Source organism: Lolium rigidum, chromosome 6, assembly GCF_022539505.1.
Source record: "Lolium rigidum isolate FL_2022 chromosome 6, APGP_CSIRO_Lrig_0.1, whole genome shotgun sequence".
In the NCBI taxonomy this organism is placed as follows: domain Eukaryota; kingdom Viridiplantae; phylum Streptophyta; class Magnoliopsida; order Poales; family Poaceae; genus Lolium; species Lolium rigidum.
Window position 1 is genome coordinate 68481155 of NC_061513.1, and position 72089 is coordinate 68553243.

Genomic DNA, 72089 nt, shown 5'->3' on the forward strand with positions numbered 1-72089 from the left:
AAACCTCAAGAACTTTTGCATCCGGACTCCGATTTCGATGATCTTGGGCTCGTTGGAATCACAACAACGAGCTCTACAACAATATGCATAGAAACATCATAGTCCAGCAAAGGAGGATAGAAACAAATGAATAAAGGTTTTACCTATCTAAAAAAGTCAAACCGGTAAAACCTCCAATATGGAAAATGCAACAACTTGTGTTAGGAAACTCGGATTTAGGTGAAACCAATTTTGTTGTAAAGAAGATGACAAGAGCTACCCCACAAAGAGTGAAAAGCTTAAGAACAAGTGGGGTAGGTTTTTCTATGTATTTTAGAGTGAAACCTTTCAATACGAGAAACCGAGAAAGACTCCAATATCGAAAACGCAACAAGAGATTCATGCGGAATCCGTTTTCGATGAACTATAGCTTGTCATGAGAATAAGCACAAGTTCTAAAACATCACATGGATAAGATCCAAATAACAACCAAGAAAGATGATGCAAGGATGCAAAGGTTTGAGCTCTCTCCGAATGATACGATCGAGTTACTCACTCGAGAGCCCTCTTGATAGTACGGCAACTAAACTATAAGCCGGTCTCCAACTACACTATGAGACCGGTGAGAATGAAACCCTATCAAGATCAAACCTTATACTTGCGCATTCCACTTGAGCTCGATGATGATGATCTTGACCTCAACAAGATGGAACGCCTTTCTTGATTGTGCTTGCTTGACGAAGTCTTGTGGGTTGCTCCCCCATAATCCACCATGGGAGAGCTTCTTCTTCGGCGCAACTTCACATATCCATGATAACCATATGGATGGCAAGAGTCAATCAAAGGATCTCTTCTAGATGGCTCATCTTGAACTTGCACTTCATTTCTCCATGCTTCATCATATTGATGTCTTGAAGTAACTTGAGGGCTCACTTCATCTTCCATCTTCAAGACATACTTGACACTTGATATCCTTCATCAATTTCTTCTTATTGCAACCTTGAAGCCAACAAATGGTTCAAGAATTGCCTATGGACAACTCCTACAAATATAACTCAATGCAAACATTAGTCCATAGGGATTGTCATCAATTACCAAAACCACACATGGGGGCTCCATGCACTTTCACCCATGTTGTGACATGCCCATCAAAGGTGGTTGTGCTTGGAGTTTCCTGATCTTTCGTGGTGGTCCAGTTTTCGATTGCCATTTGTGCTCAGTGGAGCTATTTGTCATCTGGCGGTGTTGCGCCCTTTGAGCCAGGGCGAGGGGGTACGTCGAGTGATGTCTTCAGCGATGTACAAATGGTAGTGTGATGTCGGGTGTCCTTTTGAGGTTGATGAAGGCGTCTTCTTTCGTTGGTGCCATTTCGACTGGTTGGCTCAACATCTCTCCTCCTAGGTCATCGACTTCGGTAGATGATGACTTAGATATCTATCTTTTGATGTATCTATTTCTCCGTTAGACTTTCTTCCTCGCGCCTTGGTGTGTGCTTTATGCGTAAAATAGTTCCCCAACATCTTATATCACTTACACATATTGGCCATGGATGGTATTATTAATGTAATATCGAGCGAAAGCTTTTTATCCAAAATAAATCAAGGATCTACTAAAAGCTTTGATGGCATAAATCGTGCCTGGTCCGTCGAAAATTACTAGTCAGTGAGTCCTAAATTATCGTGAATCTTTTTTTGGATTTGCAACCCAAAAGCTACCCAAATATGGGGCAAAGTACTTACTAGACACATCCGTTCTCTATGTATACCACTACTCGCTAGCTATGTCATTCACAAAGTATAGTGGTTTCCTGGCCATTAGAACCGCCTTCCCGGGCTACCATTGTCGGCGAGGCGGCTAAAGAGAACCCACTTCCAACCTTTGGAAGATAAAGTGGCCAACAAGCTCATCCCCTTGGCTTGGAAAACATGTCACTATGGACCAACATCACCGTGCTTGACGTTGCAATGGAGGTGTTATGAAGATTGATAGCATTAGAAGAGCATTCCTTTGGCCGGCTTGCGATAAGGTCACCGATAGAAAATGCAAGGTTAATCGGGATTTAGTTTGTAAAGCAAAAAAGTTTGGAGGGCTTGGAATCCTAAACCTCACAAATTTTTCTTCGGCTCATCGTATACGATGGCTTTGGAGTGAGTGGAACGAGGAGCCAAAACCGTGGGCTGGCCTTGGAAACCCTTGTCAACCTCAAGATTACGACCTCTTTGCGGCGGCCACAAAGGTCACTATTAGGAAGGGAAAGAAAACACTTTTTTGGGGAGCATAATTTTGGGTCACTCAAATTAACACTCAAGATGGCCTCTCTTTGGTACACATTGTCCAATTTACCAAGCTTTGGGAAGCACTTGACAGTTTACAGTGTGCACCTTGACAATGATGTTGTGGATTCGATCTCTTGGAAGCTTACAAATGAGGGGTGCTATATGGCTAAGTCGGCATAGAAGATGCAATTTCGTGGCCTCATATCCTCTCCGATGTCTACCTTGGTTCAGAAGCCATGGGCGCTTCCAAAGTGCAAAGTTTTCTCTTGGTTGATTCTTCAAAACCAGGTTTAGATGGCGGATAGACTTGAGCGAAGAGGATGGAAACATTATGGGATGTGCAAGCTTTGTAACCAAGTACAAGAGTTGGCGGCTCACATCCTTTTCCAATGTTGTTTCTCTATTAGGCTATGGTACTCCTTGAAGAATTGGCTTGGTCTTTATGATGTGGATCCAAGATATTGGCATGCCATGCATAGTGTGAAAGAGTGGTGGATAGATGGAATCCACAAGAGGGGCCATTCAAAAAAGGCCATGGCTTCTCTCGCCATGTTGGTTTCATGGGAAATTTGGAAAGAAAGGAATGCTCGTATATCCGAAACCACCTCAACAATGCTTGTTGAAAAAATCAAAGAGGAGGCAATGGTGTGGTGCCTTGTCGGGGCTAACGGATTGGGTAATGTAATGCTGCGAGAGTAGGCGCATTTTTCCTTTGATCTTGGCATTTTCTGTTTGGTTTGTAATCCCTCTAAAAACTTCTCATTAATCAATGAACATGACATATATTTGGTCACGTTTCAAAAAGTAGAAGTATAGTGGTTCCCTTATTCTTTCGATACCGTGTGCCCTGTAGATCGAATAAGCTTACGGTAGGTCAAAAAATACGTGTGCTATTTGTTATGATAGTTGAGGTTACGTGTTTGGTCAGCCAAAAAGAATCAAGGTGGTATTTGTACCTTACCAAATCATGTGCTACCTTTGTCCTGGTTTATAGATCATGCACCTATCTCTATATCTCTAGGTCATAAATTGGACCATCGCAATACAAGCTATATATTTCAAAACATATATCATTAGAAAGTTCATATATTTTCTACTTTCTAATGACATAAGTTTTATGTTGATTAAATTGACAATCTAGAAATGCGTGCACGTCCTATAAACCAGGACAAAGGAAGTACATTGCAAAATTGCAGCCTACTCGATTTTTGTCCTGATAAAATAAAAGTTACTATTTGAATTGAATGGTGGCAAAAAAAATTGAGATTTGGTGGCAAATTATTTTTATGCTGCCACGTCCCACGTGGCACGTCTTATCCCATGTTTGTGTCTCACGGGTAGGATGACCCACCTATCAACTCTCTTCCCTCCTATCTCTATCTCTCTTCATGCTTTAAATGGGTACAAACATTTTCCTTCTTAAGCCTACAAAAATTATATTCATTAAATACATTTTCACTTACATCTCATTATCTCCCAATGACTTGATTCATTTTCGTAAAATCATAAAATGGATTTTTTCTTGTCAGTGTTGGCGAACTTAATGAAAAAGCAAAAGGTCCTTCACAAAAAAAATACTTTTTTAAAAACGAAATTATTCATGTATTTTTGTTATATAAATCTCAGTCTCTCTTCTACTGTTACGTTTTCATGTTAACTCCAACTAGTTGAATGCCCGTGCGTTGCTACGGTTCCATATATTTGTTTTCATCACCACATATGTCACACATGTAAAATGCACATACAAACTATAGCATAACTGAGGTAGTTGTACATGATCTAAGGGCTGAAGCAAGACTTGTCGTAACACCCTGGAGCCTCCTCGCCTTTACCAGTGGGAGTGCATGGAGTAGTATGCGAGGACAAGGATCTTGCTGCCTTCATTGCCGACGTTTCATTTGGAGGGGAGAACTTGAAGATTGTCAAAGCATTGATACGTCCCAAACGTATCTATAATTTCTTATGTTCTATGCTACTTTTATGATGATACTCACATGTTTTATACACATTATATGTCATTATTATGCATTTTCCGGCACTAACCTATTGACGAGATGCCGAAGAGCCGCTTGTCTGTTTTCCGATGTTTTTGGTTTCAGAAATCCTAGTAAGGAAATATTCTCGGAATTGGACGAAATCAACGCCCAGGGGCCTATTTTTCCACGAAGCTTCCAGAAGACCGGAGGACTTACGAAGTGGGGCCACGAGGTGGCCAGACACTAGGGCGGCGCGGCCCAGGTGCTGGCCGCGCGGCCCAGGTGCTGGCAGCGCGGCCCTGGAGTGTGGGCCCCCCGTGGCGCCTCCTGACCTGCCCTTCCGCCTACATATAGTCTCCGTCGCGAAACCCCCTGTACCGAGAGCCACGATACGGAAAACCTTCCAGAGACGCCGCCGCCGCCAATCCCATCTCGGGGGATTCAGGAGATCGCCTCCGGCACCCTGCCGGAGAGGGGAATCATCTCCCGGAGGTCTCTTCATCGCCATGATCGCCTCCGGATCGATGTGTGAGTAGTTCACCCTTGGACTATGGGTCCATAGCAGTAGCTAGATGGTCGTCTTCTCCCCATTGTGCTATCATGTTAGATCTTGTGAGCTGCCTATCATGATCAAGATCATCTATTTGTAATCCTTCATGTTGTGTTTGTTGGGATCCCATGAATATTGAATACTATGTCAAGTTGATTATCAATCTATCATATATGTTATTTATGTTCTTGCATGCTCTCCGTTGCTAGTAGAGGCTCGGCCAAGTTGATACTTGTGACTCCAAGAGGGAGTATTTATGCTCGATAGTGGGTTCATGCCTCCATTAAATCTGAGCGAGTGACGAAAGTTCTAAGGTTGTGGATGTGCTTGTTGCCACTAGGGATAAAACATCGATGCTTTGTCTAAGGATATTTGTGTTGATTACATTACACACCATACTTAATGCAATTGTCTCGTTGTTTACAACTTAATACCGGAAGGGGTTCGGATGATAACCCGAAAGTGGACTTTTTAGGCATAGATGCATGCTCGGATAGCGGTCTATGTACTTTGTCGTAATGCCCCGATTAAATCTCACAGTACTCATCATGATATATGTATGTGCATTGTTATGCCTTCTTTATTTGTCAATTGCCCAACTCGTAATTTGTTCACCCAACATCTGCTATCTTATGGGAGAGACACCACTAGTGATCTCGTGGACCCCGGTCCTATTCTTTACATCCGAAATACAAACCGTTGCAATTGTTCTTTACCTGTTCTTCGCAAACAACCATCATCATCCACACTATACATCTAATCCTTTGTTTACAGACAAGCCGGTGAGATTGACAACCTCGCCGTTACGTTGGGGCAAAGTTCTGTGATTGTGTTGTGCAGGTTCCACGTTGGCGCCGGAATCCCCGGTGTTGCGCCGCACTACACTCCTCCGCCATCAACCTTCAACGTGCTTCTTGGCTCCTCCTGGTTCGATAAACCTTGGTTTCTTTCGAGGGAAAACTTGCTACCGTGCGCATCACACCTTCCTCTTGGGGTTCCCAACGGACGTGTCAACTACACGCATCAAGCATTTTTTCCGGCGCCGTTGTCGGGAGATCAAGACACGCTGCAAGGGGAGTCTCCACTTCCAATCTCTTTACTTTGTTTTTGTCTTGTTTTATTTTATTTACTACTTTGTTTGCTGCACTTAAACAAAACACAAAAAATTAGTTGCTAGTTTTACTTTATTTACTGTCTTGTTCTCCATATTAAAAACACACAAAAAATTAGTTACTTGCATTTACTTTATTTACCTTTAGTATATTTCATCATGTTTCCTCCTAAGTTCACTCTGAAAGACATACCGGTAGGACGCGGGTCTATCATTGGGAGAGATAATATAGAAGAATTTTTCATTCATGTTAGTACCGCTGAATATTTTGAAGATAGACACTTGGTAGAACTTGCTCCTACTTATGAAATTGCTGCTGCTTCTTTAGTTCGCATGTTGGAAACTAAATTTGTTAATCTCAATCCTATAATCCAACACATGTTTCTTACACTCGGTGATATGAAAGAAGGGGAAAAGAAAGATTCTGTTTTAGAAACGCTTCTTAAACAATTTGGTGGTGTAGCAAGAGAGGCTAGAAAGGTCTTTATTAAATATAAGATGCTTGGCTCTTATACCAATTTCGTTAGTATCCTTGAAAATATGGATATGGAGAGAGTAAGGTACACTAATAATATTAATGATGGTGGGGAGATTAAGACAACAATACCTTGTAAGCTCCTAGGAATGAATGACGCTCTAGAAAATAACTATGGTTGGCTTGTACCTGAAAATTTGTTTGACGAGGATAGCAAACCTAAGAATAATGAAAAGGGAGCCTCTTAAACTCACATAGATAAGATAAAATGCATAGTTGAGAAAACTCCCAACACCTATGTCAATGCTTCATCTCTCGACAATACTTGATGCACACTTTCTGCGCCTAGCTGAAAGGCGTTAAAGAAAAGTGCTTATGGGAGACAACCCATTATTTTACTTCTGCGCTTTATTTTATATTTGAGTCTTGGAAGTTGTTTACTAATGTAGCAACCTCTCCTTATCTTTATTTTATTGCATAGTTGTGCCAAGTAAAGTCTTTGATAGTAAAGCCAATACTAGATTTGGATTACTGCGCAGGAACAGATTTCTTGCTGTCACGAATTTGAGCATTAGTCTCTGTAGAAAAATCAAAAAAATCTGCCAATTTACGTTCGTGATCCTCAGATATGTACGCAACTTTCATTCAATTTGGTCATTTTCATCTGAGCAAGTCTGGTGCCACTTTAAAATTCGTCTTTACGAACTGTTCTGTTTTGACAGATTCTGCCTTTTATTTCGCATTGCCTGTTTTGCTATGTTTGATGGATTTCTTTGTTCCATTAACTTTCAGTAGCTTTGAGCAATGTCCGAAGTGTTAAGAATGATTATGTCACCTCTGAATATATGAATTATGCACTGACCCTCTAATGAGTTTGTTTCGAGTTTGGTGTGGAGGAAGTTTTCAAGGGTCAAGAGAGGAGGATGATACAATATGATCAAGAAGAGTGAAAAGTCTAAGCTTGGGGATGCCCCGTGGTTCATCCCTGCATATTTTAAGAAGACTCAAGCGTCTAAGCTTGGGGATGCCCAAGGCATCCATTCTTCATTGACAACTTATCAGGTTCCTCTAGTGAAACTATATTTTTATTCCGTCACATCTTATGTGCTTTACTTGGAGCGTCTGTTTGTTTTTATTTTTGTTTTTGTTTGAATAAATCGGACCCTAGCATTCTTTGTTTGGGAGAGAGACACGCTCCGCTGTTTCGTATGAACACATGTGTTCTTAGCTTCATCTTTAATGTTCATTGCGAAATTTAAACTATTTCATTCATTGTTATATGGTTGGAAACGGAAAATGCCGCATGTGGTAAATGGTAAAATGTCTTGAATAATGTGATACTTGGCAATTGTTGTGGTCATATAGATCATGTTTAAGCTCTTGCATCATGTACCTTGTACTCATTAATGAATAACTACATAGAGCTTGTTAAAATTTGGTTTGCATGATTGATCTCTAGAGTCTAGATATTTTCTGGTTGAGGTGTTTGAACAACAAGGAGACAATATAAAGTCTTATAATAGTTACAATATGTTCATATGTGAGTTTTGCTGCACCTTTTATACTTGAGTTTGCTTCAAACAACCTTGCTAGCCTAGCCTTGTAATGAGAGGAATTCTTCTCGTGCATCCAAATCCTTGAGCCAATAACTATGCCATTTGTGTCCACCATACCTACCTACCACATGGTATTTCTCCGCCATTCCAAAGTAAATTACTTGAGTGCTACCTTTAAAATTTCTATTCTTTGCCTTTGCAATATATAGCTCATGGGACAAAATAGCCTTAAAAACTATCGTGGTGAAGAATATGTACTCATGTGTCTTATTTCTTAATAAGTTGCTTGTTGAGCGGTAACCATGTGTTGGCACGCAAAACTGCCGCGCAACACCGTGATAGTTGTCGTGCTTTCGTGACGACGACCGATTGCTTTCCGAGCAAAGCAACAAAGGTTCCTCGCTTTCGTGGAGGAGATCGACCGTTTTTCAGCGCAAAACGGCAAAGATGAAACAAACCCTAAAGCTGCTAGGGCATGGTGGAGAAAAAGGATAAAGAGCAACAGTACGTAAAAAAGATAAATTGTATTTGATAGATCGATTGGTTGGGTCTCTTCAATCGGCCACGACCTCTATATATAGGCGCTGGTCTTCGCGTACAGGATCTGAATTGACGTACAGAAACAAAAGTCTAAACCTGAACCGAATAGAACTCTATCCTTTTATCAATTCGGTTGCATATAATACCTACCAAATCTAATTCCTAGTACGTAGCAGTTCCAAACACGAAACCATATGTCACGTACAAATATTCTCAAGCCTCGAAATAAACAATATAATATTACGGCTGATGCAAATCACACGAGCTGGTACAAACCATGCATGCGTCGCTTCTAAGGTAGATGATATTTTCAGGATGCATTCTTCCCTCCGCTGACTTGATAATCCTTGCAATAATCCACACATCGCAGCTTTGCTTGAAAGGACTTGTCCCAGGCAACTGTGTTTTAGCTCAACATATCACAGAATCTTCCAGAACTCGTATTATCTTGCTGATAATTCATGCAAAACTTTACGTATTTGTCCTGAGTTGATAACTCTATCAGTACACCTGATGCCTTGTTCTACGAGGCACTTGCACTGAACTTTCACCGGGCCTGCATTTGAACTAAACAACAAGTCTAATTGTGTATGCATGTCAGACAATAATCTAATCATGGCCATTTAAGCTAATTTGGCCCATAAATACATACTAGCCAAATTATGTAATCAACACATGCCCCCCTGTTTTTGGTACGATTGAATTGACCAAAAACACATATGAAATACCTTACGACGATTTCAATAACTTCACCATCCATAAAATTTCTTAGGGCGATGTTCAAAGAACACATCGGCCATTTTTTTTTTTACAACAATGTGTAAATACTCACCAGCCTTATTTTCTTAGGGCAATATGTCAGATATTATACTGGCCATGGTAAAGATTACACAAAATAGGAATTTCTACAACCAGCCGCAATTTCCTAAAATGTCGGCTAACACAACCTGCTATTTTTGTTAACCATTGCATCTCACGATCTGACTGATGTGTCCTACATATTGGTTCATGCACTTCACCCTTAGCTAATATATATTGATCAGATTCCAGAAACTTCAAATGGAAACCATCTATAGTACTTAGATATAATTCGGCAGTCGATAAGCTACATGTCAAAGATTGTGGCCGAATTATTTCATCTCTTTTTTAACTTGGATCCTCTAAATAATAAACTAGTGAAACTCTCCAATCCTCAGGTTCCAATCTATTCTCTTACTCGGCTTTTTGTAACCCATTTACCGATTTAGCTCCCTATACTACTAGTTTCTGGACCGAATTAGAATCAACAGTATTATGCTCTAAATCATCTTTGCATTGTACGACTAGTTGCTAAACGAAACAGGCTGCACCCTGTACCAAGCTAGCATCTAGCAAAGCCAATTTATTTTCTAATTCGGCTGTCTGTAGCTTATGTACCGAATTAACATTACCATGCAATACTTGCTGCTGGACCAAACCTGGACATGCAGACCCATGAACAGAAACACCAGAGGTCTCACTTTTGGCAGCCACAAGCATCGGTCTTTCCAATATAAAATTACCTGTGCTAATAAGATAACCTGATGTCTGTTGGGCTAAAACATTTAGCTCTAGAATTTTCTCCTATATAGGTATATAATTGATAGAAAACATATCTAGAGTCTTGACAATCTAAACATCGGTCTAGATAGATATTTAGTAATCCATCAAAACATTGAAATTCGCTTTTATTTGTCTTACTACCATAAGCGAATCTACACAAACCGACGTTTCATAAACTATATTGTTAGATTAATCAAAACATTGCCGATGCCATATCCATCTCTACAAACCGATTAGTAATGTCTCCATTTGCAGAAATTGACATAATCAATATGTTCATCATCTAGTGCATAAGCCCATTTTCCAATCCTACCACTAAGAACCGGTCACAAGAACATATATTTGATCGCATCGGCTTGGCAAACTATCCCACATGTATTGGAAAGTAGATAAGACTGAAACTTGGTACATGCATAGTACATAATTTGAAGGCAAACATAACATTTTAATAAACACGTACCGAGTTTTAGTGTCGACGAATTAAGCGTCTTATTTCATGCATATCGCTCTTCCGGAATGACAATCCCCGGTACGTCATTGCGGCCACTTAACACGAGCATCGGTCAAACATAGTATCTAACCGTGTTAAGTCAATGCCATGCATGCCGGATTACTCGCCTTGTTGAGCATCCATATTAGTAGCTGCATCTCTAAATTTTTCTGAAATTTCATCAGCAACCATGTCATCCACATTTCTACTTTTATCCACCACGATGCACTTCTTCTTCCAAATCATTTACTGGAGGAACCATCTGCTTGTCTCTATTGAACCGCTCATCGCGTTTCTTTTCAGCTATTTCTTCTCTTATTTTCAATGCTTGCAGCCGTTGCACCCGTCGTTTCTGAGTATATGTGAGCCCCGATGGGCACCACTGAGGTTCCAATTTAGTTCCCGGTGCGACTGACATAATTATGTTGCCCCCCGAGTTTCCTGGCCTACACTGACGTAGTGCAGTTTTTGGAACAAATAATCTATCCTTGGCCGAAAGAACCATCTGCTCATTAGCTCTAACCCTCTTGCTGCGTCTACTGGTTGAATCCCCTCGTTGTGTAGACGTACTAGTAGACTTGAAACCCACAGGAGACAAACTTGTGGATGGCCTTAAGCTGCTGCTTCTCATGATGGAATCGGCATGTGAACTAGCTGATTTGAACTTCTGACAATTACATGAAGATACACCCAATGGCTTATCAGACCGTGCTTGCATATTAGGTCTAATCACTTTCACATATTGGTTAGATATAGTTTGTTGCGGCTGCACATCATCAACGTCCTCTTTTTCCTGTACCGATCCTATTCCATCATTGCTGCTTGTTTCTTTAGCATTCACAGCACCTTCAGCTGTCTGACCTTGCCCAGCTACTGAAATTTGTAAAGCCTTAAGCTCAGCTCGCTTCACCGGCATCCACATGAGTTTCTGACCGCCTATAATATTTTTTTTATGAGTGCTCTGTCTCCTGCGCGGATTAGATGTTTTTGAGATCGGCTTCTCATTATTGCCACGAAATTCACTGACATCACGTGGTCTAACTTTCTTATTAAACCGAGCTCCTTTTTCATGCAATAGTCCTCTGTGCACATGCTCTGATGGAATCCATTCCTGTTGGAAATAACATGCTCGCCTTGTAGGATATGGAGCTGATGAACTGAAACAATGTGGAGAAAACTGAGAAAACATACGAGGACCCCAATATGTCGGCTCCATTGAAAAATACGGCTGCTGGTCATATAAGTTTCCTTGCCAATGCACATGACCTCCATGTTGAGAAGCGGACCTAGGACGCTTACTACCTCCAAGCCGACTAAACACATTGTTGGCCTTGTGTGCACTATACTTGTCCAACAATTGTTTAACCACCGGTTTTGGTTTTGGAGCTGGTTTCCTCTTTCTTTCATCAACTCTTTGCACTCCCGCTTTTGGATTCTTTGCTTTGATCATCCTCGGTGCCGCATTATCATCAATGATAACATTTTTCCCTTTGGTAGATTCGGCCTGAATTCGACCGAATGAGAATTTTCTTGTTCTCGAAGTCAATCGCATTGATAGGAAAAAGATTAATACCGAGTTTCATCTTAGAACATTCCGTAAATACCAATCGACCGTCATCAATGGCCGATTGCACATGTCGACGAAACACGTTACAATCATTAGTAGCATGTGAAAAAGAACTGTGCCACTTACAATAAGCTCTTCCAGCCAATTCTTCTGGAGGTGGAATTACATGACCATCTCTGACTCTAATTATTTTTCCTTGCACCAATGTATCAAAAACTCTATCACACTTGCTAACATCAAAATTATACTTAATATCCTCTCTCTTAGTAGGTGTAGGATACAAAGCACAACATGCAAAAGGTTTTGATGTAGGTGCTTGCACCCATTCGGCTATACATATATCAATATCATCACCACTAGCCGAATCACCATCATATTTTAAATCCTTGACCATGTGGTTATCATTGTGCTTATTTCTATTTTCATTAAACCGACTATATTCTTTAATTTCTTTAGCTCGGTTTTCCCATGTCAAAGCTTTTTGCAAAACTTGATTAATATCTAAAAGATTTTTCCCATCTAATTTATCCTTAATATGAGCGAGCAAACCCGAAAATGCAAGATCTGCTAAACCTTTTTCGGCTATGGTCAAGTTGAAACATCGATTTTTGACATCCCTAAACCGTCTGATATAGTCATGAACATGTTCATTATCTTTCTGTCTAACCATAGTTAAGTCTGAAAGTTGAAGTTCACTTTCACCGCTATAAAAATAATCATGAAATTTTTTCTCCAATTGTGCCCATGTTGAAATAGAATTAGGAACAAGCGATGTAAACCAAGTAAATGCAGCACCAGACAAAGATAGAGAGAATAATTTCAATCTATAAACATCTGATGTCCGTACTTCACCACATTGTGCTAGAAAACTTCCTACATGCTTAAAAGTGGATCTACCATTTTCCCCCGTAAACATAATAAAATCTGGAATTCTAAAACCACGTGGATATGGTGTCAAGTCAAAATAATCAGGGTATGGTTTTTTATAAGCATGTGATTTACCATTAGTTTCTATACCAAATTCTCTAAGTATACCAGCAATTTGATCCTTAAAATTATTAGTGGGCTGTAGAGAACTAACTTGCGGAACGAGATGGAACACAAGTATTTGGTGACATCTCCGGCAAAGTAATTTGAGCATGTGTCGCTTGCTGCGGAGATCCATTAAAACATAAATTCGGTACCGGCTCATATGGAACCCCGGTACCAAGAGATTGCAACGGTGATGTATTATGTGCTCCCAACTGATAACTAGTTTTTTGTAAATTAGCATTGAAGTCGACACTTCGGTTATTACTGCTGAAATTTTGTGAAACCGAAGTTGAAACAATAGGATTAGCAACAGTGCATACTAAATTATTAGCCGAACTACCTGTATAATATCGGCCACCTAGATTTTTATTTAAATTAATGTGAGACTGCGCTCCATTAGACGATGAACCGGTTGTATGAGTATAACTAACTGAATTAATGAATCCGCTATTGTCCGGAGGCATCTGCTGTGTTTCACGATGTTCATCGTTCATTTGCAGTACTAACGGATGAACTTGACATGATAAACTACTTTCAATATTCTTGCTAAAGCTGTCCTTAATTCCGTCAACTGTACCCGCTACACTCGCTACTGCTGGACAAATTGTATGCATATTTTTCATGTAGGAACTGTAGTTACTACCTACGGACACATCTATCAGATGACCAACTTCTTGTTTTGACTTAGTTACCTGAGCGTTAAACATGGGATAAGGACTTGCCGTTGTTACCTTCTTCACGACGCCATCCTTTGTCTTGAAGAATCGCTTCAATTTTTCAGCCTTTGCTTTTTCGAGCTCCTGCTCAAGTTCTCGCCGCTCAACTTCGGATAGATCATCGAGCGTAATAGCGATGGCGCTTTCCGGATCAACGTCTCTTGCGTCCATGGGGCAGTTGTTCATCGTTGCCCTTTTTCTTCTTCCCCAGCGGAGTCGCCAATTGTGTTGGCACGCAAAACTGCCGCGCAACACCGTGATAGTTGTCGTGCTTTCGTGACGACGACCGATTGCTTTCCGAGCAAAGCAACAAAGGTTCCTCGCTTTCGTGGAGGAGATCGACCGTTTTTCAGCGCAAAACGGCAAAGATGAAACAAACCCTAAAGCTGCTAGGGCATGGTGGAGAAAAAGGATAAAGAGCAACAGTACGTAAAAAAGATAAATTGTATTTGATAGATCGATTGGTTGGGTCTCTTCAATCGGCCACGACCTCTATATATAGGCGCTGGTCTTCGCGTACAGGATCTGAATTGACGTACAGAAACAAAAGTCTAAACCTGAACCGAATAGAACTCTATCCTTTTATCAATTCGGTTGCATATAATACCTACCAAATCTAATTCCTAGTACGTAGCAGTTCCAAACACGAAACCATATGTCACGTACAAATATTCTCAAGCCTCGAAATAAACAATATAATATTACGGCTGATGCAAATCACACGAGCTGGTACAAACCATGCATGCGTCGCTTCTAAGGTAGATGATATTTTCAGGATGCATTCTTCCCTCCGCTGACTTGATAATCCTTGCAATAATCCACACATCGCAGCTTTGCTTGAAAGGACTTGTCCCAGGCAACTGTGTTTTAGCTCAACATATCACAGAATCTTCCAGAACTCGTATTATCTTGCTGATAATTCATGCAAAACTTTACGTATTTGTCCTGAGTTGATAACTGTATCAAGTACACTCGATGCCTTGTTCTACGAGGCACTTGCACTCGAACTTTCACCGGGCCTGCATTTGAACTAAACAACAAGTCTAATTGTGTATGCATGTCAGACAATAATCTAATCATGGCCATTTAAGCTAATTTGGCCCATAAATACATACTAGCCAAATTATGTAATCAACACCATGTTTTCTGGGGACGCCATCAACTCTTTTACCTTTGTTGAATATCATGTGAGTTGCTATGCATGTTCGTCTTGTCTGAAGTAAGGGCGGTTCTCACAATCAAATGGTTTGAGTATGCATACTGTTAGAGAAGAACATTGGGCCACTAACTAAAGCCATGATTCATGGTGGAAGTTTCAGTGTGGACAGCTAATCCTCAATCTCTTATGAGAATATTAATCGTTGTTGAATGCTTATGCATTAAAGAGGAGTCCATTATCTCGTTGTCTATGTTGTCCCGGTATGGATGTCTAAGTTGAGAATAATCAAAAGCGAGAAATCCAATGCGAGCTTTCTCCTTAGACCTTTGTACAGTGCGGCATAGAGGTACCCTCTGTGACACTTGGTTGAAACATATGCTATGCAATGATAATCCGTGTTAATCCAAGCTAATTAGGACAAGGTGCGAGCACTATTAGTATACTATGCATGAGGCTTGCAACTTATAGGATGTCTTATACATAACACATATGCTTTATTACTACCATTGACAAAATTGTTTCTTGTTTTCAAAATGAAAAGCTCTAGCACAAATATAGTAATCAATGCTTCCCTCTGCGAAGGGCCTATCTTCTACTTTATTGTTGAGTCAGTTTGCCTATTCTTTCTATCTTAGAAGCAAACACTTGTATCAACTCGTGTGCATTGACTCTTACATGTTTACTTATTGCACTTGTTATATTGCTTTGTGTTGACAATTATCCATGAGATATATATGTTGAAGTTGAAAGCAACCGCTGAAACTTTATCTTCCTTTGTGTTGCTTCAATGCATTTACTTCGAATTTATTGCTTTATGAGTAACTCTTATGCAAGTCTTATTGATGCTTGTCTTGAAAGTATTATTCATGAAAATTCTGTGCTATATGATTCACTAGTTTACTCATTATCTTCATCATTGCTTCGAATCGCTGCATTCATCTCATATGCTTTACAATAGTATGATCAAGATTATGATAGCATGTCACTTCAGAAATTATCTTTGTTATCGTTTACCTACTCGAGGGCGAGTAGGAACTAAGCTTGGGGATGCTTGATACGTCCCAAACGTATCTATAATTTCTTATGTTCCATGCTACTTTTATGATGATACTCACATGTTTTATACACATTATATGTCATTATTATGCATTTTCCAAGCACTAACCTATTGACGAGATGCCGAAGAGCCGACTGTCGTTTTCTCGCTGTTTTTGGTTTCGTAAATCCTAGTAAGGAAATATTCTCGGAATTGGACGAAATCAACGCCTGTGGGCCTATTTTTCCACGAAGCTTCCGTAAGACCGGAGGACTTAGGAAGTGGGGCCACGAGGTGGCCGGACACTAGGGCGGCGCGGCCCAGTGCCGGCCGCGCGGCCCTAGCGTGTGGGCCCCCGTGGCGCCTCCCCGACCTGCCCTTCCGCCTACATATAGTCTCCGTCGCGAAACCCCCGTACCGAGAGCCACGATACGGAAAACCTTCCGCAGACGCCGCCGCCGCCAATCCCATCTCGGGGATTCAGGAGATCGCCTCCCGCACCCTCGCCGGAGAGGGGAATCATCTCCCGGAGGTCTCTTCATCGCCATGATCGCCTCCGGATCGATGTGTGAGTAGTTCACCCTCGGACTATGGGTCCATAGCGTAGCTAGATGGTCGTCTTCTCCCCATTGTGCTATCATGTTAGATCTTGTGAGCTGCCTATCATGATCAAGATCATCTATTTGTAATCCTTCATGTTGTGTTTATTGGGATCCGATGAATATTGAATACTATGTCAAGTTGATTATCAATCTATCATATATGTTATTTATGTTCTTGCATGCTCTCCGTTGCTAGTAGAGGCTCTGGCCAAGTTGATACTTGTGACTCCAAGAGGGAGTATTTATGCTCGATAGTGGGTTCATGCCTCCACTAAATCTGGGACAGTGTGATGAAAGTTCTAAGGTTGTGGATGTGCTGTTGCCACTAGGGATAAAACATCGATGCTTTGTCTAAGGATATTTGTGTTGATTACATTACGCACCATACTTAATGCAATTGTCCGTTGTTTACAACTTAATACCGGAAGGGGTTCGGATGATAACCCGAAAGTGGACTTTTTAGGCATAGATGCATGTCGGATAGCGGTCTATGTACTTTGTCGTAATGCCCCGATTAAATCTCATAGTACTCATCATGATATATGTATGTGCATTGTTATGCCTTCTTTATTTGTCAATTGCCCAACTCGTAATTTGTTCACCCAACATCTCGCTATCTTATGGGAGAGACACCACTCGTGATCTCGTGGACCCCGGTCCTATTCTTTACATCTCGAAATACAAACCGTTGCAATTGTACTTTACTCGTTCTTCGCAAACAACCATCATCATCCACACTATACATCTAATCCTTTGTTTACAAGCAAGTCGGTGAGATTGACAACCTCGCCGTTACGTTGGGACAAAGTTCCGTGATTGTGTTGTGCAGGTTCCACGTTGGCGCCGAATCCCCGGTGTTGCGCCGCACTACACTCCTCCGCCATCAACCTTCAACGTGCTTCTTGGCTCCTCCTGGTTCGATAAACCTTGGTTTCTTTCTGAGGGAAAACATGCTACTGTGCGCATCACACCTTCCGCTTGGGGTTCCCAACGGACGTGTCAACTACACGCATCAAGCATCAAAGTGATGAAAAAGGAGGACAAGGATCTTGCTGTCTTCATTGCTGACGTTTCATTTGAGGGGAGCACTTGAAGATTGTAAAAGCATCAAGACATAGAAAATTGTATGTCACATGAATCCCACTACTATTGCAGACTCCGGATGTCATGCCATCATTCTAACTTTTGGACTACAATCTCACCTGGAAATATATCAAAAAGTTTAGTTGCAAGCCCAAAGCTTGTAGCACCAAAAGTTTGATAAATCAACACCTTTAGGCTCATTTAATTTGTAGAACTAATAAATAGGGCCTCATGGCCAAAGTTCTAGCGGAATATAAATAAATCGCAAAGTCAAATGAAGCAAAAAAAAGGTAACATTAGTATCATACTTGAGATAGGGCACTGATTATGCTTGAAAATTGTCACAATCTTGGTTCGTGAATCTCAAATTTGCCTCATTATTTGACTTACTTGCAATTAGAAAAATCAAATTTAATGCACATTGGCATTATGCTATTTGTACAACGAATGCATCACCAAACATTTAACATGATTGTCACCAAACATTTCTCATGGTGAGAAATTGATGGAACAGTAGCTATGCTACAACTTAAAAAATTAAAACACATGGTAAAATAACCTACACAATTGCTTATGATTATTTTATAATTTTGTGAACAATACTTATTTCAGCTCTGCTCTTGCGGACTTTGCATCCCTGGATTTGGATGACAGATGTTAATGTTGTATTCCCATTCTCGACGTGTCTGAGTTGTTAGAAACTTATTAGCGTAATAAAAGAGGTAATGATGTTAGAGTTAGAAAATATAAAAAAGATTATGATGTTATTAATGTTGATGAACCAAAAGAAAATATTAAAATTTCAGAAATGCAACATATTAACGTCTCATAGTAGTTATAAACTTATCACCTGAAAAGTTACCAATGAATTTTTGGAGCAGAAAATAAATGGCCAAAAAGTAGCACCTAATCTGAAGTCTGAAAAAAACATACTACATCAATAAATTGAACCATCTGCACATCTAAATCCTGGACAAATATGTGTACATCAATAACTTGATCTAGGCATGCACACGAGCATAAAAGCCATATGTAAATAAACTTGTGACCCCATAGGAATTTACATACTTGAACACAGCTTCATATCTTATACCATTGTATGAATAGATTGTAAACACTCGTCGATAAACATGAATAGTCGCTAGAACTCGAAGTAGATCATTATTTCACCTTCTGAGCAAATCAAAGCTAGTTCAAGATTGAGAATAAGAACCAAACGATGAACATAATTTTACCATAGTATGATAGCATAGAACTTCATGTCAGCAGGCATAGTCCGAAAGGTAATGCCAAATTATAATCGTCAACACAAAAGGGTGCACATATAACCTCATTAAGAAAAAGTACAACGACAACCATGCATAGGAAATAGCCAAATTCAATAATAGACCAATTAAATATTAGTGTTAAGCTTACAGTAATGTGATGAGTGATCTATTTGATGAGTAAGAAAATAAATGCAGAGTTTTAAGTATGCGTGGCAGAGAAGTTTTGCATCTCCAAGTTAACCTTGTTCTTGACAGTTCTCCATCATCTCAGGCCCCATACATCATGGACCACGGTACCTTGGAGTCCCTCCATTGTGAATCCTGAAAAAGAAAATAATAATGCAACTGGTGATCAAAGTTTGTAGAATGCTGAGAAGTCTCGGATGTCAATTTTTTTCCAACGTCGTGGTGCATAAACTGTCCAACATGCTTCCTATTTAAATAACACAAAAACAAGCAGATAAATTCTGGCAGGTGGACATGGAGCTTCGCGGGGAAATACTTCATTGCCTGAAACATTGTGTATTCTATATTAGAGTATACTTGTTTTGCAATGACTTAATTTTTGTAAGGTCGAGAATTGATTAGACCATTTGATAGACTGTGTTATCTATACTATATGCTCCTTGGCATAGATATTTCAGTGACATTACAGGTCAATCCAGCTCCTTAATCGCTTTAAAAATTCATTGAATATGAACATGTTACCTTTACAGTCCAACACGTGATCGTACGATTCCAGCGTCTTGATGATGGGAGGTCCTTCCTCTCTTTCGTTGTGAAGTTGTTCATTCTCTAGTAGACAAGCTTCCTACGTGTATCTGTTCATGCATAATACACATTCATCAGACATACATCTGAAAGATGCTTTCTGCTGACGGAAGAATCCCTGTTATACGAGGGGATAGGAGGACGACACTCTAGCGGCAACAGCCTGATCTCGAGGCGGCGAATTTTTGGAAGCGGTAATCAAAGCTGAGGGAGGTGACCTTGGGGCAGCAGCCGTCGGATCTCAGGGCGGAGAGCGACGTATGAGCGGTGGCGGGCGACGTATGAGTGGCGGCAGGCGACATGGGGACATAGGGAGACCTCAGGCCGGTGATCGAGGATGGCGCATGGCGGCCGCTAGCAAGCACATATACTCCCCTCCCGCACGTCTGTAGTGCTGAGAGATTGTTTCGTGGACATGTAGGAGTAGAAGTGTAGAACCAGACTCAGAGATTTCTTTTTCTGGCAAGGAACGGTATCTTTCCAATGTGATTGATTTGTTTCCTAAAACGCTTGAGATTTGTTTCCTTCATAATTAATTTTCTAATTGATTCATACCGTGATGACAAAGAAAATGAGATTGTTTCCTAGTTAATTTCTATCGTGATTGATATTCTGTTAGCGTTGACAAAGGGAAGGAGGCAACTTGCAATGAAATTAGATCAGACGAAGCAGAGACCGTAAGATTAGATTGGATGGATAGGATGCTTCCAATGACGACCACCAAAGTGCGTTGAGTGTCAAACGACCAACTCCCATTTAATAGTAAAGATAGTAAAGACTAGTAAAGGTGCACGCGCAATAAGCGTTTTCGCAAATAGATTCATCATAAATACCCCCATCCCTAAATTACGTCTAGATAGAGTCAAATTTAGAAAGCTGCGACATCCTTTGTGAGACAGTTATCTTAGTTATAGTTATTCTCGTGCATTGATTCATTTTACAATAAACATAAAAATAGTTTAACCGTGAGTATGTTACATCCATTCTCATAATTCCAGATTTTACAAGCAACAAACCACTTACATTAACCCTTTTTTTTTGCATACATAACTTAGTAAATCAGAATCGACAGTGTGCACCCTTGCAAAGTTCTCATTTATTAGTGATCGCAACTCCCAAGTAAGTCAAATAACCAGTAGGCATATATATCTATATATGCAAGTAAAAATGCGCTATGGCATCAACAAGTAAATGCTAATTTTGGAAATTGGTACACCAGAGTCCAGACACCTTCTAATGTGTCTTAAAAAAATATTTCAGATACTACGAAACCACTGAATGTTGCAAATACCCATATATTAACATGCCTCGGAGCATTTATACACATACTACCTCAACCTAGGCAACGGTCAAAGCAATGTGCTGAATAGTAAATACCCTCATGATATTTCCATCCACCAATATTCACATAGTCGGAACTTCTCACAACAGCTAGGATATCAGTTTGACTTGCCAAATTTGAAGCACATTTTCAAAAAGCATCGTAAATTGAAGTGTGGTACTGAAATACAATGGAAAAAGTCACTACAGTAAGGAAGATTCAGGTAATTCACCAGAAGAAAGTTATCAACACATGCATCCATCTAGAACAAAAGTGAGGAGAGAAAATAAAATGGGAAGTCACATCTCGAGGGCTTTTTTTTTTTTTGAGGGGAATCGTGAGCTTTATTGATTATAAAATAAAGGGTTTACAATCATTTGCGATTAGCGCCGACACGCAGTCCGGTGCTGAATCGTTTAACACTCCACTCAACTCACGTTTCCCTAGCTGCGCTAATTCATGGGCTACCTTGTTGCTACTCCTGTCAATCTTCCGAACTTCCAATAGGGGGTGGGAACGAAGCAAGTCTTTGATCTCCATATATATGCTCCAGGATGGTGATCGGTCTAGCACACCAGAGGTTGCTCCATGTATAACACGCTGGCAGTCAGTCTGTACGATGCCGGGCAGCCGTTGAATGTCGATGAGCTGCCGTAGTCCAGCCAGACATGCTCTAGCTTCTGCTTCCTCTGCACTAGTGCTGTAAGGTAAGAAGTTCCAAACTGTGCGTATCACTACACCTTTTTCATCACGCACTACAACACCAATCCCTGCTCGCTTACTCAAGGCGTCCCAGCCCGCATCGACGCTGGCCATGAGGTAGCCTGCCGGTGGTGGCTGCCATTTGGACACCTCATCCGACAGCCTCCCATGTGTCTGGCTTGGAAACATCAGGGTCTTGCCTTTAGTATCTTGTGATTTTGCATTTGTTACAGAATAGGAAGTAAGGTAGTTCTGTAGGAATGACACTGAAGCGGTGATCGATGCTTTGCCGTCCCCATGGACTATGTTATTGCGGTGGTGCCACACTCGCCAAAACAAGTAAAGGAGCTTCACTCTAGTTTCTTTAGAAGCATTGCTGATCATGTTCAGGAACCATTCCTTCCCAGAATTTCGGAATTCAGCTTCAGGGGGCAGGAACCAGATCGCCCGCAAGCTATCACGGAGCGCTCTTGCCGGCGTACACATAACCAGGGCATGGTGCTCGTCCTCAACATCCATTCCACACACTGAGCACACTGGATCAATCTTTTCAACCCGCCGGTGCAAGCTTTGTTGTACAGCCAAGGTGTTTGTCGCCGCTTTCCATCCGAACACTCGGATCTTTTGAGGAACTGGGATTTTCCAAATGGTGTCCCAGACCGGTCTATCTCCTAGAGGAGCAGAACTTGACTGTCCAGAAGCTAGACGATCCAGACATGGTTGGAGACCAAGCCTGTACGCGGACCTCACGGTAAAAATTCCATTGTCTTCCATACTCCAAGCAACAAAATCATCAGAAGGCCTTTGCGTGAGCTTGATTGCTAATATGGCCTCAGCATCATGCGGGTAAAAATATTTGCGTACTGTATCTTCATCCCATGAACGAGTATCAGGCTTAATTAATTCAGAAACCCAGCGCAAACGTGTCTCTTTCTTTTTACCTGAAACTTTGAGCGAGTCACTTCTCTGTAGCCAGTTGTCTCGCCAAATACGAACCTGAGACCCCGTACCAATTCTCCAGATGGCACCACGTTTAAGCAGTTCCAGACCATGCATAACTCCCTGCCAGGAAGGCGACGGGTTACGAATAAACGCTGTGTCCAGCAAATTACCATTCGGATAATATCTGGCTTTTAGTAGCCGGGCACATAAGCTGTCCGTTATTTCTATTAGCCTCCAAGCTTGACGAGCGAGAAGTGCTTGATTGAACACACCAAAATCCCGGAAACCCATCCCTCCATGTGACTTTGGTCTAGTGACTTTGTCCCAGGACATCCAATGCATACGTCTTCTATTATGTTCATCCCCCCACCAAAAATTACGAACAATTTGGTTAAGATCCTCCACGAGCCCATTTGGAAATCTGAAGACTCCCATAGCATACGTTGGTAAGGACTGCAAAACTGACTTTATTAAAACTTCCTTAGCCCCACTGGACGCATACTTCTCGACCCAATCATTTGCACGCTTAACAAACTTCTCTTTTACTGGCTGGAACTTCCCATTCTTCATCCTGCCTTCTGGTACAGGTAAGCCTAGATATTTTTCCTCAAAACAAAGTGTCTCATACTTCAACATGCCTTGGATTTCCTGCTGCGTTTCAGCTGAACACTTATCACCAAACAATATAGAACATTTTCCAAGGCTCACGAGTTGTCCCGTTCCTTTCTCATATCTATCCAAAATAGATTTCACCACCTCAGTTTGCTGCACGTTACCTTCAAAGAACATTAGGCAATCATCCGCGAATAGCAAGTGTGAAATACCAGGCCCACGTCGACAAATATACAATTCCCTTAGAGAAGAATTCTCAGTTTCCTTCCTTATCAATGATGATAAACCATCAGCGACAAAAAGGAACAAGTAAGGCGATAATGGATCACCTTGGCGTAGCCCACGCGTTGGAGAAAAGGAGTCCAACAAATGACCATTGAAGCGAACTGAATAGCGCACAGTGGTAACACATGTCATCACCCACTGTATCCATTTGCTATGAAAGCCCAGTTTCGCCAACACTCCTTCCAAAAATCTCCAATCCACACGGTCATAGGCCTTGGCCATATCCAGCTTGTATGCGCAAAAGTCTGCTCTCGAGCCTGTTTGAATGGCATGGATGCACTCAAAAGCGATTAGAGCATTATCCGTGATGAGTCGCCCCGGGATGAAGGCGCTCTGAAAGGGAGCGATTACATCTCGAGGGCTTCATTGCCAGAGACAAAATGCTTCAGAACACAAGTGATTTAAAACGAAACAAATGTTACGTGTAACTTTAAATACTTGCTGCTCCTCCATTTTGCAGAAGTGAACATATATTTATTTATCAAGGAACCTTTATACAAAAATGCTGGTTTGTAAGTTTACATACCAGCTTTTGTTTGGTATAACAGAAATCAGCACGATTATGTAAAATCACCTTTTCCCACTCCACACTTGAACAGAAGATCTATGAAATAATGGACTAACCAGTCATGATTTCCATTATACTGATTACTGAAGTTAAGTTACATTGAAACTTAGGCAATCGTGCATGAGTAGCAGTTCTCCAGTTGTGCTGACTTAGCAAACTAATATTTATCTACAACATCAAAACTTTCATATAAAAATATTGGCAGTAGCTCGACACCACGTAATGCACCAAAAATGACTTACACACATTTTATACGGTTTATTCTGTGAACATATTCACCGACAACGTGAAAAAATAACCTACGCACATTAAAGAGTCAAACCATTGATGTAGGTGTTCATGCATCATTAAGAATAATCAAATAAGAACCCGTCAGACAGATAAGGTAGAAGTTGGAATACATCAGAAATCCCAGTAATCAAATTATAAGAATAAATTAAATAAGACTTATTATGCATCCCTGCCATTTTTGTTCAAGAAATGTATTGCCTTCAGTAAACTTTCAAAATTCCTGGCAACATCCACTCGAGCATCCGCATCACGTCATCGTGGACGGTGCTTATTCCTTAATTGCATCACAATGGCAACCCATTCATCCAACCCTGAAATCATTCATCAATGTAAAATGATCTGATAAATGCTGCATTTTCCAAAGTAAAACGATTCAAGCATAAGCTACTCTAACATGCCGCATCTTGGTCCGCATGCTCTTTACCTATTCCCCTGAAATGCAGCATAAATAGTGAATGAATGTTATTGGTGCTTGCATAGCAGTACCCACATACTCTTTTTCATATCTCATACATGATGATCATACCTTGTTACATCCAAATGCACTTCGTTATCTCCCATGAACAAAAATTCCCCACTTTTTCTCTCGCAGTTTGAGATGTAAATGAGAAACACAATAGCCGAAAACTGCAGGTGATAATACAATATAGAAAATTATAGAGCATTTACCTTGCCAGTTAGACAATTGGGAAGCATTTCGTCACTAAGAATATGAAACTACTTAGTCTCATCATATATAACATCCCTTGTCCTCATAAGATTTCACAACTTTGATGTCACATATATGGCACTAACAAACAGTTGTTACATATGAAAGATGGATCAATGAAAATCTTAACGAAGCAAAAAGGAAAACAGTAAAAACTCACCAGAGATGAAAGAGGATTGTAGATGCACCAGAACATTAAAACCAATGCATATGAGTTTTATATAAGGAAAAATATCATTTATTAATCCCTTTTGATATTGGAGTAGTAATGCTTGGCCGCTATCAAAATAATTTCCTCGGCTCCCAATTTGCATCACTCCTTAATTACATCAAGACAAATAGTGGTGCAGTTTCAGAAATTAACCAAATTCTAGCCTTCAATCCATGGAGCAATTCCCCAAATAGTGTTCAAACAAAATACTTGTTTACTTTGTGCACTCCATGTCTCCAAAAACCGTTAAAATAAAATCTGCCAAGAAGAAACATCAAATCCAGTCCACTAAGATCAAATTAGTCAGCCATGAATCCCTTGGCTTTACATGCAGGAAACACGTAGACAAAATTTTGGGAGATCTCCTTTGAGACAACAAGCAGCGATATATCTGAAAGAAATAACCGATTAGCAAAAATTTGAAAGAATACGGTTTGGAGGGCAATGTGAGGCTACTGGCAGGAGGGCGCGAAGTCGAGGTGGAAGATGACGTTGTCCGGCTTGCAAGCCGAGAGTGGGCGGAGCAGCAGGAATCGACGGAGAAGCACCTCTGGGCTGGCAGCGCAGCGAGGGCGGATTTTGGACAGCGGCACAGAGGAGGATGCGGTAGAGGTCGTTTCCAAGGGACGGCAGGTGCAGAGGAGGCACCGGCGTCGCAGATGGTGCGTGGTTGGACAGGGCGAGGGGGCAGGGCAGTGCAAGGCCAGACAGGGCATGGCGCCGCCGGCCTGCAGTCGGTGACCTCGGATGCGGTCGGCGGTCGGCGGCCTGCAGCGTGCGGCGGTGTGCGTGGGGCTGCTTTGGCGTTTGGGGAAAAAACGTGCGTACAGGTTTCTATTTCAGTCTGGCAGTTTGGGGACGTGGGTGTCTAACACCGTTTTAGCATCGATCTGAACCGTACGATTAGAAGGTTAGATGGTGAAGATCTGTTAGACTGCCGGTCTAGCTCTTTTAATAGTAGTGGAGATGGTTAGAAATTTATGCCATGTTACATATTCGGTACCCTTATTTCAGCAAATTCACATGTCTCTCAAGCACAAGTATCCTTCATTGTGAGAGTTTCTCAAGAAAATATGAGATGTGTGTGATCATTGGTTCATACTATAGTTCTACTATAAACTTTATTTCATATAATAAATTATCACTATAATTTTGAATACCGGCCCATACTCAAAATTCTCGGCCAGTGCTCCTTGCACGCAATGGAGAGATCATTTAAGTTTTGTTTGGACAAACTTAGGCTAAAACCAAACACACACCTAATGAAAACCCGTTTTTCACTCAAATAATGGTTTGATGTTGATCATGATTCATTCCATTGATTACAATTCGTTTTCTGTCCAAATTATAGCATCCTACCAGGTAGAAAACAGATGCGCAAAAATACAAGTAGTGCAGGGTAACACAAGATATCTAAAAAAAAAAGTGGAAAATATGCGGGGTAAAGGAAACAATTAAAAATTGAGCCAAGGTGCAAGTAACATCATTGTATTCTTGAACACCAGGCCACAACCAGCCCACGCCCCACGCACATCGCACAAAGCCCTGCCGCCGTCATCCCCGATCGGCCTTGCCATGCAAGACACCTCCAGCCGTTCGCCGTCGTGGGAGCGCTTCGTGTATCCCGGGATGGCGAGCGCGACGTCGAAGACCCCCGACGCGCGTCCCAGGTCCGCCGCGAGGCTGTCCAGCACGGGCCCCGGCAGCCACACCCGGGTCCCACGCGCGACGACGGTCGTCAGCACCGTCCGGTCGTCGTCGGCGTGCATCCTGATCCTGCAGACCTCCGGTGCAGACGCAGAGGCGAGCGTGAAGCCGTGGTAGCTCACCTGCACCGTCGTGCACGACTTGTCGCACGAGCGGCGCATCAGCCGGCTCCGCACCGTGATGCGGACCGTGAGGTTGAACTCCGGATCCAGCACGGGCCGGTCCGGCGCCGGGACAAGGCCGGAGACGGCGGCTATTGCGACGGAGAACTCCGGCCCTTTGTACGTGCTGCACGCCCAGATAAACCATAGCACAAGCCATAGCGTGAAGAGCGTCATGACCACGACGCTGACGATCATGAAAGCATACTCGCACTGTTCCCCCGGTCGACCTGCAGCCGAAGTCGCGTCCATCTCCATTGCTAATGCTAGGCCAGGAGGCCCTTTTTGCTCCGCTGGAGGCGCTCTCGTCGTCTCCGTTGCCGCCATGGTTGAGAGCTTCGCTGGTCCGGAACTTGATACGGCTGCAGGAAGAAGAGGTGGGTTTATGTAGATGGACGGGTAGATATATAGGGGATCCTAATTGGAACCTTCCTTTCAAAAGCACACGCTCCCAGGATTGCGCGCGTCGTTAGGGATTTTGTTCAGCCGTGTTTGGATATGCCGTTTGCACAGAACCAGATTTCTACAAACTCGGAAAACGGTCTAACGGAATAAATCTTTGTTTGGCAGCGCTAAACAGTCCGCGTATATAGAAAGCTAGGTTCTGCGAATCCTCAGATTTCGCGTTTTACCAAAAACGAGTATTAGTCGTTTTTCTACAAACGCGATTCCCACAAACTTAATTGCAACAAATTCTCAGAACCTCGCCGGCGCATGTCTACCCTGTGCCACCCGCTACCGCTACGGCACCAATTTTCATCTTGTACTGCCGGCGGGCATCTGGCTGGCCGTCGGCGCCAACTGGGAAGAGACGGCTCTGGTCGTCGGCATGTTTAATCATCTTCAATCCGTAGCAGTAAAGTCGTGCTATCACCTCCGCGCCCACAATCTCCCAGGCTAAAACGAAGAAATCTCCATGCGCCAAGCGCAGAGGTCGTCAGTTGAATCCTGGGCGGCGGCGTCGAGGGCAGCAGATTGCCGGTCGAGCTCGAGCATCAGTTTTAATGGTTGTAGCCTGCGTGGGCTGCATCGAGGGGAGCCAGCGGCGCCCCGGCGCGGCGACTTGTGAGTCTCGAGGGGAGGCAACAGATGAGACAAGTATGGACAGGAGAGTAGAGAAATGCCTACTCCGAAGTTTAAACCGCAATGTTGGGGGAAAAAAAGTATAACTGAGAGCCTGAGAGACCGAATAAGGAAAAACAGAGTGGGAGAAAATCTCTTTCTGCCCGGAAGGAGGTTTTCTCCCAAATGGCTTCCCCGCAGAATCCCCGGCGGCGGCAGCTTGGTACGGGGCAGTCCGCCTGGCCGGATCTCCCACCGGAGCTCCTAGAGAGCATCTTATGCCGCCTCGGCCCGCTCGGCCGTGTCGCCGTCCGCCTGGTCTGCTCATCGTGGCGGTCGTGCGCGCGAGCTTCGATCTCGTCTGACCTCACCTTCGAGGCGCCGCGCCTCCTCCTCCGCCGCCCCGGCTCCTGCGGCAGCCTCGCGTTCTTCAGCCTCCGCCGCGATGAGATCCTCCCTTTCGCCCTCCCCGGCCGCGTCAACGCCGGCCGGTGCTGCGGCCAGATCGGCGGCTGGCTGGCGATGGCCTTCGACGAGGAGCGGGCGGTCGAGCTCCACAACATCTTCTCCGTTGAATCCGTGGCCATGCCCCGGGCCCCCACCTTCCCGGTGGCCAAGATCGTGCTCTCCGCGCCGCCCACCTCCCTGGGGTGGGTGGCCGCCGTGCTGGGCAGCCTGGGCACGCTCGCGCTGCTCCAGCCGGACGTATCTGGCGGCGCCTGGACCACGATCGCGGCGGGGGCGGAGCACAGGGCGTTCAGGGACGTGGCGATCTGGCGCGGGCGGCTGTGCGCGCTGAGCGACGACGGCACGATCCGGGCGTACCGGGCCGACCTCCGCGCGCGCGTTGCGGCCGTGTCGGACCTGAACTACGGGCTGGTGTGGCGGTGGCGGTGGCAGCAGCCGACGTACCTGGTGGAGTCGGAGGGGGAGCTCCTGCTGGTGAGGAAGCTGTACAGGGTTGATGGGGACTCGGTGGAGGTGGAGGTGGAGATACGCCGGTTCCGGCCGGAGGAGCGCAAGTGGGAGGAGGTGAGGGAGCTCCCTGGGAGGGCGGTGTTCGTGGGGGCGGTCGCGTCGGTGGCGGTGCTGGCGACGGCGGCGCTGCCGGGGGTCCGGGAGAACTGCGTCTACTTCGCGCGGCGGGAGGTGGACATGATGGTGCCGCACGCCGTCGGCGTGTACTCGCTGGGGGACCGGGAGACGGCGGTGGTGGCCATCGCCGGCGGGCACTCCGTGGAGGTGGAGCCCGTGTGGATCATCCCCTCGGTCGCCTGAACCCACGCGTCGGCGTCCAGGAATTATCAGCCCGCTTCCTGCTTTTGTTGCGATGGATGAAACTTATCCGCGTGTGTGTTCTTTTCCCTTCAGTTTTTTGGTGAGGGAATTTTTTTCTTTCCGAAACGGAGCACTGCGAACTTTGTATAACTACGAAGTGCAATGCTGGTTGTAATGTTGTTCTATCTGCTTTGTTCACACTGTACATACTGCCAGAAAAAAGATGTTCAGAGTGTAACATGTATACACACATTTTGGTTTTTAATATTGTTAGGCATTTTTTTAGGGCAGAAACTGGACTTGATGATGTACAAATTAAACCTGATTGTTGTGGATGCATATTTTGTTGGATCGCAATTGATTAAGACCTCTCCATCGAGCTCAGCAGCCCAACATATTTCAAACATGAAAAGCGTTTGTTTGGATCGGGCCACGGACAAAAAAAAGCCAATTTTTTAGGGTTCGTTCGTTTGGATTACATTTTTTCAATAATATTTTTATTAATAGAAAAGGTAATTTACATAGTTGAAAGATCGAGATGTCGCCTAGAGGGGGGGGGTGAATAGGCAATTACAAACTCTTGCGGATTTGTCTTGTAAGAATGCGGAATTAAACTAACGTTTAGTTTACAAGCACAAACCCTAAATATGCTAAGCTCAACTAAGTGTAACAATGGCAACTAGAGCTAAGCAAGGTAGACATAAGATATATGTAGCACAAGAGATAGCAAGATATATGTACTTCAAGCACGATGGCTATCACAAGGAAAGAGAGCTCGGATATAGAAATAACCGAGACACGCGGAGACGAGGATGTATTCCCGTGTTCCCTTCCTTTGCAAGAAGGTACGTCACGTTTGGAGGAGTGGAGTTCCCACGAAGGATTCCCCGCGCCACGAAGGCTCACCCTATTCTCCGAACCACACCCACGAAAGATAATGGCCCTTTCCTTATGGTTAGCTTTTCCTCCGCGCTGGAGATGGCAAGCTCCACAACCACTTCACAAGCTCCACGAAGGAGAAGCCCGGGCCTCTTCACAATCTTTTTGAAGAGATCACCGAAGCACCAGCCGCCAAGCCAACTAGGAGGTCTCCCTCCAAGAGTAACAAGCTCACGGTCTCTCACTCGAACTAATCGTGGTGGAGAGCTCAACACTATGCAATGATGCAAAGCAAGAACACTAGAGGTGTTCAAATCCTTCACTCTCAAATCCCACCCAAGCAACAAATGCTAAGATGAGATTGGAGAGGAAGAACAATGAGGAAAGTCAACAAAAGACTCCAAGATCTAGATCCCAAGAGTTCCCCTCACTTAGAGGATAAATGGATTGGTGGAAGTGTAGATCTAGATCTCCTCTTTTAGATCCCTCAAGAATGACCAAGAATCATGGGGAGGACAAGAGAGAGAGCAAGTTTGTAATAACCCAGAACATAGGAACAACGAAGGGTAGATTTAGAAATGGGATGTGCATTTCATCGCAAAACGGGGGAAATTTTCGCGCCTTATTGCAACTAAACCTAAGAGGGATCGAGGTTCTCTCTCATTTTGCACTTAGGGTTAGGCAATGTGAGTTAGGGAAATTTCGACATGATCTCTTTTGTATCTTGTTGATTTGGGAAATTGATTTTATTTGACAAGTGTTAAACATTAAACAATAATCATTACACAACATAAATATGAATTTACAATTCAAACACAATATATTATTCAAATCCTTTTGGATTTCAAAGTGAGTATCAAATACAATATTTAATCAAGATTATACACTTTACATAATGCAAAAGCTCATAAACAAAAACTTGAGCTTTATTGATAACACAACACAAATTACATTGTCTTTACAGACATTCTTGATACAAGAATTGATGAATAATAAACAGAAATAAAAATAAAGATTACAAATAGTTCCTAAACTAAAATTTAGACTATGTGCCTTGAAGTATCTCTTCATGGCCATGTCCATGATTCAAAACCCGCAAAACATAAAAACCAATTCTAGACAGAATGTTAAGTGTAGAAATTCAGTTTGGACTGATTAGTGTGACAGATTCAGCTTTGGACGATTAACCAAGTGTCATAGACACTTGTGCTTGTCCAAAACCCGGACAACACCAGGATAAGAAGGAGCGGACCAAAACCGAGCAACCATCGTGGGCTCAAGTTTCAGAGATATGAGCACATCGCTCATGTGTGTCGTGCACACAACGAAGAAGGCAGATGCACTAGCCTAGTCATCAAGCAAACCAGGCTTGTGTGTCAAGGCCGGAGAGGAAGTAGAGACCATATAAATAGCACACAAACCCTAGAACCATGACAAGTCGACCACATATGCAAATCACCGGGTAAGGGTGAAGCGTAACAAGCTCAGTTCATCCAGCTTCTTGAGCAAGAACAGAACCAAACCATACAAAACCACTCAGCCACCAGGAATCATGGTGACTTGAGAAGATCATCCAAGACCCGGAGGTGGAGAGCTATACACAAAACCCAAGTCTCGCATCAACCAAATATTTCTTTCTAGGAGCCGGAACAAGGTATACCTAGTTCCCGGAAAAGATCCCATGGATCTAATCCATCATATGCATGAGCATGGGATGAGCAAGATGCTCATATGGGTAGATCATCACTTGGTTTTCACCAAGGATTACCGCCATCAAAAGCCACTAAAATATAAAGCATCTAGGTACGGATCCTATGCACAAGAAACTAGCACATATGTACGGATGCACACACTAGCCGCATTTGATGCATAGGTAGCACCAGTAGATGGCAAGGATTAGCAGCCATGACTACACAATAAATCCTAAGCATACAACCATCGTAAACCCTAGATTTCTTCACAGCAAGTATATTGGCATTCATAGTTTCTATGATTCCCAAATATACAAGCAAAGATGAGTAGCCAACAAGATCCAACCAACCAGGTGAGCAACCGATCGTAGCAAGGCTACCGAGGTCACTTCACACTTAGCACCAATTGAGAGAAAGTCAAATACAAAGCATCACTATCCAGTAAATGGATTCGGACTTTAATTGCTTGATAAATAATCATGAACAGACAAATTCATATCAAGCAAGTCATTTAAAATCATCACCGCATAAGCGAGCTCTTCATAATCAAATTAATACAAGCATGAATTTATTACGGATCCATGCTTAGTACCGACAAGTAGCACACTATTGAGCAAAGATAGTTAATTTATAGCCACAAGATTAACCGATAAGCCATCATCGGCAATCAATTGATCAAATGGATCAATTATAGCAAGCCAAGTTACACAGAGAGGTTAGCCAACAAGCAAGGAATGATCCAATGGATCATTGGCTTACAGGAGTAGCACTAAATCATATCACAGTGCACCTCGGCACACACACAAGTGTCACGGATGCAAAACAAGTACACCTAGACAAGCAAGCACAGAGAGAGCATGGCAAGTATAGAGCATGCTAGGAGCAGCAGAGAAGCAAGAACAACATGAACAAGCATGTCGAGCAAGCAGGTGCCGGCACTCAGTAATGGTAATTGGACCATGTGCTTGCAATCAATCCAAACATAGACGAATTGCATCGGAATAGCAAGGCTCTGGGTGATCACAGGATCACCAGAGAGCAGCAGAGCTTGAGGAGGATGAAGAACAGCACCAAGAGGAGGCGCACAGAGAAGAGGTGGATGCAACACTTACTTGCGCCTGGAAGCGCAGGCTAGGGCATGGCGAGGCAGGTGCTCGCGCGGCCCTAACGCGCCGCAAGTCCAGGGTAGGCGCCGGCGTTACGCCGACGAGCACAAACACCACCACAACGACGGCACGGAGACGACGGCACAAGTACCGCAAGCGGCACACCGCGCCGAGTCGGTCCTCGAGGCGCACTCCGTCGTCGGCGAGGACGAGATCTCGCCGGAGTCCGTCGCGGCGATTCTACCCGAGATCCGGATCGGAGGCGATTCGCCAGGAGAGGAAGAGAAGGAGAAAACCACGCGGACAGCATCGATAGATCCGCTCGCGGCGGTTCCGATTCGGTAGGTGGCTACGGCGGAGGAGCTCGGAGTCGGCCGGAGCGCGGCGGCGGCCATGGCGGCGACGCCATCGCCACGGGCGTCGCGAGAGAGGAGCTAGGGTTAGGAAAAAGTGAGAGAGGGCCGAGTGAGTGAGAGCGGTGGGCCGTTCGGCTCCACCGAGCCGCTATGGGCACGCTTTAGTGGGCTGGGCCCAATATGGGTCCAGGGGGTATTTTAGTATTTTCACAATTTAGAAAAGGCCATTATTTCACCAAATTTTAATAAATAAAATACAACTCTAAAAATCCATTAAAAATTGGATTGGTGAATGAAAAATTATTCTTAATAAGAATAAAATATGAAATAAAATTTGATGAACAAATTTAAATTTGTGAATTTTATGAATTTAAAATAAACATTTGGAATTTCAAATTATATTTCCTTGAATTAATAAATCAAGGAAAAATCCCAAATAAGTTCAAATACTTATTTTTAAACATTTCAAAATGAGATTCTATTATTCCAAATCATTTCTATTTGAAAAAGGTATTTTCCAAAGGAAGATATTCTATTCCTTTTTATTCTCAAAAATATAGAGACAACTCTATTATTTCAAATTATTTTGGAATAAATAATAAATCACCAACATAAAGTAGTTTACTTTGAATTATGTTACCTTGTGTGAATTAAAGTGTTTTATACATTAAAACAATTGCAAATTATCGCCAAAGGCATAAATCTTAACTCAACCCTAAATTGTAATAACTCATCGGGATAAAGGGATTCAACAAAAAAATAATACATCCATGCATGCATCATTTGGATTTTATAACATTGTCCTTACCGGACAATGATGCTTCTTTACGTAACCCGAGGTCCGGGTTCCATCCAACGCATTGAACCGCACTATCTCGCAGTCCACGAGCAAGTTCACCCTTGCTCATGTCAAATTTGAGTATTTTCTATTAATTTAATGCAAAGCTATATGACTTATCATTCCCGCATTGAAAATGAAATGTTACTTTTCCAATTATGAATATGACTATGTGGTTGGCAATGGAACCAAGGTATGTGTTGATTGGTGGAGGTTCCATTGCATGGGTACTATTCATCTAGGACTAAGTACCAATGCCGTCCGAGTGATTCTAGCGCCGTACATATCGCGTTGACCATAAGATCTATAATGGCTCGTGGGAAGCCAGCTGTATCTTTTCCCTCTCGCATGCCAACGGATTGGTAATAAGGGTTGCCCGGATCAGTCTATCTTTGGTAAAGGTGGGGACATGTGGTCCCGCATGCCTACCATTAGATACAGGAGAGGGTAGACTTATTATTGGTCTATGAAGGATTGTAAGGGTTGTCCGGATCAGTCTATCTATGGTGTATAGAACAGGGCATATAAGTTGTTCGGCTCAGTCTACCTTAATGGTATAGGAGAGAACAAGTGCCCGGGTTAGTCTACCCATAAATATAGGAGAGGACGGACTTACAAAAGGGTGGGTCCGCGAGGTCGCGGAGAAGGCGGTGTGGGCTTGGATCTTTATACCCGGCCTCACACCAAGGAAGTGTGAACGGGGGCAAGTCCTCGCGGATGGCAAAAAGGGTGAGATCTCTTATGGGAAAAGTAACGCACCTCTCGCAGAGTGTATTAAATTGTGGCCGTCACTCCCCGTTCCGGAAGGGAACCGCGAACGCGGCAGGAAAGGAACTCCGTGAAGTTCTAGTCAACCTCGTGAAGACCGACGGGCATAGTTTTCGAATAAAATAAACCTTTTGAAGAAATGATTTCGAAACATGCATTGACCTAAGATTTTCTCGATCGAAGGTCGTAGCTAGTGCATCAAACACCTTTTACTCTTTTGAACTTGCCGAGTACCCCCGTACTCACTTTATTTCGACACCCTTGCTAGACCGTGATACGGAAGTGGAGGCCATGACCGATGGAGCACCGGGAGGAAGCTACGAGCCGGTCTACGAGGAACCCGATCTTTCCGGAGGAGTTGAAGGCGTAGACTATGGGATAGTCTACGGACCCGATGACATGGAGGTGGAGGAGTAGTGATATACCCGAGTAGCATAGAGCCGAGCAGCCGTAGTGGCATACTTAAATAAGTTGCTGAGCTCTTTTCATATCTAGTTGGTTTGTACTAAGTACCTTATGTTGTAGGGTGTTCTCATCGGACCCGTGAGAATACCAACTTGTTAAGACCATGATTGTAATATATTATCGAGTGTTATGACTCGCAATGTTTCGTTGTACCACTCGAGGGATGTGATATTTGTGAAGAAGTCCCTTCATGAAGATCATATCAACGACTTGTATACTACAACATGCAGTGGTATGCTGGGTCACCGCAGCTGGTATCAGAGCAAATGTTGCGACCTTAGGTTGGAAAAACCTAGTATAGGGAAGAAACCTGTAGGAGTCTAGTAGAAATAGTAAAGGATTCTCTAGAAGTATGGTGATTATTCACTTGAGAATAGCAAAACCATATATTTTAGTGCGATAATTCTTTATTATAGCTATTATGATGCATTATCACTACTAATATTCTGTTTTTGTATACAGCCATAATGGCGAACACTTTTCCCAAGAGGACTTTGAGGAAAGTTGAGGGTTGGCTTGGTGATTATGATGGACCAATAACAGCTCTCCCGTGTGGGATGTCGAAGGAACTTCATTGCGATCCACGGATACCGTTATCAAGTATACTTACTATGATGGGGAAATCCTAGCCAAGTGCGAGTATCGGTCCAACTACCGGAAAAGCTGCCGATGAGTCGTATAATGCCATACGGAGAAGCCAAAACTATCACCACAGCCTACCATATGGGCCTATTCAAGGCAATCCTTGAGATAAGGCAGCACAAGTCGAGTAGAACTCCTATGTTCGTAGTTTTCTCATATACCTCATGCCGAGGAAGATGAGGATCCCACTCTTAATCATTTGGTGTTAGCCCACGAAGTCCCGAAGCCGCAGCACAAAGCACATGGATAGTCTGTAAGTCTTTATTGACTACGATGTATCTTTTACACATGAAGATGAGAGGTGAGATTGACCACATGCTAGCTGAGTTCACGGACCCTGATAAAGTCCAAACTCGGATGCATGACTTGAGGGCACAACCACAACATACTACACCCTTCTTTAACCCAGACAGTGATGTAGATTTGAGTGACCAGTGGTTCAAGAGAAATCTACCCGCAAGAGACCCACTTACACCTAACTTTGTTCCGCACTATCCACATGTGTCGGCATCATATGATACTGGATATGGGGAGACCACTCATGGAACATAAATTGCTCGGAGTCACCGATTGAAAACTCGACGGGTTGGCGTTTCGGGAACCTTTCGGTGATGAGGAGGAGCCAATTCCATGTGATGCGGGAGATGAGAGTGATGCGGTTAACCCAAATGTTAACCAACACTACGAGCAGGAAGAGAAAGGTACCGATTCCATTTCTTTAGATTTGGAGATGGGTATATCTAAACCATCGCAAGTACGAAGTAGGTGAGAGTTCCGGAACAAAGAAAAAGAAGAAGAAGAAGATGAGGGGTCAAGTGAATAGGAATCCTCCATGGATGACTCGGAGAAGAGGCGCTGTATTCCACCGGGGATATGTATGAGTCTTTATCTAGTTACTTTGGAATGACAGATCTCTGTCTCGGCACTTCGTCCGATTCGGATTACATACCTACTGGAAGGACCTTTGTTCCGGACGGTGTTCGGAAGACTAGTCGCTGTACCTGGTTGGACCCCGTGGATGTACGCGGAGGCGAATGAAGACGATGAGGAGTAGAGCTCCAAGGAAGAATAAAGTAATCTAGGTGGTATTGTAATAGAACGTATTTTAAATTCCCGTTGGCTTGGGCTTGGAGCCAAATAAGTGGTTTATATGTACCACATGTAATATAAGTTTGTGAGTGTGTTATGTATTATACGGTGTATATACATAATAAATGTTTGTTTTGGATTTGCTTCTTGATTTCATTATGTGACTAGTACTGGGCAATGAGTTGAGCTCGTAAAACATTTGCATGGTGTAATTATGAGTAATCGCTCTTTGTTACGGGACTAGGGGGAAATGGCGTTAGTTGAAACCGAAGATGCTCGCAGAGAGCGGGAAGGAAGAGAGAAAGAGGAGGCAGATGCAGCAGCTAGAGCAGAGAACGCACCACCACCACCACATCCAATGATGCATCCAGATTTCCAACAGTACATGAGGGCAATGGAAGAAGATAGGAGGAGGTACCAGGAGAGTCAGAACAAGAACATGCAAGATTTCTTTACCCACGTCATCAATGATAGGGGTAATGAAGGCAGGGGAGTAACCTTATCGGACTTCCGAATGCAAGACCACTACCTTTTGCATCAGCCCCGGAACCAATGGATGCGGAAGACCGGCTCATGGACACCGAAAGAAAGTTGAGGACCGTTGGATGCAATGATGAAGAAAAGATTCGGTATGCCACTTATTTGTTGTCGGGTCCAGACAGCATCATGGTGGGAGAATCTTGTGGCGAGTACACCCTCCGAAAAAGGTGTTCACCCGGGAGGAATTCAAGAAGAAATTCCGGGATGCCCATGTTCCGGAGAGCGTGGTGGAGCTGAAGAAGAGAGAGTTTGACGAGCTGCATCGAATCATCGCACCTATCATGCGATATGTCCGAGATTTTAATAGACTGTCAAGATATGCACCTGAGGAAGTGGACACTGTTGAGAAAAGGAAGAAACGATTCATGAAAGGCATGAATCCATATATGAAGATGCAACTGAGGTTGGCACGGACTGCAGAATTCCAGGAACTGATTGATTCGGCAATCACTTTCGAGGATGACTACAGGCAGGTCCGGGAGGATAGAAGGAAGAAGGCTCGTATCGAGCCAAGGAAGTACCCGATCGATAAACCGACTCCGGATCGGAGTTTCAAACCCCGATTCCGACCTACTGGTAATCGAGTATAACCGGGAGGTCGAATCGAACCCAAGAAATCGGATCATATGCAACGACTGTGGGCGTAGGGGACATATTCAAAGGGATTGTCAGAAGCCCAGGATCATATGCTATGGTTGTGGGAAAGAGGGACACATCAAGCCAGAATGTCCAAACAAGGCGTCATGGAGTGGACAAAGCTCCGGAGGACGAGGCGGAGGTAACAACAACAACAACAACAACAACAACAACAACAGCAACCGGAACAACAACAACAACAAGAGGGGAAAGCCATATGGGAAGCTGAATTGCACAACTTTGGAGCAAGCAGGAGAGTCGGATCAAGCAGTCGTAGGTACGCTCGGCATCCTTACTCATCCTGGCAAAGTATTATTTGATACTGGAGCAACTACATCATTTCTTGCACGGGAATTTGTGGAACAATTCGGGCTTAGATGTTCTAAGTTAGAAACACCTATAACTGTCTTATCCGCGGGGGAACGATCTTAGTAACCCACGTGAAAGAAGCACGAGTCATAACCATTTGTGACTGTGTATATTTCGCGGACCTGTTCATCATCCCCATGAAGGACATATCGGTCATCCTAGGAATGGACTGGTTAACGGAGAATGGCGCAGTAATCAAGCTCGTGGAGACAAGACAAGTATCACTCCGAAACTCCATAGGAGGTCGGATAGTGTTTCAAGGAGACAAGTACACTCAGTTGGAGATAGGATTGGAGCTGAATAGTCCGAAGGAGGTGAAGATTGAAGATATTCCCGTAGTGAATGAATTTCAAGATGTATTTCCCAAGGAACTACCGGGAATGCCACCCGATAGAGAGATCGAGTTTACCATAGATCTAATTCCGAGCACAAGCACCAATAGCTCAACCACCATATAAGATGGGGCCAAAGGAGTTAGTGGAACCGAAGGCTCGGATAGATGAACTGGAACGAAGGGATTTATCCAAGAAAGTGTGTCACCATGGGGTACACCAGTTATCTTTGTGGATAAAAGAGATGGAGGAAGGAGAATGTGTGGAGATTACGGGAATCTTAACAATGTAACCATCAAGAACAAGTACCCTTTACCCAGAATACAAGATCTTTTTGATCAAGTTCAAGGAGCTGGAGTCTTCTCGAAGATAGATTTAAGGTCGGGATATCACCAAATCAAGATCAAGAAGGAAGATGTGCCAAAAACGGCGTTTGTGTCAAGGTATGGACACCATGAATACTTGGTTGTACCATTTGGACTAACAAATGCACCGGCTATTTTCATGAATTTGATGAACAAGATATTCATGAAGTACTTGGACAAGTTTGTGATCGTGTTTATCGATGACATTCGATCTATTCCAAAGATAAAGAAGAACATGCCAAGCATGTGAAGATAGTTCTGCAGATTTTAAGGGAACATCAGCTATATGCAAAGTTCGGCAAGTGCCAGTTTTGGTTAGAGAGTGTTGAATTTCTTGGACATGTCATAACCAAAGAGGGAATAGCAGTGAATCCAAGCAAGGTTCAGTCAGTATTGGAATGGAAGTCACCTAAGAATGCTAAGGAGATCGAGAGGATTCCTTGGTATGGCGGGCTATTATCGGAGGTTCATTGAAGGATTTTCGAAGATTGCGGGACCAATGACCAAGTTACTCAAGAAAAATACTCCATTTGTGTGGACAGAGGAGTGTGAAGCCAGTTTCCAAACACTCAAAGATAAGTTAACCACAGCACCGGTGTTAGCAGTTCCTGAACCAGGAAAGGATTACACGGTGTATTGTGATGCTTCCAAGAATGGACTTGGATGTGTTCTTATGCAAGATCGAAAGGTAATAGCTTATGGATCAAGACAGTTGAAACCACATGAACACAACTACCCAGTACATGATCTCGAGTTAGCGGCAGTTGTGTATGCTTTGAAGAGTTGGAGACAATTTCTATATGGATCCAAGTGTGAGTTATACACTGATCACAAAAGTTTGAAGTATTTCTTCACCCAGAAAAGAATTAAACATGAGACGAAGAGATGGTTGGAGTTGATTAAGGATTACGACCTTAAGATCAACTATACACCGGGCAAGGCTAATGTAGTAGCGAGATGCCCTAAGTAGGAAAAGTACGGAGAATCAACCTACGGAATGGGAGATTCCAAAGGAACTTCGGAAGGAGTTAGAAGATGCTCGGATCTTGTTTATTCAAGGTGATATCAAAGGAAGTATAGCAACCATGAGGATTATGGATGAGATGTACTCGAGACTTGAAATATGAGATTATCCGAAAGCAAGCGGATGATTTGTTCATTCAAGAGGAAATCAAGAGGATTGGCGAAGGAAAACCATCGGAATTCCACCTAGGGGATTTTGATTCATTATACTTCCAGAAAAGGATCTGTATACCGGATGATCCAGGAGTGAAGTCAATCATATTAAAAGAAGCACATGAAACCCCTTATTCCATACATCCAGGAAGTACCAAGATGTATATGGATTTGAAGGAGATGTTCTGGTGGAACAACATGAAAAGAGAGATAGCTCAATATGTCTCTGAATGCCATACATGTCAGCGAGTAAAAGCAGAACATCAGAGTCCTGCGGGATTACTCAAACCACTAGAGATACCGGAGTGGAAATGGGATGAAATCGGGATGGATTTTGTTACTGGTCTACCAATGACTAGTAAAAAAAAGGATATGATATGGGTAATAGTGGATAGACTTACCAAGAGCGCTCACTTCATAGCCGTAAACACAAAGGATACTGCAGAAAAACTTGTGGATATATATGTAAAGGAGATTGTGAGTAAGCATGGAGTACCAAAGAAGATAGTCTCAGATAGAGGTTCAATTTTCACATCAGCATTCCGGAAACAACTACAAGAATCTTTGGGATCCAAGCTGGATTTCGAGTACGAGCATATCATCCACAAACCGGAGGACAAACCGAAAGAACCAATCGGATACTTGAAGACATGCTTAGAGCTTGTGCTCCGAACTTTGGAGGTTCGTGGGAGGATCATTTACCTTTAGCGGAGTTCTCATATAACAATAGTTATCGGAGTAGTATTCGGATGGCACCGTACGAGGCATTGTACGGAAGGAAGTGTAGATCACCAATTTGTTGGTTTGAAACCGGAGAAAACAAGGAGTTTACACCGGATTACATCAAGGAGAGACAAGACGTCATCGAGGTAATCAGGGATAGACTCAAAATAGCTCAGAGTCGTCAGAAGAGTTACGCCGACTTAAAGAGAAGAGATTGGGAACCGAAAGTGGGAGACATGGTATATTTGAAGGTTAGCCCAATGAAAGGACTCAAAAGGTTCGGAGTAAAAGGAAAACTAAGTCCTCGATACATAGGACCATTCAAGATACTCAGTCAGAATCGAGAAACAGCCTTTTGAGTTGGAACTACCGAACAGTCTCAGTCTAATTCACAATGTTTTTCATGTATCACAACTCGAGAAAATGTTTGAAGGCACCTGATGATCCTATTACACATGAAGAAATAGAGCTACAATCGGACTTAACTTATGTGGAGAAGCCTCGAAAAGATTCGGAAGTACGATGGAAGAAGTTAAGGAATAGAGCAATCAAATACTGCAAGATACAATGGCAACATCATCCCGAACGAGAAGCAACTCTGGGAGACCGAAGAAGAGCTCGGGAAGTCCTACCCCGAGTTATTCGGGTACCAATCTTAACTTCGGGACGAAGTTTACGTTAAGGGGAGAGGCTGTAATAACCCAGAACATAGGAACAACGAAGGGTAGATTTAGAAATGGGATGTGCATTTCATCGCAAAACGGGGAAATTTTCGCGCCTTATTGCAACTAAACCTAAGAGGGATCGAGGTTCTCTCTCATTTTGCACTTAGGGTTAGGCAATGTGAGTTAGGGAAATTTCGACATGATCTCTTTTGTATCTTGTTGATTTGGGAAATTGATTTTATTTGACAAGTGTTAAACATTAAACAATAATCATTACACAACATAAATATGAATTTACAATTCAAACACAATATATTATTCAAATCCTTTTGGATTTCAAAGTGAGTATCAAATACAATATTTAATCAAGATTATACACTTTACATAATGCAAAAGCTCATAAACAAAAACTTGAGCTTTATTGATAACACAACACAAATTACATTGTCTTTACTGAATTCTTGATACAAGAATTGATGAATAATAAACAGAAATAAAAATAAAGATTACAAATAGTTCCTAAACTAAAATTTAGACTATGTGCCTTGAAGTATCTCTTCATGGCCATGTCCATGATTCAAAACACCGCAAAACATAAAAACCAATACTAGACGGAATGTTAAGTGTAGAAATTCAGTTTGGACTGATTAGTGTGACAGATTCGGTTTGGACGAGTTAACCAAGTGTCATAGACACTTGTGCTTGTCCAAAACCCGGACAGACACCAGGATAAGAAGGAGCGGACCAAAGCCGAGCAACCATCGAGGGCTCAAGTTTCGGCATATGAGCACATCTGCTCATGTGTGCTGTGCACACAACAAGCAAGGCGGTGCACTAGCCTAGTCATCAAGCAAACCAGGCTTGTGTGTCAAGGCCGGAGAGGAAGTAGAGACCATATAAATAGCACACAAACCCTAGAACCATGACGAGTCGACCACATATGCAAATCACCGGGTAAGGGTGAAGCGGAACAAGCTCAGTTCATCCAGTTCTTGAGCAAGAACAGAACCAAACCATACAAAACCACTCAGCCACCGGGAATCATGGTGACTTGAGAAGATCATCCAAGACCCGGAGGTGGAGAGCTATACACAAAACCCAAGTCCGCATCAACCAAATATTTCTTTCTAGGAGCTGGAACAAGGTATACCTAGTTCCTGGAAAAGATCCCATGGATCTAATCCATCATATGCATGAGCATGGGATGAGCGAGATGCTCATATGGGTAGATCATCACTTGGTTTTCACCAAGGATTACCGCCGATCAAAAGCCACTAAAATATAAAGCATCTAGGTACGGATCCTATGCACAAGAAACTAGCACATATGTACGAGATGCACACACTAGCCAGATTTGATGCATAGGTAGCACCAGTAGATGGCAAGGATTAGCAGCCATGACTACACAATAAATCCTAAGCATACAACCATCGAAACCCTAGATTTCTTCACGAGCAAGTATATTGGCATTCATAGTTTCTATGATTCCCAAATATACAAGCAAAGATGAGTAGCCAACAAGATCCAACCAACCAGGTGAGCAACCAGTCGAGTAGCAAGGCTACCGAGGTCACTTCACACTTAGCACCAATTGAGAGAAAGCCAAATACAAAGCATCACTATCCAAAAATGGATTCAGACTTTAATTGCTTGATAAATAATCATGAACAGCAAATTCATATCAAGCAAGTCATTTAAAATCATCACTGCATAAGCAGTTCTTCATAATCAAATTAATACAAGCATGAATTTATTACAGATCCATGCTTAGTATCGCATGATAGCACACTATTGAGCAGACATAGTTAATTTATAGCCACGAGTATTAACCAGATAAGCCATCATCGGCAATCAATTGATCAAATGGATCAATTATAGCAAGCCAAGTTACACAGAGAGGTTAGCCGACAAGCAAGGAATGATCCAATGGATCATTGGCTTACGAGGAGTAGCACTAAATCATATCACGAGCACCTGCGGCACACACACAAGTGTCACGGATGCAAAACAAGTACACCTAGACAAGCAAGCACGGTAGAGCATGGCAAGTATAGAGCATGCTAGGAGCAGCGAGAGAAGCAAGAACAACATGAACGAGCATGTCGAGCAGCGAGTGCCGGTACCGATAATGGTAATTGGACCATGTGCTTGCAATCAATCCAAACATAGACGAATTGCATCGGAATAGCAAGGCTCCGGGTGATCACAGGATCACCGAGAGAGCGACAGAGCTTGAGGAGGATGAAGAACGAGCACCAAGAGGAGGCGCACGAGAGAAGAGGTGGATGCAACACTTACTTGCGCCCGGAAGCGAGAGGCTAGGGCATGGCGAGGCGGTGCTCGCGCGGCCCTAACGGCCGCAAGTCCGGGGTAGGCGCCGGCGTTACGCCGACGAGCACAAACACCACCACAGCACGGCACGAGAGACGACGGCACAAGTACGCAAGCGGCACTCGCGCCGAGTCGGTCTCGGAGGCGCACCCGTCGTCGGCGAGGACGAGATCTCGCCGGAGTTCGTCGCGGCGATTCTACCCGAGATCCGGATCGGAGGCGATTCGCCGGGAGAGGAAGAGAAGGAGAAAACCACGCGGACGGATCGATAGATCCGCTCGCGGCGGTTCCGATTCGGTAGGTGGCTACGGCGGAGGAGCTCGGAGTCGGCCGGAGCGCGGCGGCGGCCATGGCGGCGACGCCATCGCCACGGGCGTCGCGAGAGAGGAGCTAGGGTTAGGAAAAAGTGAGAGAGGGCCGAGTGAGTGAGAGCGGTGGGCCGTTCGGCTCCACCGAGCCGCTATGGGCACGCCTTAGTGGGCTGTCCCATGGGCTTAGGTTAGTGGGCTGGGCCCAATATGGGTCCAGGGGGTATTTTAGTATTTTCACAATTTAGAAAAGGCCATTATTTCACCAAATTTTAATAAATAAAATACAACTCTAAAAATCCATTAAAAATTGGATTGGTGAATGAAAAATTATTCTTAATAAGAATAAAATATGAAATAAAATTTGATGAACAAATTTAAATTTGTGAATTTTATGAATTTAAAATAAACATTTGGAATTTCAAATTATATTTCCTTGAATTAATAAATCAAGGAAAAATCCCAAATAAGTTCAAATACTTATTTTTAAACATTTCAAAATGAGATTCTATTATTCCAAATCATTTCTATTTGAAAAAGGTATTTTCCAAAGGAAGATATTCTATTCCTTTTTATTCTCAAAAATATAGAGACAACTCTATTATTTCAAATTATTTTGGAATAAATAATAAATCACCAACATAAAGTAGTTTACTTTGAATTATGTTACCTTGTGTGAATTAAAGTGTTTTATACATTAAAACAATTGCAAATTATCGCCAAAGGCATAAATCTTAACTCAACCCTAAATTGTAATAACTCATCGGGATAAAGGGATTCAACAAAAAAATAATACATCCATGCATGCATCATTTGGATTTTATAACATTGTCCTTACCGGACAATGATGCTTCTTTACAGAACCCGAGGTCCGGGTTCCATCCAACGCATTGAACCGCACTATCTCGCAGTCCACGAGCAAGTTCACCCTTGCTCATGTCAAATTTGAGTATTTTCTATTAATTTAATGCAAAGCTATATGACTTATCATTCCCGCATTGAAAATGAAATGTTACTTTTCCAATTATGAATATGACTATGTGGTTGGCAATGGAACCAAGGTATGTGTTGATTGGTGGAGGTTCCATTGCATGGGTACTATTCATCTAGGACTAAGTACCAATGCCGTCCGAGTGATTCTAGCGCCGTACATATCGCGTTGACCATAAGATCTATAATGGCTCCGGGAAGCCAGCTGTATCTTTTCCCTCTCGCATGCCAACGGATTGGTAATAAGGGTTGCCCGGATCGGTCTATCTTTGGTAAAGGTGGGGACATGTGGTCCCGCACGGTCTACCATTAGATACAGGAGAGGGTAGACTTATTATTGGTCTATGAAGGATTGTAAGGGTTGTCCGGATCAGTCTATCTATGGTGTATAGAACAGGGGCATATAAGTTGTTCGGCTCGGTCTACCTTAATGGTATAGGAGAGAACAAGTGCCCAGGTTAGTCTACCCATAAATATAGGAGAGGACAGACTTACAAAAGGGTGGATACTGCGAGGTCGCGGAGAAGGCGGTGTGGGCTTGGATCTTTATACCGGCCTCACACCAAGGAAGTGTGAACGGGGGCAAGTCCTCGCGGATGGCAAAAAGGGTGAGATCTCTTATGGGAAAAGTAACGCACCTCTGCGAGTGTATTAAATTGTGGCTGTCACTCCCTGTTCCGGAAGGGAGCTGCGAACGCGGCAGAAAGGAACTCCGTGAAGTTCTAGTCAACTCCGTGAAGACCGACGGGCATAGTTTTCGAATAAAATAAACCTTTTGAAGAAATGATTTCGAAACATGCATTGACCTAAGATTTTCTCGATCGAAGGTCGTAGCTAGTGCATCAAACACCTTTTACTCTTTTGAACTTGCTCGAGTACCCCTGTACTCACTTTATTTCGACACCCTTGCTAGACTGTGATACGGAAGTGGAGGCCATGACCGATGGAGCACCGGGAGGAAGCTACGAGCTGGTCTACGAGGAACCTGATCTTACCGGTGGAGTGGAAGGCGTAGACTATGGGATAGTCTACGGACCAGATGACACGGAGGTGGAGGAGTAGTGACATACCCTAGAATCATAGAGCCGAGCAACGTAGAACCTACCTAAATAAGTTGCTGAGCTCTTTTCATATCTAGTTGGTTTGTACTAAGTACCTTATGTTGTAGGGTGTTCTCATCGGACCTGTGAGAATACCAACTTGTTAAGACCATGATTGTAATATATTATCGAGTGTTATGACCTGCAATGTTTCTGTTGTACCACTCTGAGGGATGTGATATTTGTGAAGAAGTCCCTTCATGAAGATCATATCAACGACTTGTATACTACAACATGCAGTGGTATGCTGGGTCACCGCAAAGTTCTTCAAAGGCAACAATGGAGGAGAGAGAATATGAAGAACTAACTCAGCCCAAGGTGGAAGAAGGGCTATTTATAGCCCAAGAGCAAATAAAACCGTTGGGGAAAAGTTGGGCTGAGTCAACCGTCGAGGAGGCCGGTCAACCGGGCCTGGGGCCGGGCCGTCCGGTCCAGGGCCCGGTCAGACCGGGCCACAGACCGGACCAGCCGGTCCAAACCGGACCAGGCGCCGGGTCGTGACCGGGGTGGGTCTTTGTCGCGCAGAACCTGCGTCGGGGAGACCGGTCCACCGCCCGGTCAAACCGGACGAGGGGCCGGACCCGGCCGGTCCAAACCGGGCCTGTGACCGGGTCATGACCGGGACACTTATGGGTCTTACAGTACATGGCCCGGTTGGCACCAGTCCACGGGCCGGTTTGAACCGGGCCGGCCGGTGGGACGGCCGGTCACGCCGGGCGAGAAACCGGGCCAGCAGGTAAAACATGTTATACAAAAACTGTGATAACTTTTGTGTCCGGACCCCGATTGACATGAAATCAATTTTGTTGGAAATATGGAGACTTCTCACAGGATATTTTTATATGTTTTTAGAGAGGGAGTCTCCCACCGTCAAGAAACGGTGAAGACGTCCAAACTCGAAAACGCAATAGAAGATGCATGCGGACTCCGTTTTCGATGAACTTGGGCTTGTTGTAAAGCTAGCAACAAGCTCAAGAACCTCTCACAGAGAAACACCAAGAAGCAATAGGGATATGCAAAGTATGCAAAGGATTGAGCTCCCTAAGACGATGTGATCAAGTTACCCAACCGAAGCCCCTCTTGATAGTGCGACTATCTATCCTATAATCCGGCCTCCCAACAACCACCTTGAGACCGGTAAAAGGAAAACCTAGCAAGGCCATACCTTTGCCTTGCGCATCCCGCTTGATCTTGATGATAGCTCTTCAAGCTCCACTCAAGCCGGAATGCCTTACTTGATCATCGTTACTTCGTGAAGACTCACAAATGCTCCCCCATACACTATGATGGGAAAGCTCCATTGATGTACATCTTCACAAGTCCATTATCATGAAATGGACGGCAAGCTTCAAGCATATGATCCTCTCGAGATGCTCAACTTGAACTTTCCCAACTCAACCTTGTATCTTCTCATAATCTATCATACTATCTTGAGGTATATAAAGAATTCTTCACTTGGAATCAAGCTCTCAAGATCTTGATCATTCATTGCTTATCACATAGGATAGAGCATGACTAATATTTGAGTTCCACATAAGAACTCCATCTTCATTTCTTCTTCTTGATCATATCACATATATATCTTCAAATCGATGATCTTGATGCCAATACACAAGGTATATCTTTATCTTCATGGCATCCATACTTGAATCCAACACATGGAATACAAGTAGTACCTATGAAATATTCCTTCATATAAAATCAATGAAAAACATTAGTCCATAGGGATTATCATTAATTACCAAAACCACACATAGGGGCAATATACCCTTACAATAGTGCCAACAAAATTTACATAGTTCTGAATAAAGGTGCTCCCAGCTGTTCCACACCCCTCATAACCACTACCTTTTCGATCGCATGACGCGCAGGTTCAATAATTAAGGGTCTCCTCCTGGCTATGGTCATAGGATCATGTACCTCGTACCCCTTGTTGAGACATGGTTGAAAGAGGCGGCGGAACTTTACGTCCACGTACCTTCAACCACGCTCAATGATGATTACCTTCAATGTCCCTAATGGAAAATATTGCATGCACAACCTAAAACATCTAAAACATCATTAACGGCAACCACCACTTTCACATGTTACAACTTTACAACATATCCCTAACAAGGGTTTACCATATCCCCAACTAAATTACTCAAGAAAGGGGTCACAAGACATCATATGAATGCCCGTGAATGGATAAATATGATACACGTGTAAGATCCACAATAGATTTTGGATTACAACGCGATGGATGGCGGGATCTAGTCATGGTGTTGATGTCGAGGCATCGTCCCAGGCCTTCTTCCTCTCTTCCTTGAATGGCTCGGTGGTGGTGTGAAGATTTATGGAGTCGGCAGGGATCCATCGTGCGGAGATGTGTGGTGGATATTGGATCTTGTGCTGGTTCTCCCCTCATTTATATAGGTCTAGGAGGTGCCTCAAATAGTCCCCCAACCGATCTTAGCACCTAAGGAAAGTCTAGGAACAAACATGGGCGAAATTAGTGGAGAATCACGTCAAATTTGGGCGTTTTCGTAACCCTAAAACCCGCGGTATGGGCACGCGGTACTATCGCCATGAACGTACTAGCGCCCGTTAAAGTCGATGATCCTCTTTAGTATTTTAGCCACCATTTGTTCGTACAAACTCTGATTTAGGTGTTCTTCAGCTCGTTGGATTCCTATCGACAAGGGTTACAACACTATGGTCCTGGATCATTATTATCTTGTGATGGAAAAATTGGCTCTTTTTCACCCTTGAAATGGATAAGTCTGGGTGTTTGTAACTCCTGTAGATTGCCTCGATTTGGCTTCTTTTCTCGTGCTTTGTTCATAAACGTTCAGAAGACCTACACACATCAAACACAAGGAAAAGTGATAAATACTACTAAACTATTAGTTGTGCAAATCTCTCATAAAAAGAAGAAGTACTTATAATCATGCGTTTAGTGCATAGTCACACCTAGATAGAGCATGTAATGAGACAAAAAAAAATGTAATGAAAAACATGCCACATTTTGGACACATCAGAGGCCGATACCTGGTCGTGCGCAACAGGAGGCGTCATGTGCGGCTAACTATATACCAGAGGCGGCTTTGCGGCCAAGGAAGATATTGACCTTGTGGAGGAGGCGGCTTGAACCTGAGCGGTCACCTCTTGCTTGATTAGAGGACGACCAACACGGTAGCTATAGAGGTCAGTACCTTGGCGTTGGCCTGAAGGACTATGGCCATCTCTGCGGCAACCTTTGTTGTGTCGGTGCCGGCTTGATGGGCTTTCCTTCCCCTCGCGACGGTACGCCTGTCGCCACACTTCTTGGTGTCGATGGTCCTCCCAGGCGGCGTCATCTCTTTCTTTGGGGTCATTGCCTTCATATTTTAGCCGACAGCAGGGGCTTGCAATGGGGCGGGAGTTGGGGACGAAGGGGTGGAGGTTGGGGCGTCGAGGTCGGAGTACATGGCGGAGACGACATCCATCCCATGCAAAGGTTTTTGGCGCAAAAGGAATTCAATTATTTGGTGGCGGGAGAAGAAGTATCTTGTGTGCCACTGTCGTGTGGGCCCTAGGGTAGAAGAGGGGGACACGAGACGTGTTGGCTGTCCGTGGCTACGCATTGCCAACCCAAGTTTGGGTCACGAATGGATCGCCGCAGACAGGTCGGTCCGTTTGCGTCGGGCCACAGCGTGGACACAAACGAACCTGTGTCGGGCCGTTGGTGACCTCTATACATCTTACGTCACGAGTGTTTTGGGAAGGCTTTGGGGGCACCGGACACAACGGCGGTGTGTTCTCTTAGTCGTTCCACCCAATAGAGTTGTATTTTTCTTTCTTTTTTTAGCTAGTTTGCCATTTTCACCAACACGTTTTGGGCATCCTTGTGGATACGAGGAAGATGCGCACCACCACCACACACATATGCCTCTGCCCTCCTCCCCTTGTGGCACACCCTCCTCCTATTCGTCAGGATCCTTGTGGCGTTGGAGCTTGGGAGTACGACAACCTCCATGAGAGGCAGTCGTACAAAACGAGAAGCTGGCGAGGGTTTGTCAGAACCCCGATGGGCAGTGGAGATGAGGAAGAAGATGGATCTCTCGGGGCTCAAATCTACTAAAACTAGATAGAAGGGAAGGTAGGAATTAATAAATGTAGGGTTTTGAATTAGCATAACGTTGCCATCAAGGATTTTTTATCCGAAGAACTAACCTACCGCGCGCGCGAGGCAGATCTTCCTCGTGCTTTACCGACGAGTGACGCCAGATCCACTATCCACTGACCATGTTCCATGCTTTGGGCTTGCCATATTCAACCGCATGCTGGCACCGCCACAACCACATGTTGGAGCAACCGAACAATTCCTGAACAAATCCTCCCCGCTCCGTCATGGAGCTGGAGACAACGCCACATCAACGGGGATAGAGAAGGAGGACATCCACATTTGTTGGAGTCAATGCCACCGCCTCACTGCCACCATCCACGAACCCTAACGTTGTCGATTTGAAGGATCGATGAGTACACGTTGCCATCAACTCCGAGATCCCGCCATGAAGGACACACCCGAGCGACACACAACAACATACTAACCCTAACCCTAACTCTCAAGCCAAAATGGAGGAATGAGGTCTCACTACGTTCTCACGCCGAAGGAGAAGCTAAGGGACAGAAAAACCAGAACCCTCGCCATGGAATTCACGGGAAAAGGTGACACCTCCCTTGTTGAGTGTCTCACGAGGAATAAGAAGGAAGGGCGAAGAAACCATTAGTATGGTTTTTAGCCAGAAAAAAGTTGGAGCCGAGAACTCATCTTTACTAATTGTTAAGGCCTCGTTTGGCGCTAGAGTTACTATAAATGCATGTTTGGTGTCGCGAATGGAGTTTTGTTAATCTCAGTACTCTACACCTACCTAGTAGATCAGGGATGGAGTTTTGTGGGAACTGAGTGGTGGTAGGTGTTGTTAGGTGTGGTTCACCCACTACTGGAAAGTATTATTCCTACCGATCCCCACGAAGCCTAAGGAGGTCAACCAAAAAATGTAGTTTTTTTTAGATAAACAAAAATGTTTTTTTTTTTTGAAAGCAACAAAAAAGTGTAGTTGATACAGCGAGAGCGTGAGAGGTGAGACTTGAGAGTGTTCTCTCATGAGAAGACAAGAAGGAAACCTATTCAAATAAAGGAGGAAAACAAGAAAAATAAAGAGTGGGGGGAAATCTCCTTCTGAACGGAGGGAGGCGTCGAGCATGTGATGGCTTCCTCGCAAAATCCCCCCCGGCGGCCGCTTGCGGCGGGGCAGTCCGCCTGGCCGGATCTACCACCGGAGCTTCTGGAGAGCATCTTACTCCGCCTCGACCCGCTCGACCATGTCGCCGTCCGCCTCGTTTGCTCCTCGTGGCGCTTGTGCGCGCGAGCTTTGCTCTCGGCTGACCTCCCCTTCGAGGCCCCGCGACTACTCCTCCGTCGCCCCGGATCCTGCGGCAGGCTCACCTTCTTCAGCCTCCGCCGCCTGGAGATCCTCCCTTACGCTCTCCCCGGCCGTCTCAACGCCGGCCGGTGCTGCGGGCAGATCGGCTGCTGGCTCGCGATGGCCTTCGACGAGGAGCGGGCGATCGAGCTCCGCAACCTCTTCTCCGGTGAATCCGTGGCCATGCCCCGGCCCCCCGTGTTCCCGGTCGCCAAGATAATGCTCTCCGCGCCGCCTACCTCGCTGGGGTGGGTGGCCGCCCTGCTGGGCAACTCGGGCACGCTCGCGCTGCTGCAGCCAGACGTGTCCGGCGGCGACGCCTGGATCTCGATCGCGGCGGGGGCAGAGCACGGAGGGTTCCGGGACATGGCCTTCTGGCGCGGGCGGCTCTGTGCGGTGGGCTACGACGGCACGGTGCTGGCCTACCGAGCCGACCTCCGCGCGCGCGTGGCGGCCGTGTCGGAGCTGCGGGAGAAGGACGGCTGGCCTGAGAGGAACATGCTGAGGCATTGGCGGCGCCGCACGTACCTGGTGGAGTCCGAGGGGGAGCTCCTGCTGGTGAGGAAGCTGTACAGTGTGGATGGGGACTGGGCGGAGGTGGATGTGGAGGTGCATCGGTTCCGGCCGGAGGAGTGCAACTGGGAGGAGGTGGAGGAGCTCCCAGGGAGGGCGGTGTTCGTGGGGGCGGTGGCGTCGGTGGCGGTGCTGGTGACGGCGGCGCTGCCGGGGGTCCGGGAGAACTGCGTCTACTTCGCGCGGCGGGAGGTGGACATGATAGTGCCGCAGGCCATCGGCGTGTACTCGCTGGAAGACTTCGAGACTTCGGTAGTGGCCATCGCCGGCGGGCACTCCGCCGACGTGGAGCCCGTGTGGATCATCCCCTCGGTTCCCTGTTCCCACGCGTCGGCGTCCAGGAATTATCAGCAGGCTTCCCGCCTTTGCGATGGATGAAACTTGTCCGCGCGCGTGTGTTCTTCTCCCTGTGACTGTCATCTGTCTCTGAGATGAGTAGATGAGGTGACTTTGATCTATTTGTGAGTTGAGCAGATGAACAACATACTCCCAAACGGAGCACTGCGAGCTTTTGGTTCGTACAACCACATGTTCACAGTGTACATACTGTCAAAAAAAAAAAGTGTTCAAAGTGTACATCAGTACATGTATAGCACCTTCGGGTCATAAGATTCATCGGTAATTTTCTATGGGACAAACTTGGCTTGCTGATGTACAATTCAAAACCTGATAGTTGTGGATGCATACTTTGTTGTATCGCAGTCGATTGCGACCTCGTGAGTCGCGACTCCAGCAGCTTCCCATCACACATGATCCATTTAACAGTGCATGCCAGCCTATTCTTTTTTGTTGTTGTTGTTGAAGGGAATATGGAAAGCCTCAAGGCGCTTTATTTCATTGATAAATCATAAAAGGGTTAAACCATGTAAAGTAAAAGGTAAAACAAACTCGCACTGTGTTTAGATGCAGTTAATTGGACGTGAAATTGGTCTACTTCGGTTCATAAGCAAATTTCGCTAACGGATGCGCAACTTGATTAGGTCTCCTTGGATTCATTAGCCTCCCTCCGACAGTGTTGAAAAGAAGCAGTCTCAATATTGCTACTTTGCTAGCCTTAAAAAAACTCTCCCGCGGGATAGCTGAGTATGGACTCCAACCTGAACCGATTTCGTGCACCACTAACGCAGTGAGATGGGAGTGCCTGCACGTTGAAAGCGGGCCATGGGCCATAAAAATCGTGTTGTTTGGTTATCCGTGTGGCATTTTCTGCACTAGAGAGAAGCCGGCTCCCATTGTTTGGGTGCCTGCACAGACGTATTTATGTCCTGCTCATGCAGCACACACCCTCTTTGGTTGTTGCAGATATGACCGTGTTTTGGTAACCCCTTTCCTTAGAGCGGCGAGGTTACGTACCCAGTACTGCTAACTGAATAACAACACATTTAGTTAGATTCAGTTCATCAAAAGTTGTTGGTAATACACAACAAGTACTTATCCTACTGGGCGATGCATCACGAGCAAAACAATTATACTCCGTGATGTATCACAGGTTCATCACACGTGGGGTTAGTATATACCACCTCGAACAAGTTCATCATTACAGACCGAGGATTAGGTTCAAGCAAGTCCTAGCTAATGGAGGGATACGAGAGCATCTCCCAAAATCAGCAGATCATGACGAAGGAAGCAGAAGCACTAAGCAGGAACTACTTGCGTAGCCAGGTCCTAAGTCAGCTACTCCTCTCCGATGGTTGCAGCTGACGGTACTCGGCAGACTCTTCTTCATTATCTACAATGTAGTCGATTGCCCTCGCAAGCAAGTTGGAACAGTTGCGCCCTGCAGACAAACCTGGGCGTGGAGATCGTCTTCATCTGAGCATAGTTCGTGATCGGGGTCCCGACGTAGTGACGATGTCTCGGTTAGCGCTGCAATCCAAAAGGAACAACTGTTAGTGCGGATGACAATGACATACTTTCAGATCTATGAAGAAACTCATTGAAGCTTACTACCTTAATATACTCATGTGTCGTCTCTTCATCAGCAGCATACGAGCAGCAACCATCTTCGCTCCAGTCCAAAGTACGATCGGATTTTATCTTGATTATGACGCTCCACTTCATCCTCCACCTTCCGATGTGGTTGTAGATCTGAAGAGTGCTCATATGTATGCCAGCGAATGCAAGAACATCAGCAACTACCTTCTTCATCTGCTCCTCTTTGAATCTCAGGTTAAAACAGACGCCACTATGGACAAGCTCAACCAACCGATTCAGCACAAACTTTGAAATATCAGGTTTCCAAACCATAGCCGGTTTGCTTGAAAACAGACAATGATGAGCACTGACAGTTGGAGCACAAAGACCAGGGAAGGCCAATGGTATGACCGGCTACATGACAAACACCAGAAGAACGTACCTAAGCGTTAGCACATCAATTAACTACCACTACCACATCCATATCCACATCCTTAAGCACTACCACATCAATGAACTACCACTACCACATCAATGAACTACGAGAAAAGAAAGAGGCGACAACCGTCCCCGTGGAAGACTCAGATGCAACCTCGACAACCTCAACCGGCGACGAAGAAATGGCCTACAATGGATTCTTTCAGACCTCCCTGTGTACCCAAAAGATCTAGATCTAAGGCTAGGGTTGCAGAAGCTTACAACAACCAGAGTGATCGACGCAGAGGAAGAAGACGATAATCCGCGGCCAGTAGGCTCCGCCACAACCAACGTCGTCACCGCCAGCCTCGCCGACCGTGTGGGTGAGGAAGAGTCGGCCATGTCGCTAGATCAGGAAGGGTAGATGAGCTCGAAATGGGGGTAAATGGGGCATTTGGATTTGGCGGTGAGACAGTTGCCCCTATATACGGTGGCGAAATTTGGAGCGCGGTGACCGAATTCATCTCGCCGAGTTTTCTCCATTCCGCGCCAGCTCGCGCCATTTCCCATGGTGGCTCTGCGGAACGCGGCGTTGTCAATTTGTGTGGAGACGAGGGTGGCTCACTAAAAACGGACGATCCAGGTGTTCCTCAAGGCCTGAGAAGTAATTTTTGCAACAATATGAGCAAGGCCAAGCAACCAAAAGAGCAAAAAAATGCTGGCCCAATATGAGCCAAGGCGAAACTAGGCTACCAAGCACGCCCCAAATCTCAATGGTGCCGTTGCAACCCTGTATATCAACTCCAAAGAGTATGGACGACTTCAATGGTGCCATCGCAAGCTTGTATCACCTCCAGAGAGTCGGGCTGTGCCCAAGACCAACGCAACTAGTGTCCAACATGTAACCCGTGTACACAAGGTTTGCAGACCCTGGTATGCAACACATACAGAAAAAGGCACAACTAGGTACAGCAGAAAAGCCAGACATCAACAGAGATGGTAGAGCAAGTTACATATTAAGGCGCACATTGGAAGAACGATGAACATTCAAGATAAAGCCATATTCTCCTCCAACATAAAAGATGGAGCATATAACCAGATGAATTCTCTAGTTTACTTGAAACAGCAAACAATCCATGTTTGAAGAAAGTTTGATATATAGTCAATTACGTGGTCCAAAGCCAAGATGCCCTTTACAACAGTCAACCCTTATAGACTTTTCAACTAATTTTACAGCCTTATGCCTCTTGGTCATGTGAAGGCCAAAATCTCAACAAAACAACGAGCAACGACTCCTTAGGGGGGATAGTGTCTATTAAAACATGTCTGTATTCCGCTTGTTCAATGAGGAAGATTCTCAACATTTCAGATGTAACTACAGTTGCTGACCCCAAGGATTAATTTATGGCAATTATGAGGAACCCCACTGAGATATACATGAGGAATACAGGGTATAGTGCCAGAGCCTTCCTCCTTGGGTTAACTGCAGCGCTCATGAATGGGTAGGCAGCCCAGGAGCTCCACGCCAATGTGACTGTCACAACGATGGTCTTTAGTATGACATTGTCCTTCAGCATGCAAATTAGGGCTCCAACATCCAGGGGAAACAAACAATACCCCAGAAGACTTAGACTTTGGAAGAAGATGATGTGCCCACCCTGCAGGTTGGCAGCAAGAAATCATTCCAAAATGTCACAGTAGGTACAGTAAGATTAAGCAAGTGTGCATATTAGTATAGCAAGAGAGAGAGAGAGAGAGAGCTTACCAGAAGCAGAACATTTAGTGTCAAAATTATAGCCCCAGCTGCCAGGACAGCGAATGCAACAGCAAATACTTCAGACTACAAATAGAGATGACACAGAAATCAGCACTTTTGCCCAGAAGGAAACAAAGATAAACTGTAAACTAGAACGATAGGAGGACCACTATAAGGGAGGACCGCACATAAGTATTGGCTGCTTATGTGGAAAATTGTGTAACAATGCTAACATGACAACACAGAGAAAGGAAAACCACCGAAAGTTGAAAAGTGAATGGTTCATCAGTTTCTAACTACAATTGTTCAGTGTAACATTGAAAACTACAAGGAAATAAGGGAACCACCATGCTTTCTTCCATAGCATGCACTTATTTACAATAAACGCCACATTCAATGACATGTGTTACACTGTAAACATGGTAGGAACAGAACCTGAAGATATATTTTCGCATATTTTCTGCTCATTCAGGACAACCACCAAACCTATATTTAAAAATGCAAAACAACATTTCTGCAAGAGAAAACGTCGAAGAATCAAATTTTGACTTCTTCCGGGTGTACGATGTCAGAAAATATAACTGCGAGCTCAAGAGCAGATTATACGCTTAGCCATGCAGAATTAGCACAGCCTTCTGGATTTATTACCAATTGAGATCATATTTTACCCAAAAGCAGCTCTACTAATTTGCTTTGTCACTATGTGTGCAAAATTAGTACATCACAGAATGTAAAACAAGTTCTAGAAGCAAGTTTTTTGTTGCACCAATCTTATAAGTGAGACTACACATTCTAATTCACAAGGATGCATATGTATTGCACGAGAATGTAGCTGTTTTGCGCGCATGTCCAGTAAGCTATACCGTATTAACGCCACTTAGTTTGTCGTAATGGTACATAGAAGCTTCGCAGCTCAGCACAAACCTACAACTGGTCCACTAGATAATTCTGGTTTACGAGAAATGGATGACAGGTGGCGGGAGTAAATATGCCAGCGAATTACTTAAGCACATCATAAGAACAAAGAAAGTAAAAACATATTGCACGAGCCGTGTCTGAATAACTGATAACATAGAATTCATCAGTTATAGCAGGATCCCTTTTTTAGGATGACAACAATTATCAATGCGCAAAATTAAGGGACGTGAGGACAGGTAGATGATTCACACGTCTAAATTAACTAGATGCAGTATTATATGAGTGGCTGTTCTAAGCCAGTCTGACACCTAAGATTACAACCTCAGATTCGGTTATCCCAAGAGCAACATCGAGCTTGCAACGGAATGTAATCACAGATGCTTGCCACCAAGTAAATAAACCATGAAACATGCCATGTAGTGCAGTAATCTACAGCCCGATCTACCTTACCTATAAAACATGTCATGTAGATGCAAAGGGTACCAGGAGATCTGGCTGTGGGATGGATAGCAGGTACCTTCTTCACGGTGGCGGACCAGGATAGCGTGAGGCCGAGGAATACGATGAAGAAGAAGGGGCCCCAGAGGTCCCAGTCCCTGAGCGCCTTGCCGGGGTCCTCGCGGTTGGGGTTGGGGAAGACGACGAGCTTGAGGTTGCTGACGATGCGCGCGAGGTCGCGCTTGACGGTGTCCCAGACGGGCTCGGTGAGCGTGTTGGGCGGGGCCCCGAAGCCGTCGGACGCGATGGCGACGGAGACGGACGCTGGCGGGGCGTTGGCGGCGGAGGGCGGCGCCTGCGGCACGAAGATGGGGATGGAGGAGGTCGGGAGCGGCGGCTTGGAGGAGGGCGGGGGAGGGGAGCTGGAGATGGGGATGGAGGCGCGCGGCGGGGAGGGCGGGCGCGCGGGGAGCACGGTGGCGGTGGAGGAGGGCGCGTCGTACATGAGGCTCTCGATCTCGTCCATGTCGGACTGCGCCGACGACGCGTTCAGCGGGATCGTGTCCCCGTAGTTGTGCGACATGGCGGCGGCGGCGGCGTCGGCGGCGTGGACTGGCGGTGTCGGCGAGGTGGATCTGGGGGGTAGACGGTGGGTGGAGGGAGAGAGATCTCGCGCCCTCGCGGGTAGGGGAGTGGGGGTTGAGGATTTGCGGGTGCGTGCCGGCCTGCTTTGCTTGCTGCGGTGGGGAGTAGCGGGGCGAGACGACGGAGGGCACGTGAGGCACGTGAGAGTAGGGCGTTGCCTTCAGATGCAAGGCCGGCCAGGCGACGACCGGCTGCACGATTCGCGCGTCGTCCATCGGGTAAATGGACGGCCCAGAGCTGGAGCAAATGCACGGCAGAGCCGAACTAGCTTTCCTACCATTTTTTTTTTCGAAAATTCCACCGATCATTAATAATCATCAACAGTAGTACAAAGATGTCTAAAAGTAATAAAAATTACAAAAAGGTCATTGGACCACCTAGCGACGACTACGGACACTAGCACGAGCCGAATGCGCGCCGCTGTCCTCGCCCCTCCATCACCGGAGCCAGGCAAAGCTTGTCGTAGTAGAGCTTGTTGTAGTAGACAGACGGGAAGTCGTCGTGCTAAGGCCTCAAAGGACCAGCGCACCGCAGCAAGCAACCATCGCCAATGATGACAACCGTACATCGGAAGAGACTGACCTGAAACCACACAATCGAACACGAGAGACGACCGGATCTCGGGAGATTCGCCGGACACACAACTCCACACGGCCTTCGCTAACGCTAGATGCAGCACCGGAGCGAGGATAGGACGGGGAGGACCTTATTCTGATTTTAGGAAGTAGCCGTCGCCTCACCATCCTGAAGAAGACACCGAGAACAAACTAAACGAAGAACTGAAACCTTCCCGCCGGCGAGAGGCTGCGGTCCGCCACACCTCCAAGGCCCCAAGGCCACCGGAGGCGGAGTGGACCGGCAGCGTCGCCGACGAGAGGGACGAAACCCTAGATGGGTTTTAGGCCGCCACCTGATCGCCTGGGTCTTTCCCGTACCGGTTCGTGTATAGTTTTCCTACCATTAATGCGATTTGTGCGTGTTTGGTAGCCCGGGTTAATTTAAATCCACTCTCCAACTTAAAATATCTCACCTCATACAAGCTAACCTAAGATTTTGTGGTGTACTGTATTTGTTAGCCTGTATGTGGTGAAAAAAACGAACTGATACTTTGTTTGTTAGCCTGTATGGTGAGAGCTCGGGATCGGAAGGAACTGCAGGAGGCGCGGGAGGAGAGTGTCGGCACGAGCTCGGCGACAGGTGGCAGACGGCGACCAGGGGGCGGTGGCGGGCGGCGGGCAGTGGCCAGAGGAGGGCGCGGGGCCGTGCGTTTCAGTTGTGTGGGATTTTGTTCCAGAGGAAAGTGAGGAGGCAGGCTCAGGTCTAGGAGTACGCTTGCGGGTCTCTCGAGAAACTTTGCTGGATGGATTCAGCTTGGCTGCGTTGTGAAACTTTGCTTTGACAACCTGGCCTGGTTGATAGGCATTTTTTATATGAGACTAGTACAAGACCCGTGCGTTGCCACGGCGTCACGTTGAATCAAAAAGATATCCTTTTATATCTTTACCCCAAAAATATATAATGAGCCTTTAATTAACATAGCTATTATATGGTATATAAATGCGTGCATTGAGACAGCCACATTAAATCTAACAAACAATTTTTCTAACCTTAATAGTAATTATGCATGTGAGTTGCAACATGATAGAAAAAACTTCGCGCCTGATTAGATGACGCTGGCAGGTAATCTAAAATAATACTCGTAGGGTTATTAAATGTGTTCCTCATCCAAGTTAATGTTGTAGTTATATTTTATTTTTATCTCAATTTGGCATTATGGCATCGTGGCATTCATGTTTTTGTCATGATCTTGCTAAACGCTAATATTTTTTTTGCAAACCCTACTTTTTGTTATTTTATTCTAGTGTTGATGTAATGTTATTTATATGTGTTGAAAAATATCTATCACAAAATTTTGCAAATATTCGATACTATTTTCCCTCATTCTATGAAAATAGTGTAAAAAGAAAGGTAAGGTAAAAAAACCAAATAAAAATTCAAAGCTCCTAGGCAGAGTGTCCCAAATCCCAAGTGAACTTCTGTCCGTGAGTGCACCTCAATCGTCTCCTTTACATTTACTTCTTCAATTTGGATTTCTTATGCCACGGTGACTTCTCTAATTCGTCTGATTTCCTTTCCTTCTTCGTGCCCACGAGGGATTCAATTCATCCTTTTAATTCTTTCCTTTCTCATGCACCCGAGGATGCAATTCCTCGCTTAATTTGGCCCCTTTCCCTACTCATACCTCCGAGAATGCAATTCCTCATTTTAATCCGCCCCCAATATCGTTGGCCCATGTAGCCATGTATATTCTTGTTGTTTCAAGGCAACTTGGTATAACCCAGAAAAAATCTGTATATAAATCGGTGGAACCTTCCATATGGAAGCGAGGTGGTACTATACCTGTGTGAACCTTCCTTAGCTGAAGGCTTACAACGAAACCAATCGGGAGGAGGTCCATCACGATTTTGCTTTTACAGTACATCGATGTAGCCCATTAAGATTAGCCCACCTCAATCATCCGTAACGCGTCATCCTTGAAATCCAAGGCGTGGAGCCGTGGAGGGATATCGATCGCGAACGACTAAACGAATCGTTATGTAACATGGGCGGTGGCATTGCTTGTAAATTCAACTGAAAACAAAGGGTAATTAAAAAACGGACGAAATTTTTGGGGAGAAACCTTACTTCCTTTGTTAGTAGGTAAAGATAGGCATAGCTGAGATGTGTTTCACCGAAAATCTTAGTTGGGATGGGATTTTCCTGGTTGACACGAGCTACCAAACATAACTCTCAGTTTGCCGAGAAACAAGTTAACGCGCGCATTGTTTTCGGCCGTTCAGTTAATTTTGTAGCCAAGAAGCGTTAGTTGGTCCTGACTCAGTATCCTTGTTGGCTCAGCTTATTTGGCAGTTTGTAGGGTTTTCGTTTGTTCTTGGGCTAGGGGAATAATGGGTTTTTTTTACCATGGCGCTAGATGCAAGCAACGAGGCTTGATTTATCAACTAGGTAGGATTTTATTAATTTTTTTGTACCTTTTTGTATTTGTTTTTTCTTGTGTGTAATCTTCTTTACTATTCTATACTATTATATTGGAGTTGGTCGTAAGTCGTACAATGTGTTTGGTGAAGGAGATTGAAAGCATCCGGACCGTTTGATCTAATCTCGAATCTTTGCTTCGTTAGATCACCTTTTCACTCCCGCGTTCTGGATCAAAGAAAGCAATTTCTTTTTAATTAGTTGTAATAGCATTTCCTTTCTCTATATCTAATTAGCCATACAAAGGAATCGATCAGATATTAGTTTCCGCACAGTCAACCATATTTGCTCTCCGCCCACGATAAGCACCACCTTCTACCCACTCTCCGCCCACGGTTGCAACTGGAATTTCACCTTCACGAGCAGCGGGGTTCCAGCAGGCCCTCTCTGATGCATCCGTCCCATTAGCACACCAAGCACCCCCGGTCGCCCACCCCCGCGAGACCATCCCTAGGTGCCCACCATCTTACACCGTCCCCTCGAGGTCCGCCATGCGCCGCCGTTGCTCACACAAGCGCCTACCCGCAGAGCGCCGTCAATGCCCTTTACCACGTCCCCGCTTCTATCGTTGTTCCCGCTGCGTGATCCCAAACGAGTAGGATATCCATCACAAGTCCGTCCTCGCACTGACGTTGTCGTCCGCCCGGTGTCATCCATTCACCGCCACCGCCGCCCAGTTGTGTCGCGGCCGCAGGGAAGTGACAGCCACAGCCAGGTATTTCGGTTGTTACCAAATCCCGATCGACATCCCCCGTAGCTGCATGTAACCTCCAATTGGAGTGATGACACTTTCAATCTTATACTGATGACCAATAGACTCGATCAATGGAATCCCGTTACAGTTTATGAGAGATTCACTTTATCTTTCTTCATACATTGAGTAAAAGATTTCTCTTGCAATAGTATCCGATCCTTGAATTTTATATATCATAATATGCTAGCTATCTGTAGTACAGATGAAAGATTTCTTATCATAATATGCTTTCTTGGTGCATGGAACATTGTGCCTTGTACTATTTTCATGTATTTTATTTCTAAAATCTAGCTGCAGAGGTCTTGAGCTTGCCATGGAAGATTAAATAGGTTCAGGATTAGTTGTGGAGATTTATCCAGTCGAGAAGTATGAGCCTTTGCAGAACCTCAAGAAAAAAGTGTTAACTTTTTTTCATAGTGTTCCGATGTATTTAAGTTAACTGAGCTGCATTTCCCACTCGGTCTCATTGGTGAGTTTTTAATTCTTGATGTGCACACCGCAGGGATAGCAAAAGGATATATGATTTCTTCATGTTGAGATTTAAAACCTTGAGGTATTGCATATGAGAGTATATGTCTATGCGTTAACTGGTGTGTTAGACTATCTCTGGTTTAAATTATTGCCTTTTCATATTCTTTCGTTTATAGGATAAAAAAAAAACTCCTCGCTAACAGGTTTTCTGCTGCTATTCTTGGTACAATTCGGATGCTATTTTATTTTTAAATGATAAACTCAGATTGTGCAAGTCGATGGATACAAGTCAGATGATGTAGTGGCTACCTTAACAGAGCAAGCATTACGGAAAGGTTACAGACTTCTCACTGGTTTAATGGATAGACTTTATGCAGCTGATATCTGAAGATGTTCATTTAGTAATGCCCATTGCTGAGATTGGTTGATAGCTCAGGCGACCACGTGCTCGTCGGTATCCGACAGCTCCCTCGGTGCCTCGCTTCCCGACCGCGGCTCCAGCGCCCTACCAGCCGACGGGTGCTCCTGCTCCGCCTCCATCTCCACCTGGATTTGGAGTGCGACCTCCTCGAGAACATGTCGGTGCCGGTGCGTGGCCTCCTCCTCAGTCAGGGCCGCTTTCACACCACTCCATCGTAAGCACTCTCAATCCCTCCCTATCTGATAGATGCTAATGTGGATGTGGTCGATGACATTGTAGCTGCTCCGATTGATGTGCATGTAGATAGGATCCATGTCAGTGTGCGTTGCATGTGAAGTGGTGAGGTCTGCACATTGCTTGACATTGGCATGCCAAACATCATGGACTTAACATTGGCAAGCTTCATGAGGGACTTGACAATGTCAAGTTCATGATGGAGCTTGACATTGGCAAGCTCCATGATGGACTTGACAATGTCATGTCCATGACATTGCTTCACATTGGCATGCCAAACATCATGGACTTGTCATTGGCATGCTCCATCATGGAGCTTGACATTGGCAAGTCCACGATGGAGCTTGACATTGGCAAGTCCATCATTGACATTGGCATTGGAATGACGATCTTGAAATTTTCATCGCCATTATGAAGTTGATCCCGGAGAACTGGCTCTTCCTGGAAACCTTTTCGGAAGGGCCCATACTAGACGCAAAGGACATAGTCGTCCGGGTGCAGCTTCGTGACCCCAATGCATGGTTCATGGAAGCGCACCGGAAGATCACCGCGCCAAGGGTGCACGCCGGCCGTCCTGCTGATCTGGGGCACGGTCCAAGGGCGCGGGTGCCAGCGTTCTTCGTGCAGCTGGAGAGCCACAACCTCCTTTCCCTCGTCGTGCCGCACTACATGGAGCAACACCTGATCACCAAGTACAAGCTGAAGAATGATACATCTCCAACGTATCTATAATTTCTGATATTCCATGCTAGTTTTATGACAATACCTACATGTTTTGCTCACACTTTATAATGATTTTATGCATTTTCCGGAACTAACCTATTAACGAGATGCCAAGGTGCCAGTCTCCGTTTTCTCGCTGTTTTTGGTTCCGTAAAAGCTGTTCGGGCAACATTCTCGAATTCGACGAAACAAAAGCCCAAGGCCTTATTTTCCCCGGAATGTTCCGAACACCGAAGGAGAGCCGGAGGGGGGCCAAGGGGGACCCATCGTTGGAGATATGCCCAAGAGGCAATAATAAAAGTGGTTATTATATATCTTTGTGTTTATGATAAATGTTTATATACCATGCTATAATTGTATTAACCGAAACATTGATACATGTGTGTTATGTAAACAACAATGAGTCCCTAGTAAGCCTCTTGTATAACTAGCTTGTTGATTAATAGATGATCATAGTTTCATGATCATGAACATTGGATGTTATTAATAACAAGGTTATGTCATTATATGAATGATGTAGTGGACACACCCAATTAAGCGTAGCATAAGATCACGTCATTAAGTTATTTGCTATAAGCTTTCGATACATAGTTACCTAGTCCTTTCGACCATGAGATCATGTAAATCACTTATACCGGAAAGGTACTTTGATTACATCAAACGCCACTGCGTAAATGGGTGGTTATAAAGGTGGGATTAAGTATCCGGAAAGTATGAGTTGAGGCATATGATCAACAGTGGGATTTGTCCATCCCGATGACGGATAGATATACTCTGGGCCCTCTCGGTGGAATGTCATCTATATTAGCTTGCAAGCATATGAATGGTTCATAAGAGACCACATACCACGGTACGAGTAAAGAGTACTTGTCAAGAGACGAGGTTGAACAAGGTATAGAGATACCGATGATCAAACCTCGGACAAGTAAAATATCACGTGACAAAGGGAATCGGTATCGTATGTGAATGGTTCATTCGATCACTAAGTCATCGTTGAATATGTGGGAGCCATTATGGATCTCCATATCCCGCTATTGGTTATTGGTCGGAGAGAGATCTCAACCATGTCTACATAGTTCGCGAACCGTAGGGTGACACACTTAAGGTTTGATGTCGTATTAGTAGATATTGAATATGGAATGGAGTTCGAAGTTTTGTTCGGAGTCTCGGATGTGATCCAGGACATGACGAGGAGTTCCGGAATAGTCCGGAGAATAAGATTCATATATAGGAAGTCAAATTCCAAGTTTGGAAATGATCTAGTGCATTTATGGAAGGTTCTAGAAGGTTCTAGAAAAGTCCGGAAGAAATCACTATGGAAGGCGGAGTCCCGCAGGGACTCCACCTAGCATGGTCGGCCAGCCCTAGGGGGTGGAGTCCCAGGTGGACTCCACCTAAGGTGGCCGGCCACCCCCCCCCCCCTCATGGAAAGGTTGGAGTCCCACCTCAAGTGGGAATCCCACCTTGGGTAGGTTTCCCTACACATGGAAGGTTTTGGGTTTGGGTCTTATTCGAAGACTTGTAGTCCAACACTTGGGGGTTCCACCTATATAATGAGGGACAAGGGGAGGGGGCCGGCCACCTCAAGCCATAGCTTGGCCGCACCCCCTAAGTGGCCGGCCACCCTCTCCCAAACCCTAGCCGCCCCACCTCTTCCACCTCTCCCGCAAACGCTTAGCGAAGCTCCGCCGGAGATCTCCATCGACACCGCCACCACGCCGTCGTGCTGCCGGGATTCAAGGAGGAGTGATGACCCACAAGTATAGGGGGTGTATCGTAGTACTTTCGATAAATAAAAGTGTCGAACCCAACGAGCAGAAGGTGTTGACAAGCAGTTTCGATGAAGGATTCACTGTAAATGCTCACAGACAAGTATTCAGGGGGTTTTGATGTAACAGATGAATAAAGTACAAGTAAAATGCGAGAGAAATAATTGCAGCGAGTGGCTGATGTCTACGGGAGCTTCTATTCTTGTAGACAGTGTTGGGCCTCCAAGAGCAGAGGTTTGTAGAACAGCAGCAACTTTCCCTTAAGTGGATCACCCAAGTTTTATCGATCTCAGGGAGGAAGAGGTCAAAGATATCCCTCTCAAGCAACCCTGCAATCACGATACAAGGAGTCTCTTGTGTCCCCAACACACCTAATACACTTATCATATGTATAGGTGCACTAGTTCGGCGAAGAGATAGTGAAATACAAGTAGTATGGATGTATATGAGTGGTAATAGCAATCTGAATAAAATATGGCAGCGAGTAAACATGCAACAGAACAGTAAATAAACGGAGATTCGATGTTTGGAAACAAGGCCTAGGGATCATACTTTCACTAGTGGACACTCTCAACATTGATCGCATAATAAATAACTCTTTCTCTTATGTGCTACATACACTCTTTTGTTGGATGATGAACACATTGCGTAGGATTACACGAACCCTCAATGCCGGAGTTAACAAGCTCCACAATTCAATGTTCATATTTAAATAACCTTAGAGCATAATAGATCATTGCAAAATAAACCAAGAACTAACATAGTGCACACACTGTCCACATTACACTATGAGGGAGGAATAGATCACATCAATACTATCATAATGATAATTAACTCCACAATCTACAAGAGATCATGATCATAGCCTACGACAAGAACCACACGGTGCACACACTAGTCACCTTTACACCATGCAGGAGGAATAAACTACTTTAATAACATCACATGAGTAGCACACAACTAGTAGCGATACAAAGCTCATCATATGGATCTCAATCATGTAAAGCAGCTCATGAGATCATTGTATTGAAGTACATAGGAGAGAGATTAACCACATAGCTACCGGTACAGCCCCGAGCCTCGATGGAGAACTACTCCCTCCTCATGGGAGACAAGCAGCGTTGATGGAGATGGCGGTGGTGTCGATGGAGGAGCCTTCCGGGGCACTTCCCCGTCCCGCGGCGTGCCGGAACGCAGACTCCTGTCCCCCAGATCTTGGCTTCGCGATGGCGGCGGCTCTGGAAGGTTTCTCGTACCGTGGCTTTTCCGTATCGAGGTTTTAGGTCTGGGACCTTTATATAGGCGGAGAGGCGGCGTTAGAAGGTCGAAGGGGCGATGACACCATAGGGCCGCGCGGCCAGGGGGTGGGCCGCGCCACCCTATCATCTGGGGGCCCTGTGGCCCCCCTCTGGCGGCTCTCGGGTGTTCTGGATGCTTCCGGGCAAAATAGGAACCTGGGCGTTGATTTCGTCCAATTCCGAGAATATTTCGTTACTAGGATTTCGAAACCAAAAACAGCAGAAAACAGAACCGGCCCTTCGCATCTCGTCAATAGGTTAGTTCCGTAAAATGCACGAATATGACATAAAGTGTGCATATAACATGTAGAAATCATCAATAATGTGGCATGGAACATAAGAAATTATCGATACGTCGGAGACGTATCGCATCCCCAAGCTTAGTTCTCGCTCGTCCCGAGCAGTAAACGATAACAAAGATAATTTCTGGAGTGACATGCCATCATAAACTTGATCATACTATTGTAAGCATATGTAATGAATGCAGCGATCAAAACAATGGTAATGACATGAGTAAACAAATGAATCATAAAGCAAAGACTTTTCATGAATAGTACTTTCAAGACAAGCATCAATAAGTCTTGCATAAGAGTTAACTCATAAAACAATAAATTCATAGTAAAGGCATTGAAGCAACACAATGGAAGATTAAGTTTCAGCGGTTGCTTTCAACTTATAACATGTATATCTCATGGATATTGTCAACATAGAGTAATATAACAAATGCAATGTGCAAGTATGTAAGAATCAATGCACAGTTCACACAAGTGTTTGCTTCTTGAGGTGGAGAGAGATAGGTGAACTGACTCAACATAAAAGTAAAAGATAGGTCCATCAAAGAGGAAAGCATCGATTGCTATATTTGTGCTAGAGCTTTTATTTTGAAAACAAGAAACAATTTTGTCAACGGTAGTAATAAAGCATATGAGTTATGTAAATTATATCTTACAAGTTGCAAGCCTCATGCATTGTATACTAATAGTGCCCGCACCTTGTCCTAATTAGCTTGGACTACCGGATCATCGCAATACACATGTTTTAACCAAGTGTCACAATGGGGTACCTCCATGCCGCCTCGTACAAAGGTCTAAGGAGAAAGCTCGCATTTTGGATTTCTCGTTTTTGATTATTCTCAACTTAGACATCCATACCGGGACAACATGGACAACAGATTATGGACTCCTCTTTAATGCATAAGCATGTGGCAACAATTAGTGTTCTCATATGAGATTGAGGATATATGTCCAAAACCGAAACTTCCACCATGATTCATGGCTTTAGTTAGCGGCCCAATGTTCTTCTCTAACAATATGCATGCTCCAACCATTAAGGTGGTAGATCTCTCTTACTTCGGACAAGACGGACATGCATAGCAACTCACATGATATTCAACAAAGAGTAGTTGATGGCGTCCCAGAAGCATGGTTACCGCACAACAAGCAACTTAATAAGAGATAAAGTGCATAAGTACATATTCAATACCACAATAGTTTTTAAGCTATTTGTCCCATGAGCTATATATTGCAAAGGTGAAGAATGGAAATTTTAAAGTTAGCACTCAAGCAATTTACTTTGGAATGGCGGAGAAATACCATGTAGTAGGTAGGTATGGTGGACACAAATGGCATAGTGGTTGGCTCAAAGATTTTGGATGCATGAGAAGTATTCCCTCTCGATACAAGGTTTAGGCTAGCAAGGTTATTTGAAACAAACACAAGGATGAACCGGTGCAGTAAAAACTCACATAAAAGACATATTGTAAACATTATAAGACTCTACACCGTCTTCCTTGTTGTTCAAAACTCAATACTAGAAATTATCTAGACTTTAGAGAGACCAAATATGCAAACCAAATTAGCAAGCTCTAGGTGTTTCTTCATTAATGGGTGCAAAGTATATGATGCAAGAGCTTAAACATGAGCACAACAATTGCCAAGTATCAAATTATTCAAGACATTTTAGAATTACTACATGTAGCATTTCCCGATTCCAACCATATAACAATTTAACGAAGAAGATTCAACCTTCGCCATGAAAAATAAAAGCTAAGAACACATGTGTTCATATGAACCAGCGGAGCGTGTCTCTCTCCCACACAAGCATTTATTCAAACAAAAACAAAAACAAAAGCACACGGACGCTCCAAGTAAAGTACATAAGATGTGACCGAATAAAAATATAGTTTCAAGAGAAGGAACTCGATAATTTGTCGATGAAGAAGGGGATGCCTTGGGCATCCCCAAGCTTAGATGCTTGAGTCTTCTTGAAATATGCAGGGATGAACCACCGGGGCATCCCCAAGCTTAGAGCTTTCACTCTCCTTGATCATAGTATATCATCCTCCTCTCTTGACCCTTGAAAACTTCCTCCACACCAAACTCGAAACAAACTCATTAGAGGGTTAGTGCATAATCAAAAACTCACATGTTCAGAGGTGACACAATCATTCTTAACACTTCTGGACATTGCATAAAGCTACCGGACATTAATGGAACAAAGAAATTCATCCACCATAGCAAAAGAGGCAATGCGAAATAAAAGGCAGAATCTGTCAAAACAGCAACGATCCGTAAAGATGGATTTTATCGAGGCACCAGACTTGCTCAAATGAAAATGCCCAAATTGAATGAAAGTTGCGTACATATCCGAGGATTACTCACGTAAATTGGCATAATTTTTACCTACGAGAGAATTAGGCCCAGCATTCGTGACAGACAAGAAATCATGTCTCGCGCAAGAATCCAAATCTAGTATGAACCTTACTATCACAGACTTTACTTGGCACAACAATGCAATAAAACTAAGATAAGGAGAGGTTGCTACAGTAGTAATAACTTCCAAGACACAAATATAAAACAAAGTTGCTGTAGCAAAATAAACACATGGGTTATCTCCCAAGAAGTTCTTTCTTTATAGCCATTAAGATGGGCTCAGCAGTTTTAATGATGCACTCGCAAGAAATAGTAGTTGAAGCAAAAGAGAGCATCAAGAAGCAAATTCAAAACACATTTAAGTCTAACATGCTTCCTATGAAAAGGAATCTTGTAAATAAACAAGTTATGTAGGCATAATGCAATAAGCATAGGAAAACTAGACAAGCTCAATTTCAAAATTTTAAGCATATAGAGAGGTATTTTAGTAACATGAAAATTTCTACAACCATATTTTCCTCTCTCATAATAATGTCCAGTAGCATCATGAGCAAACTCAACAATATAACTATCACATAAAGCATTCTTATCATGAGTCTCATGCATAAAATTATTACTCTCCACATAGGCATAATCAATTTTATTAGTAATAGTGGGAGCAAATTCAACAAAGTAGCTATCATTATTATTCTCATTATCAAATATAGGAGGCATATTGTAATCATAATCAAATTTATCCTCCATAACAAAGTGGTACTAAAAGACCAATATCATTATAATCATCATAAATAGGAGGCAAAGTATCATCAAAGTAAATTTTCTCCTCAATGCTTGGGGGACTAAAAAGATCATGCTCATCAAAACCAGCTTCCCCAAGCTTAGAATTTTCCATATCATTAGCAACCATGGTGTTCAAAGCGTTCATACTAATGTTACTACCAGCATGCAAATAAGGTTCCATAGGTTTTTTAATTTTCGCATCAAACCATCCATGTCTTAAATCAGGAAATAGAATAAGAAGCTCATTGTTGTTCATTATGCCAAACTAGTGTAATCAAGAAACAAAAAGATGCAATTGCAGGATCTAAAGGAAATAGCTTCAAGTACTTACAACGGCGAAAATAGCTTAGTGGCCGAGATCCGGAGTGTGAGTACCTTTTACCTTTCCTCCCCGGCAACGGCGCCGTAAAATAGCTTGATGTCTACGGGAGCTTCTATTCTTGTAGACAAGTGTTGGGCCTCCAAGAGCAGAGGTTTGTAGAACAGCGAAGCAACTTTCCCTTAAGTGGATCACCCAAGGTTTATCGATCTCGGGGAGGAAGAGGTCAAAGATATCCCTCTCAAGCAACCCCGCAATCACGATACAAGGAGTCTCTTGTGTCCCCAACACACCTAATACACTTGTCGGATGTATAGGTGCACTAGTTCGGCGAAGAGATAGTGAAATACAAGTAGTATGGATGTATATGAGTGGTAATAGCAATCTGAATAAAATATGGCAGCGAGTAAACATGCAACAGTAACAAGTAAATAAACGGAGATTCGATGTTTGGAAACAAGGCCTAGGGATCATACTTTCACTAGTGGACACTCTCAACATTGATCGCATAATAAATAACTCTTTCTCTTATGTGCTAC

At 44.2% G+C, this 72089-nt stretch overlaps 3 protein-coding genes across 3 annotated transcripts; 2 read left to right on the forward strand and 1 right to left on the reverse strand.

The window, feature by feature from the left end:
- Positions 1–28458: 28458 nt before the first annotated feature.
- Positions 28459–29863, forward strand: LOC124667816 (putative F-box protein At5g60060). The gene has a single exon (XM_047205059.1). It carries the CDS (start codon positions 28526–28528, stop codon positions 29615–29617), a length of 1092 nt encoding a protein of 363 aa, XP_047061015.1. The 5' UTR covers positions 28459–28525; the 3' UTR covers positions 29618–29863.
- A 22354-nt stretch (positions 29864–52217) lies between these two features.
- LOC124662749 lies at positions 52218–53384 on the forward strand. The gene has a single exon (XM_047200550.1). The coding sequence runs from the start codon at positions 52218–52220 to the stop codon at positions 53382–53384; it is 1167 nt and encodes a 388-aa protein (XP_047056506.1).
- A 3090-nt stretch (positions 53385–56474) lies between these two features.
- Positions 56475–59085, reverse strand: LOC124660892 (protein YIP4b-like). The gene is made up of 3 exons (XM_047198733.1): positions 58529–59085; positions 57103–57177; positions 56475–56995 (listed from the first exon to the last, which is right to left on the reverse strand). Exons 1-3 carry the CDS (start codon positions 59030–59032, stop codon positions 56735–56737), a joined length of 840 nt encoding a protein of 279 aa, XP_047054689.1. The 5' UTR covers positions 59033–59085; the 3' UTR covers positions 56475–56734.
- Positions 59086–72089: the final 13004 nt, after the last annotated feature.

Coding starts and splice junctions, on each gene's coding strand:
- LOC124662749 (XM_047200550.1), top strand. CDS start 52,218: ATGGCTTCCTCGCAAAATCCCCCCCGGCGGCCGCTTGCGGCGGGGCAG.
- LOC124660892 (XM_047198733.1), bottom strand. CDS start 59,032: ATGTCGCACAACTACGGGGACACGATCCCGCTGAACGCGTCGTCGGCG. Junction 57,178..58,528: donor GGTCCGCCACCGTGAAGAAG/GTACCTGCTATC, acceptor CTCTATTTGTAG/TCTGAAGTATTTGCTGTTGC. Junction 56,996..57,102: donor CACTAAATGTTCTGCTTCTG/GTAAGCTCTCTC, acceptor GCCAACCTGCAG/GGTGGGCACATCATCTTCTT.
- LOC124667816 (XM_047205059.1), top strand. CDS start 28,526: ATGGCTTCCCCGCAGAATCCCCGGCGGCGGCAGCTTGGTACGGGGCAG.